Source organism: Diadema antillarum, unplaced genomic scaffold, assembly GCF_040938485.1.
Source record: "Diadema antillarum isolate AM-2024a unplaced genomic scaffold, OU_Dant_1.0 seq00002010_RagTag, whole genome shotgun sequence".
Taxonomy (NCBI): domain Eukaryota; kingdom Metazoa; phylum Echinodermata; class Echinoidea; order Diadematoida; family Diadematidae; genus Diadema; species Diadema antillarum.
In genome coordinates this window covers 3,288-75,376 of record NW_027272665.1, presented here as the reverse complement: position 1 = coordinate 75,376, position 72,089 = coordinate 3,288, and the positions used below count along the sequence as shown (strand labels likewise).

Sequence of the window (72,089 nt, the reverse complement as noted above, 5' to 3'; positions counted from 1 at the left end):
ACAAAGTGCAAGCAACTGCAAGAAAATTATTCGTTGATAAAGAACACAGTGGGAATAGTAAAACCTAACAAACAAAGTACATGTCATGGTGATTGAAATTATTCTTTTGTCCCTTATCTTGTATAGCAACACTGCTTAGTACACCAGGAATGAATTTGTAGCAGAGATTGTTCTGAGTGCAGAGGAGTGTTTTGTGCAGCACATGTCCGAAGGAAATGAAAGTCAATGCCATAATGAAATTGACTTTATAGATCCTTACAGTGAACTCACAGGAAGGAGATGGTGCCAGTTTCAGTGGCATCCGAGGTAAATGCAATTGATTGTTATGGCATTCTCAAGTTTCCCTGGTGTTCACAGAGCCACGATATTGGTTGCAGTCATGTATGGAAATTAGATGAAGTACAGTGTAAATCAATGTAATATCAAAATGGCAATAGGGATGGTATGTTGTTGTCACTTTGTTTTCATTTCAGAATCACATTGTAGGAAAATAAGAGAATGTGAATGCAAATACTATTGTACATGAATGACATAGGGTGCCATCGTGTGATGTCATGGTCATTCAACACCATGGAGCTTGGTTCTAAACAACCTCGCGTACAGTAGTGGCCCAGATATCTGTGAGCACAGCTGTTGCTGACAATGCTCGTAGCCAGTTCCAACCCACTGCCTGAAGCCTTGTGCAAGGATATCTCGTTTTGGACCAGCAGTGATTTGTCGATAGGGACTGTGACATCATCACTTTGGTACTCTGTGGAATTAAATGAAATTTAGATGGATTAGTACAGTCCCTTTAAGTCCCTGTAACCCTTTCAAGACCATCATTTCATAATGTTGGTGACATTGTGTATGATGGGTCCACAGTGATGGTAATCAGTGCCAGTAATCAGTGCCGGATCCAGAGGGGGGCACACCCGGCGCACGCCCCCCTTTATTTTTTGGTAAGAACAAAAGAAATTTTAAAAAAAATGAAATGAAACCTGGAAGTGGCTTCAGAAATATTAGTTTTGCCCCCCCCCCCCCCCCCCCCCCTTACAGAATTCCTGGATCTGCCCCTGGTAATAGACGTAAGTTCTGGTGAATTAAGACCCAGGTTCTGTCTTACTACTAATTCATTCATACATTATATTGGCTTAATGCATGCTAGTCATCATGTGTTGAGAGCATGCACAGCCAGTTAAAAAGGAATCTCGATTTATTGTGTACCCTAATTCATTTTCAAATGTAAGTAGCTACCCATATGTGGATCACTTCTGTGTGTAATGTTTTCACAACCGGACAGGCACATGAAAGATTTTTAGTCAAGCACCTTATGTCAAGAGTTGCAGATTTTTGCCGATAAATGGCTGGTGTGACACTCATCAAAACAACAACAAAACGAAAGGATTGTTTCTGGAGTTCTTGTGGTGTATACTGACACGTGCTTTTTATGACACCACAGATGCCATCTTTAGTTTTTTTAACTTGATAATAACCCAAACTCCATGAATGGTATTAAATATGCTGTAATAACAGGTACGTATTGAAAATAAACAATGGAACTAATGTGTGAAAGGAAAAGTTCAGTCATAGTTCATGATGCAAAGACTCTTTTTAAGATGAAATCTGTAGAAGATAGACACGTAAGCTGCAAAAGTTCACATGCAAGATGCCTTTAATCAGATTTAGGTGGCCTTTAATTTCTCATATATAATGTATACCGTGGTAGCCATCCAGTTCAGTTGACAATTATACATGTACATGTATATTCTTTTTTTATTCCTCCACCACGAAGTGGTGCCGGAGGCATTATGTTTTCGGGTTGTCCGTCCATCCGTCCTTCCGTCCGTCCGTCCTTCCGTCCGTCCGTCCTTCCGTCCGTCCGTAATTAATTTTGTGGACAGGGTAACTATCAAAACCTTTTGAGGTATCCTAATGAAACTTGGCATGTATGTGTATAAGGGGGTGAAGTTGTGCCTATCAACTTTTGGGTGCACATGCTCAAGGTCAAAGGTCAAAAGGTCAAGGTCAAATACATAAAATTTCACTATTTCCCCCATATCTATGCAATGCCTGAAGATATTTTCTTTAAACTTAGTGTATACATATATTACCCAATTAAGATTCTCTGGTGAAAGTTTGGGTCATGAGGTCAAAGGTCAAAGGTCAAACAGTCAAGTAATGATATTAAAACTTCACCTTTTTTCTCTGTACCTTGGAAATTGTTCAAGGTATCTTCATAGAACATAGTATATGTACTGACTAGCAGTGATTATCTCAAGAATTGAGGGTTCATGGGTCAAAGGTCAGGGGTCAAAGGTCAAGGGCAACACTTCAAAATTTTACTATTTCCGTCATGTTTATGCAATGCCAGCAGGATTATTTTTTTTTTAACTTGGTGTATGCATGTATAACCCAATAGAAATTCTCTGGAAAGTTTTTTTTTTTCTTTTGTTTTTGCCTCAAAGGTCAAAAGGTCAAAGATCAAATGAAAGTGCTGAACTAAGTTTTTCCTCCATATCTCCGAAGTGGCTCAAGTTATCTTGAAACGTACTACATATTTATGCATGTTTTGCCCGACAGTGATTATCTTATGAATTTTAGGGTCAAAGGCCAGATGAAAATGGTAACGATTTACTATTCAATACAGAAATTGCACTTTTTCTCCATACCTTGAAAATTACTCAATGCATAAATGTATGAATGGGTCAAAGTCAAGGTAAAGTCCTTAAATCCCCAAATACATGCTCTCCTATTCATCCAATTAAACCTAGGTCAAGGAAGGTGAACATTCCAACACATTTGTGACAAACTTGTCATTTTGATATTTTGCCAATTTTGTGAAAATGTAATCACACATTGTCTACATGTACTTTCTAGACCTATTAGGAGAATCGCGCATTATGGCGGAGGCATACCAGTCGCCATAGCGACATTTCTAGTTAGCTCACCTGAGCCAAAGGCTCAAGTGAGCTATTGCGATCGCCCTTCGTCCGGCGTCCGTCGTGCGTCGTCCGTCGTCCGTCGTCCGTCGTCCGTCGTCCGTCGTCCGTCGTGCGTAAACTTTTTACATTTTCATCTTCTTCTTGAAAACCCCATGACCGATTTTCATCAAACTTGGCAGGTAGCATCCCTAGGGGGTTAGGAACTCAATTTGTTAAAATGGGCACCATGCCCCACCCAGGGGGCCCCCAGGGGGGCCCAAACCCCCCAAAATTAAGGAATCTGTAAAAATCTTCTTCTCTAGAACCAGAAGTGATAGAGCTAAGTTAATACTATGAGTTAGTACATTGATGACTGTAGTTTCAAGTTTGTTCATGGCAGAATCAGGGGTGCCCCCCTTGGGACCCAGGGGAGGGGGGTGGGGAAGGGTTCTAATGGGGCCTAAATTGTACATTTTCATCTTCTTCTTGAGAACTCCATGACCCATTTTCACCAAACTTGGCAGGTAGCATCCCTAGGGGGTTAGGAACTCCATTTGTTAAAATGGGCACCATGACCCACCCAGGGGGCCCCCAGGGGGCCCAAACCCCCCAAAATTAAGGAATCCGCAAAAATCTTCTTCTCTAGAACCAGAAGTGATAGAGCTAGGTTAATACTATGAGTTAGCACATTGATGACTGTAGTTTCAAGTTTGTTCATGGCAGAATCAGGGGTGCCCCCCTTGGGACCCGGGGGGGGGGGGGGGGGGGGGTGAGGAGGGGTCCTAATGGGGCCTAAATTGTACATTTTTATCTTCTTCTTGAGAACCCCATGACCCATTTTCACCAAACTTGGCAGGTAGCATCCCTAGGGAGTTAGGATCTCAATTTGTTAAAATGGGCACCATGCCCCGCCCAGGGGGCCCCCAGGGGGCCCAAACCCCCCAAATGAAGGAATCTTTAAAAATCTTCTCTAGAATCAGAAGTTATAGAGCTGAGATAATACTATGAGTGAGTACATTAATGACTGTAGTTTCAAGTTTGTTCATAGGAGATCCAGGGGTGCCCCTCTTGGGGGTAGGGGGGGGGGGGTGGTTGGAAGGGTCCAAATGGGGGCCTGAATTGTACATTTTCATCTTCTTCCTGAAAACCTCATGATGGATTTTTGTCAAACTTGGCAGGTAGCATCCCTAGGTGGTCAGGATCTCAATTTATCAAACTGGGCACCATGCCCCACCCAGAGGGCCCCAGGGGGCCCCCAATTCCCCCAAATTAAGGAATCTTGAAAAAATTGGGCCCTTATTGTACATTTTCATCTTCCACTTGAGAATGCCTCGTCAAATTTTGGTAGAGCTGTGAATAATTTAGATTAGTGACTGCGTGAAAGGTGAACTTGCGATACTCAGGTGAGCGCTAGACCCGCGGGTCTCTTGTTTTTTTTTTTTTTTGGCATAACATTAATTGAGGAAAATCACTGTAGGAAAGAACTCATACAGTGCAAAGTTGTTCACACTGTGTGGCATTTGTTCATAGCACTATTTTAAAAACAGGTATGAAACTACAGGCTGTTCAGTAGGTTTGTTTACAGTTTGAGGGACTTGTTTCACTGGTAGTATCATTCCCTAACCCTCTCCAGCATCCAGTCAGTGAAAACGTCCACGGTACTCTGTGACTTTAAAAATGCACGACCTTTGTCGCGTTGATTTGGCTGCATTGTGACTGAAATAACCCTTTGTTAACCGTCGGTGACATTTCAAGCTGCAGTAGAATTGCGTATGTTTGGGAAGCTTTTTATTTGTTTCTTTTTATTACTGAGGGGGGAGAGAAGGAATGTGTTGACGACAGTGGAAGGGTCCATCTGGAACGCAACCGTTTTGAAATCATGTTTTGATTGCACGTTTACAAAGTCCCCACATCCTGGCTGTTTCCGTTTGAGTCTTTATCGACCTCTGCAAACGTTTCCAGTGGCTGCCAATGGCCGATCTTTCTCAAGCCAAAGAAATGCTTCAAAGCATTCAGTTCAGAGTGTCGGTAATAGAGCTGTAGGTAAGAAAGAACATGCTTCAGACTACTTTGAAGGCCAGTTTACACTGTTAAACAGAAGGTGAAGTTGCCAGATCCAGCAGGGAACTTTAAAAAAAAGTTCCCCTCCCCCCAGACAGAACTGTAATCAGTGAAAGCCAGCTTTGAATGTGCGATTTGAGAGTACTGTCAGAATGTTGAGTCTCTGGAAATTGGGACTTTTTCTTCTCTAATTTATTTACTATTTTTGGTACTTATCTGAACACACATGATTGTGCAATTCTTCTGTCAAATTATTAAAGAATTACTAGTTGAACAGTTCAATACTTACAGTATATTTTGTACACAGTGCACTCCCGTTATAATGAACACGGTTACAATGAAATAAAAATCCAGGTCGCAAAATTATCGGCTCTATGTTCTTTTATTTTTTACTTTTTTTAGCTATAACGAAATTTCGATATAAGAAAAGAAATCTGCCGGTCCCAAGGACTTCGTTATAATGGGAGTCCACTGTAGTATCCATTATTGTGGTCTAACCTCCCTTTTTTTCTAATCAGTACAAGTAGCTGTTCTTGTTCACATCTGCTGATAAGCGTTTCAAAAGGGTGGTGTATGTATAACAAGAAAGATATATGTGCAAGATGTGTGTTGGACATGTTAAGTTTAATATCCAGGCTGAATTTCTCTTTTGCAAGCTGTAGAACAAGGCCTCTTATCTTTGTTCAGAGTACTTGCAACTTGGTGTCGCTCATGATATGTTTGTAGTTCTACTTACCAAGGAACTTTAATGGTGAAGCTCCTTGTACAATGTACTTTTTTTTTTAGAGCAATCTGCCATTTTATCAATATTGCCAGCTTGCTTAATTTGATTGCATGAATATTATATATTTAATGAACTTGACATTGGCAAACTTGTGAGTGTATGTTACCAGATCCTATCACTGGACCTTGCACTGATCTGAATAAATAATGAACATATTGATATTGGCTTGTGTAAATTTGTTCATCAGTCTTTTGTTTTCTGCTGCTAACCGTGTGAATGAGTCATGTTTTGTTTTTGATGGATTCTACTTGATTGAAAATGTATCTATCAAAAATCATAGTCTGTAAATGCCTGATCAGGCAAATAAATCCGGAAGATGCTGAAGGTGAAATGAAAAGTAACTTGCCTTGACAAAATTGAGGGATCACTATGTGCAGCTGTTTAAGTTTGATCAATTGTCCTTTTTTAGCTCACCTGAGCCAAAGGCTCAAGTGAGCTATTGCGATCGCCCTTCGTCCGGCGTCCGTCGTGCGTCGTCCGTCGTCCGTCGTCCGTCGTGCGTCGTCCGTCGTCCGTCGTGCGTCGTCCGTCGTGCGTAAACTTTTTACATTTTCATCTTCTTCTTGAAAACCCCATGACCGATTTTCATCAAACTTGGCAGGTAGCATCCCTAGGGGGTTAGGAACTCAATTTGTTAAAATGGGCACCATGCCCCACCCAGGGGGCCCCCAGGGGGGCCCAAACCCCTCAAAATTAAGGAATCTGTAAAAATCTTCTTCTCTAGAACCAGAAGTGATAGGGCTAAGTTAATACTATGAGTTAGTACATTGATGACTGTAGTTTCAAGTTTGTTCATGGCAGAATCAGGGGTGCCCCCCTTGGGACCCAGGGGAGGGGGGTGGGGAGGGGTTCTAATGGGGCCTAAATATGTACATTTTCATCTTCTTCTTGAGAACCCCATTACCCATTTTCACCAAACTTGGCAGGTAGCATCCCTAGGGGGTTAGGAACTCAATTTGTTAAAATGGGCACCGTGCCCCACCCAGGGGGCCCCTAGGGAGCCCAAACCCCCCAAAATTAAGGAATCTGTAAAAATCTTCTTCTCTAGAACCAGAAGTGATAGAGCTAAGTTAATACTATGAGTTAGTACATTGATGACTGTAGTTTTAAGTTTGTTCATGGCAGAATCAGGGGTGCCCCCCTTGGGACCCAGGGGAGGGGGGTGAGGAGGGGTCCTAATGGGGCCTAAATTGTACATTTTTATCTTCTTCTTGAGAACCCCATTACCCATTTTCACCAAACTTGGCAGGTAGCATCCTTAAGGGGTTAGGATCTCAATTTGTTAAAATGGGCACCATGCCCCACCCAGGGGGCCCCTAGGGGGGCCCAAACCCCCAAAATGAAGGAATCTTTAAAAATCTTCTCTAGAATCAGAAGTTATAGAGCTAAGATAATACTATGAGTGAGTACATTAATGACTGTAGTTTCAAGTTTGTTCATAGGAGATCCAGGGGTGCCCCTTTTGGGGGCAGGGGGGGGGGGGGTGGTTGGGAAGGTCCAAATGGGGGCCTGAATTGTACATTTTCATCTTCTTCCTGAAAACCTCAAAATGGATTTTCGTCAAACTTGGCAGGTAGCATCCCTAGGGGGTCAGGATCTCAATTTATCGAAATGGGCACCATGCCCCACCCAGAGGGCCCCAGGGGGCCCCAATCCCCCCAAATTAAGGAATCTTAAAAAATTTGGGTCCTTATTGTACATTTTCATCTTCTACTTGAGAATGCCTGGTCAAATTTTGGTAGAGCTGTGAATAATTTAGATGAGTGACTGCGTGAAAGGTGAACTTGCGATACTCAGGTGAGCGCTAGACCCGCGGGTCTCTTGTTTTTTTTTTTTTTTGGTATACTGAGTGTATATTTATATCTAGGTGTGTTTTTTTTGTGTGTGTGTGGGGGGGGGGGTAGGGGGCAGGAGGCAATTGCTGATCATAGATTTTATATTCTTCATATCTCTTTTCAAGAGAAGGTTTGTAATATTCCACCATAGAGTCAATAATCATTGTATTTATGATGTGGAGCCAATACACATTCTAACATATACAGTAACACTAATATGTATACTTTTCATTACAGACTATTTCTTGTTCATTCTTTTCATATTTTCTTTATAGCACTCCACAAATATATAACATCAGGAGTTTTAGCCCTCTTCCAGCGATGATGGCACGTAGATTGAGTCAAAAGTTTGAAACTTCCCCAAGATAAATGGATCATCCAGTTTTTCACAAACTTTGCTGATGTGTTCTACTGTATTCCTGCAGTCACTGAATGTGAATCCACATTACATATGGGTTAAATTTTCTTTCAAATAAGGGATAACCTGCTCTGTTGTAAATGATGCAAAGCTTGGTTGTTTGGGTGCTTATGTCACCAGAATACGTGTGCTATAAGCATCAGATGTGATTTTGTAATAATTTCTACGGTCACACAGACATCAATGCAGTGAAGCTATGAAGCTCAATTAAGCCTCCAAGTCCCATTCTCTCTCAACACCGTGACCAATATTATGCACGACAGTCTCACAGTTGGCTGTGAATGGGTTAAGATTTGTATAGCGTGCATTCACAAAAGGCAATCGGATGTGGTCTGCTCAGACCTGTGCAGGTGGCCATTGTGGCGTAAAATTATGACTCATGCTATGAACACATTGCAACAATGCGGGCAGTCATGTGTGGTATGCCATACAGTGAATAAAGACTTTTAGGGGGGGTGGGGGTGAAGCTGTGTCATGTCAAGTGTCATTGTCAAAAAATTGAAAAATAAAACAAAATAAAAATTGGCTCCACGGGAGAGGGACATCAAAATGGCCTTTATAAATAAATTAAGCTCCAGAATTTTGCAGGCTAGAGATTTTCACAAGTTTGAACTTTACCTAGGCTACAGTATGAGTTGTACAGTTTATATACACGTGTAATTATTACTAACTTGTTGATGTTTGTGATGAAGAGGTACATTAACTTTGTTAAAATGTCAACCTCTCTTTACTGAAGTAAGCAGCAAATTGCCCACTGCCATTTGGGAGTGGAGTTCAAAGTAGGTTACATTATGATATGATAGGCCTACACTCCCCCCCCCCCCCCCCCACTTGCACAGATGCCCAAGTATAATGTATGTATACAAGTGATGTGTGTGTGTTTGTGTGCGTGTGTTTATGTGTGCCCCTAAACCATTTTGTAACTTCCACAATGCGACATTAGTGATTTGGCCATTAGGGCCTATTGATTTCTTCTTCGCTACCAGACTATACAACAAATCACATTTCTCCATTGCTCAAAACATTCACTATTCTTGCTTACACGTCACTGCTATTCCCAGGGGTATTCCCCACGCCGTGCATCAAAAAGACCGAACTACGCGGAAACTGGCTGATGACGTCACTGAATAGTCATTGCACGCTTCTCAAGAAGGCGCATGACGAGTGCATAATGTCTTCATGCATAATACATTGTACATAAAGACATTGATCGAGGCTATCGTTTTAACGGCGGATTGTTCAAATCAAATGTCATTGTTACTGCATGTAGTAGGTATTGAGTAAATGTGCAAAAATTATTGGCAGACGTCAATCCGTTTTCACGATGGGAAAGGGGGGGGGGGGCGAAATTTGGAAGATATATAATGTGCGAAGCTAGGAGATGAGGAACCCATAAGTGGGGAGCGGGAGGGTCTGATGGAGGTGGGCATCCCCTCCCGTTCGACGGAGCTTTTGCATTTTTAGAATTGAAATTCAACGATCTGGCGCACAGTTTTGGTGGAGAAATTGTATCAGAGAAGTGCATGTAGTAAGTCTGTCATCTAGCTAAGGAGGGAGACCAAGCGGGAGGGATGGGAGAGGAGGTATCCCCCTCCCATATTATGAGGGGACTTTTGCATTTTTTATGACTGCAATTCAACGATCTGGTGGACACTTTTGGTGGAATATTGGGAAAATTGTCAATCCCCAAAGTGTATAACCATATATATTGTATGGAGGGGAAGCTAACATAGCAAAAAGGGAGGGGAAAGCAAATCATATGTTTATCCCCCCCCCCCCCCCCCCCCCCCGATCGACGCCCCTGATTGCTAGGTCAGTTAATTTCCCGACAGCGAGAAGCCGCGTAACTCTTCAAGAAAGAGACAATTTCATGTTTCCATATAGCAGCTCTATAGGCATGCATAGCCAATATCATAATCGATCATATAGGTTTCTGCGCCTTTTCTCATGCGAAAGGTTAAAGTCCTTTTCTACCACGCTGTTGTCATTCAAGTTTATCTTGAGAAGGTTTTGGAATAGCATGCATGGAGTCAAAATGAAGAAAACGGAGCACTTGTTCATTACTCGTGAACCTTCCCCTCCTTCTTCAGTCACCTGATACAAATTGCAGAACAACAGCTAATAGTGACTGTGTATTTACCGAGCCAAAATGCCATGTTGTGAATGTACATGATGATGTCGCTGTGTATTTTTGGTACCGGTTGCCATTTTGGTCCAACAGCTAGCCTATTTTTACTGGATGTCTAGCAAAATGAGATCTATGCCGGTGCATTTTACAAATTCAGGCGCAATGATAGTTATCAGAAGCACACAGCTGACACGGTTTTTGTGGTCTTTGTTTGTTTGTGTTTTTTAAATAATGTGGTTGTATCTCTTTCTTTGTTTGTTTGTTTTTTGTAAGCATGAAATCAATAAGAGAGTTTGCTGTGAACAAGGTGTGGGGCCTGACTTTCCTGTAATTATACCTTCCTGTGGAGATAAGGTGATGAATAAACTTTTCGCACAAGTCGTCTGAGCAGTCACGGCTGTTGCGCGGCTGTTGCTGAGCAACACTCACACTTGTCTTGACACTCCTTTTTCTCTCTATTCCCCTCATCAATAGTCTCATGTTACAGACCGTATATCATATACTACAGAAGTTTTCACCTCTGGACCTATAGAGATAGCTTTAAAGGCAGGGCAAAATTGCCTCAGAATCGTAGACGAGTTGGTTATGTGAAACGCATAGCCATTAAATTTGTGAAATGATTTATATGCTCCACTTTCACTATATAGATAACTCTCGGCAAAATAAAAATGTGGACTTTGTCACTTACTAAAGTTGATTTTCTATTTTCACCAAGGATACCTGGTGATTTTGTAAACATTATTTTGCTAATAATAGTACGAAAATTAAATATTACTTCAGACAATGAACCACATATTGTCCAATCCATTGACTTTATATGCAAAGAAATTCAGATTAATACCTAACGGTTTTAGGGATGAAACCATGCTCACGCGTAAGTTTATAATGGGCCAAGATAAGAACTTAATCTTTATTTGTTTGTTGTTTTAGATTAGGCCATGTTATATGACTCGGAATTTTTAAGTCATTAGGCCTTTATAAACAGAATCGTACTTTGATTCCAAAGCATGATATATCAAGAAATTAATATCCTGAGTTTGTATATTAAGAATGCAGACCTCAACCAAATCAATTAAAAAAATGAAAATCTTTTCACTATAATTTTCTTTGAACATCAGGCTGACAAAAACCCTTATGATTTGATAAGAACGCAATGTAATTTTTTAATCGTGACCTACCAACAGAAGAAAAAAAAAGGAGGTGAATCAAGGAATGAAAAGCATAAAAGGATGAGCATATAATGAATGAAAGGATAGGCAGAAATTTTAATGGCAGGCAAAGAATGAAGAAGACGACGTGGAATTAAAGAGGGGAGACGAAGGGAAGGGGATCACTTGGTGGAAGAGGAGAAAACAGAGGGGAGGACCAGATAGGAAGCCAGGAGGACTGGTGGAGGAGGAGGAGGAAGAGGAGGAGGAGGAGGAGGAGGAGGAGGAAGCACAATTAAAAAGGGGAATGAGAAGGGAAGAAAAAAGATAACGTCAGAGGTGGTATGCCTGTACCGTTTTCTTTATTTCATCGCCCTGATGATGATTGCCTATCAATGAAATGTAGACTCCTAACTTGCCATCACCAATACATTATCATCAGTACACGTGAAAAGAAACAATGTTATCTGAGTCATATGATAGGAAATAGAGTCATCTCATGTGTCAATAATAACATAATTACTTTCTTTTTCTGCGTGTGGTATATCGTATTCCATGTGGAAGTAGGACCTACATGTATCAGCATGGAACTGTGATTATAGCCACTTTGCCACTACGTGAGCAACGCTGACGCCATCTCACCTCTCACACCATATTGGTTTCGGTGTTTTCATTGTACACGACTCATCTGATTCGATGAACTCATCCTTGTAACAAAAAAAAAAAAAGGAGGGAATTTCGTTGCAGAAATTATCATTTCGTCTTGGCCTTCTGTACTGAAAGATTAGATAGAACTATACATTGTATGTGCATTCATTCAATCACGAAATTTAAAGGGGATGAGTTTCCCCAAATATAAATGCGGATTGAGTGAATCGTGCAGCAATGTATATACATAGTACTCTCATGCAGCAGTGAAAGTTTAAGGGAAATTGGATAATCCGTTCAAAGTTGGATTTTTTTTTTTTAAATTTTGAGTGGCGCTACCGTTGGATGAGATGGCTACAGTTTGTGACATCACTGCAGAACAATGATAAAAAGAAGATATAAAGAGAGTTTTACAAAATTTGATTTAAAAAAAAATGAAAACTACCGTGCATTCCCTTGAACTGTTGTTAAGATATATCAACGGTTTCTTCTAAAAGAGCTAAGCTGATAATTGCTCATTATGTTAGAAAAATGAAACTTCATAACTTTTGAACGAATTGTCCGATTTTCCTCAAATTGCCACTGATGCGTTCTATACTGATATTGCTGCATTCATTCAATCCACATGATTGTATACATGGCCGGCGGAACCGAGGAGGGGGGCTCGCCCCCCCCCCCATTTTTTTCTTTTTTTTTAACCCCGTAAATGCGTAAGTGGCACTAGAAAGAAATAGATAGAGACCTTGAAGTTTGAGCGCGGTAAGGATTGCACTGAAGACCGTTTTTTTTTTTTTTTTTCGCTTGACAGCTGAAGAAACCCGGAAGTGGCCCCAGAAGTTGCACTGAAGGCCTTTTTTGTTTTGTTTTGTTTTGTTTTGTTTTTTTGCTTGTTAGCTCATGAAACCCGGAAGTGCCCCTCCCCCCCCCCCCCTCACTTTTGAAACGCTCCGCCGGCCCTGGTGTAATTGGGGAAACTTCTTAAAGATGAAATCCACTCAAAAAATAAATAGTCTATAAACACAAGAAAGAGAAAAAGAACGTTCCAAAAAATGTTCCTACAGAATGTTTCAAAAATGACAAAAGTCGGATAATTGTTAAGTATGACATTTTTAAATTTCACATTTCTTCGGAAACATTAATCTTGACCAGTCTTCATGAATATTGAAACGAGCGAGATGATGATAGCATGCCCTAACAATTTTTAATGTAATAATTTGACATTCGGAAAATTTGTTATTTTCAGCTTATATGTAAAAGCATATTCCCATACCAAAATAATATAGTATCAGAGTTAACATTTTGTTCTGTTTTGTTTTTTATTTTCTGTGGTTATAAGGCAATGTTTATATTCATACCGCTGAATTTTTTAGGGTCATATTATATAGATATATGAATGAATAAGAAATTGTGAGAGCCTGACGTCATCAATTTGCTGATTTGAATACCAGTATTCATAACGACTTGTAAAGAACTGCATGTTTTCCGAAAAAAAAATGAAATTTGAAAAACTTCCTTATTTCTTGTCCGATCAGTTTGCATTATTCTGCCGGGATTTTTTTCTCTTTCTTACTCAATTGATACAATTTGGGAGTGGATTTCTTCATTGAGAGAAAAAGAGACAAATTAAGAAAGAAAAATCTAAACATTAATATATTGAGATAATGTTGTCAATCTAAGAATCCGCAATATACAGCAGTTTAAGACGTTTTCCATCATTCTGTATACAAGAAAAAGAGAAGCTTTCATTAATATACGATGTGTCATTATGAAATGCTATTACCTTTATCAGGATCATAAAAATCTAATGCGTGAATACTGAGAGGCAAAGATGACAGCATCAAAACACAAAAATGCAGTGAATTCTGGAACTTGACGGGTTTAACACTGCATTGTGACGTAAGAACGATCGTTGCGGCCGTGAAAAGAAACGAGATTGTTAGAAATCAGGAAAAAGAATCAAGACCACTCTAGGGTGATATGACACATAAGACATCGACTAATCATTCATAAACATGGATGTGTCTCAGACCTTTCTCTTTTATCAACGTGTTGCGCGTGTGAGTGCATGTGTGTCAACAATGATGTATGCTGTTTTTTAGGTCATATCTATTATGAATCTCCTTGTGATGATATTCGGACCGAAAATTATATTGGTACAGCATGCGATTGTGCCATAGAAAACTCTTGAAGCGTTGCCTGAAAGAAGGGTTTACAGCTGAATTCCATTTCCAAACAAGACTGCTGCATGCCTTCAGCCCTTGTGCCACCAAGAATAGAGTCTCAAATTTCGTCGCAGAGGGAGCGCTTCTTCTTGTCGGACTCCTCGATATCTCAGGGTGTCATAATTTCAATATCGTATACGACAGTATATGAAGAGTTTGTTTTGCAAAAACCGATAAGTCCATTTTTGAAGATTTTGAAGTACGGTCTCTGTCATAAAGTACAAAATAATACCTTTTAAATGGTATATTGTTCACTACATATAAAGGTATATTTTTGAAGTTATGGTCAAAAGAAGCAAACATTTTCTTATTATTCTCTTTATTTTTCTTGACCTTTAATCGCAAATATCTCCATTTGACAAATATGGACTTATCGGTTTTTGCAAACAAACTCTTCATATAGAAGAGAGTAATAGTATAGGGCCGAGTATTATTAGCTTAGTTGTTGTTGCTGCTGTTTTTTAGAAATGCAACGTTCGTTTAGCATGGGAGTATTCACCTTTTTTTAAAGTCAATTAAATTTACCAATTTGGTATCGTATTATGGCCATTTTCGCGCAGTTGAATAGTATGAATATAGGCATGCATGAGAAACCCGACACTATGAAAATCAAATGATGAAAAAAATGAAAGCATCTAAATTAGGTATCGATTGTGCACTACTCTTTTTGACTGTGGAGATTCATGACGTCATGATGATGAATTATCTATGTTATCTATGTTAATGGTAATTACAAATCTCCAGCACTAACGCATCATCCATGCATGTCATCAGAAATACAAGGTCAGAGATCGAAGAGCTGCTGTGTGCGAATGTGAGCTATAGGCGCCGCTGGACTCAGCATTGGAGCGAAGGGGACCCGGTGCAGGGGTACCGGGGTTGGGGAGGGATTGTCCCTCCTTTGAAAATAAGGAGCTTCAGCCTTTAATAAGATCTGGTTCACACTGAATATAGAATGTAAAAAAAAAATTGTCCCACCAAGGTCCTTGGTCCCACAATCACGTAACTTTTTTTGGTGGCATTTTGATAGTTGGAAATCCACCCGTAGCGGGTTTCTGTTGTTGTTGCTGTTGTTGTTGTTGTTGTTGTTGTTCGTTGGTTTTATTTTGTTTTGTTTTTGTTTGTTAGGCGGATTAGTGTCATGTGAAAGACCCCTGAACTTCTCGCCTAAAAATGGGTGAGACTATGATAGGTCTGCATCACAGGGAGGCGTGCTAAATGACTTCTGCTGACAAACATTACTTTCATCGTGCCTAAAATCACAATTCGTCATAACGTGATGGCAGTTACAAGCGGGGGAAAAGAACTGGGTTAATACTCAGTAGACGGAAAAGGTACAATTCAATTCAGTTCAATTCAATTCAATTCAATTCAATTCAATTCAATTCAATTCAATTGAGCTTTTATTTTTCATCCAACAGAAAAGTAATACAACAAAGTGTACATTAAAAAGTCATTATATTGTTAACAATTTGTAAGCAATGTAGATCATATATTTTTTTTTAATATAAGATAAATTACTTATTGATGAATGACAACATGGGCATTATTATCACCGCAAGTCTTTTGCATAATACGTCATATTCATTATGCATCCCATCCTGTACCATCCTTCAACGGTTTGATGAAAGGTCAAGGATCAAGTATGTTGATAGGGCGGAGACAGCAAAATTTGAGAAGAACTGGAAAATCTAACATCGTCAGACAACATTGCGCGGGAGATTATAATACATCCTGGTCAGAAAATAGTGTAGAGAATTAAGTACACATAAAGAGTGTCGTCTAGGCTGTAGTCCTGTTTCATCGAGAAGTTTATCAATTATTGTGAGCTGCGATAATTGGAGTTACCAAGACAACAGGGGAAATAATAATTCGGTTTTATTGACATAAATACGTTGTGGCAGAAGTAAGCCACAATCACTATACATATACGCCATCTTAAAACATCATGTGAAACGCGCCATATAGACGAAACTGAACAATTTTAAAGTCTACACGATTATCTTGAATCGTACTCGCAAATCTTTAGACGATTCAATTCATTAAAAAAACCCATAATATCTGAGATTACATAAATCATGGTTAAGCCTACATAAAGATAATATACGAATTGCAGTAATTATGAATGTTATTAGGAATTACTGTTTACCATTGGGAGCAGTGATTTAAAAAATGTTCGAAATCTCACATTTGATGCACATGACTTGAATGTGTAGGTCAGTTGTATCACAAAACATCCTACCATAAATTTCGCAATGAAGCCAAATATAAGGATATATCACTATTTTTCTCAATAAACCGTAACTGTACACGGTTTAGTCTAAAAACACCTTGTTTTATCATAACTATTGTTCACATTTGGTATATTTAACAATACTTAACATTGACTATACTGATTCAAATTTTTACATTGATTGTTTCTATCCCTAACTCATATTTTAGAACTACTTTAAAGCTTTAAAACTGGGTTTTTGTTTTATATGCAAGTGGTAAATAATGCCTCTAAGAAGCCAGCAGGCAATACATCAAACATGACATGTATCAAACATGATTACATCTCATGAGGAAGGCAAAATCATTTGTTTTCTTTGACTTACTATCATTGTCGCAAGAATTGATCATAATCATAAGATTATTACGTAATACTAGTAGCTGGCAGGTAATTCCTCGTCTCACACACACGCCTCCCACGCGCTTAGGCACACAGCGCGCGCACAGCTGCTAGGATAGCAGCTCGCAAAGTAGCGAGCGCGCGTGCGACGAGCTGGAGGTCATCAATTTTGCTGACCTCGGAGGACGAAAAACATGGCAGGTGACATGTTTTGGTGACCGTGGCTCGGGATACCTCGTGAAAATCTTTACCCGTGTTTTTCCCCTTTATAGTGGTCGGATGATAAATCTTTTTCACTGGACACATTCTATCGGTGGTTAAGCGAGGTAAGTGCGTTCGTAATACGAAGCATTGATATCGCAAGGAAGTGGTTGTATTTTTAAAGTCGTTGAGTTACGCTTTGGTTTGCGAGAACGTGGGACTGGGGGGTATGGGTAGGATTCATCGGGATTGCGAGTGTGGTGGTTGTGTGTGTGTTTGTATTCGTCGCACGGACGTTTCTGGCTCGGCCTACTGTGAAGGTGTGCGCCTCGGTGCTATGGTGAGTTCCGCATGTGTATGCATGCGGAGTGCAGGCTGCTGCAGCTCGCAGGCGAGGCGCTAGGCGAGGCCGATAGGCGATACTCGGCATACTCGCAAATTCAGTAACGTTTATAGACCCGACCACACTCTTCCCCGTATTCTGCTATGATTTAGCCCCCTAAAACCCAGGATTGCCTGTAGAACGTCAATAGTGCAGTGATCGATGCCAATAGCTTTGCACATGCACATGTATGCACTTGGAGCTGAGAGCTGAGCCTGAGCTTGATATTTTGTTCAAGAGCAACTCAACTCAGTTCGGGAAACCCACTCACAAGGGGGGCCTCTCCTTATAAGTAACCCGTCCCCCTTATAAGTAACCCCGTCCCCCTTATAAGTAACCCCCGGGGCACCCCTTATAAGGAGTCTCCACGCTTTTTTGCAATGCAACGCGAAAATGAAAGGACTGCGGCAATTCGCTTGATTATGTCCATAAAGCTTCACAAGTTTCCTAGTTACTCATGAAATTTGAGCAAAATCGGTTTGAGGCATCATATCTAAAATCATGGATTTAAATGCGATGTCAAACGACCCATGCGAATGCTGAAATGCGAGCGATTACTGGCGTGAGTGTCGCCAGGCGCGGCGGCGCGGCAATGCTTGAGTGCAGACGTGGCGACTGAGTACTCAGACGTGGCGACTGAGTAGTACTCAGTCGCCACGTCTGCACTCAAGCATTGCCGCGCCGCCGCGCCTGGCGACACTCACGCCAGTAATCGCTCGCATTTCAGCATTCGCATGGGTCGTTTGACATCGCATTTAAATCCATGATTTTAGATATGATGCCTCAAACCGATTTTGCTCAAATTTCGTGAGTAACTAGGAAACTTGTGAAGCTTTATGGACATAATCAAGCGAATTGCCGCAGTCCTTTCATTTTCGCGTTGCATTGCAAAAAAGCGTGGAGACTCCTTATAAGGGGTGCCCCGGGGGTTACTTATAAGGGGGACGGGGTTACTTATAAGGGGGACGGGTTACTTATAAGGAGGGGCCCCCCTTGTGAGTGGGTTTCCCGAACTGAACTGATGCTAACAAAATCAAAATTTTGGACTTGTCGTTTGGTAATAATATATTAGGCCTAAAATATTATTATAGACCCTAACACTCTAACGGGTTAGAAATGATCTAACGTAGTCTTAGATCTACTGTACTGTATAAGCTGTTATTTTCACAAGGGTTTAATTTTTGTGAATTTCGTGAATTGCAGTTGGATTGCGAATTTAATAATGCCTGAAAATGTCACCATAATTTAGTATTTTACAGGGCCGGCACAGCGTTTTCAAAAGTGTGGGGGCCCACTTCCGGGTTTCATGAGCTAACAAGCAAAAAAAAAAAAAAAAGGTCCTCGGCTCATCTCTCCCCGTCCACTTCCGGATTTCTTCAGCTGACAAGCAAAAAAAAAAAAAAAAGGTCCTCGGCTCATTCTCTCCCCTCCCATTTCCGGGTGTTATAAAAAAAAGGTCTTCGGAGAAAAAAACATAACCTTACCGCCGCCATACTTCAAGATCTCTATCTATTTCTATTTTAGTGCCACTTACGTACTTCCGGGTTGAAAAAAGTGTGGGGGCTCAAAGTGATGACACCTTATGCATTCCTTTGTATGGTGCACAAAAAGTGTGGGGGCCCGAGCCCCCACGGCCCCCACGGCTGCGCCGGCCATGTTTTACATTGATTTACATTATGGCTTTAATAGCGTCAGTGTCAATTCGCGAAAACAACATCTACAAAAATGTCTATGACCTCTCCTCATTCGCGAAAATATCTGTAAATTTATGCGAAAATATTAAACAGCGTGTACAAATGTACAAAACAATGTAGCCTATAGGACCTACAGTATGTCAGTTACAAGTCAGAGCGTGTGTACTTCGCATACAAAAATTTAACTTTGTTGAATTTTCTTTTGTCATTCTTCATATGTGATGTCACAAACTGTAGTAGAATCTAGTCTTCTCATCCACCAATGCAACACTGAAACTTTAAAAATTGATAGATTTTGAACAGATTGTCTTGTTTTCCTCAAACTTTAAACTTATGTGTTCTGATATTGCTGCTTTCACTTAATTCACACATAATAAATTGGGTGATCATACCTCAGTGCTGGACAGAGATGATGTGTCCTAAACACATCATCTCTGTCCAGCACCTAAAGAAGAAATCCACTACTTAGGAATCTACATCCAGAAAGATGTCAGATGGAATAAACAATCCCAACATGCCTCTTCTAAAGCAATGAATACTCTTAATTTCAAAAAGAGGAATTTTCATTACTGCTCCCCCTCTGTTAAGGAGAAATTGCATACTTCCTTGGTCCGACCACATCTTGAATATGCTTCGGCATCCCGGGATCCACATACAGTAAAAAAATCCAAGTTTTAGAAAAGGTGCAAAGACAGGCAGCAAGATTTGTAACCAATTCATACGGGAGGGATATAAGTGTGACGCATCTTCTCAGTAAATTAAACTGGATCCCTCTGAAAGACAGACAAGAGGTACATCGACTCACATGCCTGTACAAGATCCTCCATGGCCACTTGGACATACAGTACAATAACATACTTAGAAACAAGTTCACAAGGGAAAGAAGGGACATACCAAGCAGTTTGTGATCTATAGATCAAACTTCATCTGATGTCTACAAGTTTTCTTTTTTTCCACGCACTGTAAAAGCATGGAACAACTTGGCTCCATCTACTATTTCCCAAAAGGACCCCCCTAAGTTCAAATATGCCCTGTTTAAGGACCCTTCCCTCTCATCCCTTCTCTGAAAGTCCACCCTCTACGCAACCTCCAGTTAAAACTCCACAGGAGATGTTTGGGAGGTCTACTTATCCAAGATCCAAGAAACACCTATTTACAGGAAAACAGCAATTAATATACCATATCAACTCGTGTGATAATTTCTTTTCCATTCTCAAACTGTAGCTTTCTTCTGCCAGGTTGATGGGATTCGTTGCTCCCAGAGGATTTCAGAATCTTCGCAGAGAATGGAAGCAAGTAGTGAGAGCAGTGGTGGAAAGGAAGCCAGCGGGGATGCGTCAGCAGATGAAAAGAAACCCTCCAAAACTGCGGCAGTGGTGAAGGATGAGAAAAAGGGGGGAAGCAGTGACGAAGCGACGAAATCCGCCGCGGACAAGGCATCCTGCGGCAAAGACCAAGCGGCGGAGGCCACTGCAGAAGATGCGGTTGGCCCGGGAAACGAGACCCCGCCATCCTCCGGTGCGGCTCAGGCACCGGCGTCCTCTGTGGGTGTGATCAGCGCGTCCCCAAACGTCGTCGTGGAGAGGGTCGGGGCGGGACTGTTGACGTGGAACCTGACTGCTACGGGCGGTGATCCGGAGGGGGAGGTAATGCCCTTCCCTTTCCCTTCTCCTGCCATTCAGCCGTCGAATTGCGCTTATGAGGATGAGGCTAGTGCTGCGATGTCCTATTGGGTTGGTCTCAGATCGAAACAAACTTCCTTTCCAGTTATTTGCTACATTCTTCTTGTTCCCCCTTGTAGTGGGAGAAATTCTAATAGAGAAGTTTTTTTGATTCTCAATCCCCACCCCACTTTCTTTTTTTTTATCAGCTAGCATTGCAGTTTGCTTTGGTTGTGTGTTTAGACGAGGTAATCCTTTTAGCAACTAACAATTACCGCATTCTATTGGTTATGTCTATAGACTTATTAGATTCTGGTATAAAGACTTAAAATTGGACATCTTGACATGCATCTATTTTCATACTCTAGCTGATATCCGCAGTGGCAGGTTTTTACACATTTCGCCACACAAGTTCAAAAGAGTTAGTTTACCGTTTCAGAAAATTGGCATTTCAAACTACCTACATATTTCTTATGGAGAAAGTGAAATGCGAAAAGATTCCTGAAATTTTCTCACATATTCTTTGACTTGTATAAGAGTTTTTCTCTAACCTTAAGCACAATGGATTTAGTTTGTTTGGTACCAGGTACATGGTGAACAGAAGTGATTGAGATGGAACAAGCAACTTAAATTGTCAAAAGCTGTATTGAGGCAACAATTTCTGTTCTATGCCTCCAGCAAAATCCTTCTCTTTCTGCAGAGGAATGCTACCTTTTGAATGTACAGGCTACATTCTTAAATCATTTGTATGAGAATAAAACTACATGTATGTATTCCGCTGTTAACTTATTACCTTTCTACCAACCTCGGAGCATTAAATGATAGGACTTTGATGCTTGATCATCAAAAAAGTGCATAGGGTCATAGACATTATCAATGGAATGTGGTCTTCTAATTGGTTTGAATTTATCTTAACTCCTTCACACTCTACCCTACTCCAACTTACCTTTACCCCTCCTTCTACCCCTCCTTACCCCCACCCCACCCCACCCTTCCCCACCCCACACCCTTTACACATCCTGCGCCTTTTAGTCTGCTAGACAGCATGCGTTCACCGAAAGAGGAACTTTCCCCAAGCACATAGGCCAGCATTCATGAAGGTGGTTTAAATTTAGACCTTGGTATTTAATGCAAATTTCTTCTGTGTAAATGCGCATGACAGATTGCATATAAAAGTCATGCAAGTCAAAGGTGGTACACCTATTTCACACTTTTTTTAGTCCATGGACTTAACTTAAACCAGGATCTAAATTCAAACCTACTTTTTGAATTTGGACCATACAGTGTTTGCGTAGGTTCAGCCAATGCAGAAAGATCTGGGAAAGCACTCAGTGAAAGTTGGGGGGAAATACCCAGACAGTTGAAAATTGTGAATTTGTATAAGATTTGATTCATTACATATGCAACCCTCTCTTCGACAAGTTGTGGTATCACTGTTGTAAAATGCTTTAAAGAACATGGAATTTATTAAAAATCCATGTTCTAGGATATTCAAAGAGCATTTGCCCCATCTCTTGTAGAAGGTAGAGAGAATAATGTTTACCTTATCCTGTAAAGGTGAAAGGATTGTATACAATTAAAAAAACCCAGATTTGTTGAATCCCATTTTATAAATCTTTCTGCTTTGCCATCATATATGTTTGGGGAAATTTTCCTTAAAAAATTCTGTATTAACTGCTATGCTTCAAGCATTGAAATACAATTCTTTTCTGATTGTTCATAACTTGTTGAATCATGATGTTTTATCATGAAATGTATTTTGCATTTCATATTGCGTGTAGCTCATGTACTGTGTATCCCTGTCTTTGAAGAAGAGGCAGTCTTACAATGTACATTTTTTATCATGCCCATTCTTGTGTTTGATTTCCATTCAGCATCAACATTTTGGGCCGTTACAAGTTGCTGTGTACTTTTGTTATTGGCTCAAAGTGTTGCACCATTGCTGACAAATCATTCACAGTTCTTATATGGTTCGTTGTTTGTCATTTCAAAATGGTTTTGTAAACTGGGGGCGAATCACAGAACTTTGCAACTGTCAGGGGGAAGGTAGGTCACGACAAAATGAAAAAATCTATCCAATGTTTACCATATATGTAAGGAAAAATTATCATGATTTTTTGTTGAAGAACAAAATGTCAGCTGTCGAATTTTTGTTGCATTTTTGTTGAAACAGATAACAGGTACGTTGTACTTCAGTACTTATTCAAATATTTTAAATGGTTGAAAACAGGTCTTTGTCACATTTTGCTTGTAATGTCGCAGTTTAGCAATAGTACAGGTGCTGCAATAGATGGAAAGTGTTTTTATTGTTTACGAAGACTCAACACATGTTGTTTGAACTCATTTTTTATACCAAACTATACCAAAACAAACCATGATGTCAAAAAAAGTGGCTACCCTGAATACATACAAGTAGTTTATGAGTACAGTCTGTAGAACTATAAGTAATTCAAGTTCACTTTTTTTTCCACATAAAGTAGATATTGTACAGCTTTAGAAAATGTAGAGCAGTAATGTTAGTTACTAACAAACAATATTCCACTAGTAAAGAATTCTACAGAGCCCTGCTTTTAATATACTGGTCATTAGAGCTGTTTAGTAAGTGTTGCATTAATACAGAATGTGTGTCTTTCTGTGTGGTGAAATGTAGCAGCATGACTGAGATGTCACCTACCGGTACATTGTACAATCATATATTTGTCAACTTATGCTGACAAAGCTGTTGTGCCTTTCATTACGTTTACCATTTGGGTGTTGGAAAGCCTTTTAACACATTTAGAGCAGATTATATTCATGTTGTAATGTGTGTACCTTGCAGTTTATCTGTCTTTTCTAAATAATGCAGTTTTACTAGTGTGGAGCTACTCACAAAGTGTGCCAGTTGTTTACATACGCTTTTTGTCAACCCTTTTCAAACGACTCGTAATGCATCATGTAGTGTTATCTTCTTCCAATTTGATATTGGGCATGACACGAACCTTTTTCCGGGCCACCAAAATCTTTGAATAGATTTTGATGGCACTCCCAAAAGTGTAGTGGCCCAATATAAACGGAAACATGACTATCAAAATTGAATCTTTGGGCCACCAAAAGATAGCCTTTTCAGAAATGGGTGGCCTGACATCAATTTTTGTTGGCCCCGGGCCACTGCTGATGTCGAGCCCTGCTCATAATCATGACTGCTGCTTTATCCTACCAAATTGTTGGGAATTTGCTTTAAAAATTACCATCTTGTCGTTATTATGTTGACACTTCAGAAATTTGTTGTGCATCTCAAATTGGTGAAAATTAGATTGAACTGGTTTAAATGAGTGCAAGATCAGGAAAAAAAAATCCAGTTTGAAACAGAACTGTTCTAGTTCATATTCTGAAGTACAGGTCAACTTATGTTTACACCCCCAAAAAGGACTCAAGTGATAAAAAGTTGCATACTTCAAATGAAAAACCAGGAAAGAATGATGGAAATTCTGATAAAAAAAGGGTACAGAGGCTCATTAAACCACATTATAGATGCAGTTTCTTGGGAGAAATGAGTTAAGAGAGAGCTCGACTTTTTGAGAGTGGTCATGTCAAATGGAAGGTTGCATGATTAAGTTGGTGTCAAGATGAATAGCAAAGGTATATTTTAACAAATCATGACAGCTTACTAGGAATTGAAGCTGCAAAACCCCCAGTACTGAATATTGCCATTGCTTTACAACATATCAAGCCAAAGAGAAGTGAGCTATAAAAATTGAATATAGTGAGGTCTTTGATATCTAGCTGAATAAGGAGTGCATTCAATGCTTAGAACACTTTTTGATTGCAAATACTTTGATTGGGCTCCTCAGTACTTTCTGGCACTTTTTGTTGTTGTTGTAAATAGTAATTAAATGCGGAGTAATCGAGCGATTGCGGTTGTTCGTGGGGTGTCCACCTTGCCAACCCTCAGTACGTTTTGATATTTTTTTCTTTGAATTTGCATCAGTATTTATGCAAGCTGTTTATTTGTCAAATGCAATATTCACCTTTGGATATTGCATAATTTTTATGGCAGTGTTCTTCATCATTCTCTCCTCATGATCATGAAACGATACTTGTATCCCAACTTTTAAACATTTTCTCCTATCCCTTATACATGGCTCGACACTAACTTTTTTGTTTGGTGGCCCAATGGGGCCACCAAAATCCTAAATTTCAATTTTTTGGTGGCCCGAGAGAAAAATTTGGTGGCCCGAAAAAAAAAAAAAATTAAAAGTCCTTTTCTTTTAATGAGTCAAATATTTAAGTTTTATGATAGTAAGAATTAGAAGTTGGACATTATAAATAAACTTCAACAAACTTGCAACACTCACTCTCAGGCACTCATTCAGTCCTTTTCATCCATCCTTTAAACAAATTTAACTGCTAATTTCCGGCGCAAAAAGTTACGAATTCATTGACATACTTTTCAAAAAATTTTGGTGGCCCGACTTTCATTTTTGGTAACCCCAGGCCACCGTTAGTGTCGAGCGCTGCCTTATATAGTACAGAGGAGAGTTTAGCACATGTACAGTATACATGTGTGGACATTTTCACAAGATTGATGTTTTGATCTTGATTGCGTAAAATGGACTTTGCAGCATTCTGCTTTTACTGTTTTGTTATCATGTTGCTGGTAATGGTATGAATTAATGTTGAAGAAAAGGACCATTAACCAATTATTTGCATGAAACTTTCCATTTTCAGCAAAATATTTCCTGTTTATGGTATTAGCTAAGGTTTAGTAGTCTTTGTCATAACTAACTGCATTGGAGGGGAAAAACAACAACACATGTTTAAGTTGAAGAAAACTATTCTTAAATTTTTCTTCCTGTAATAACCTTTTGTTCACCAGATGGTGTATCAACATACTTATTGTTCAATTTATTTCTTCATTTTGACCGTTTTACTGTTTTGACCCATTTAGCTGCATTATAACCAGAAAAGAGTGTTACAGTGTTAAGTCATCATGTATTTCATGGAGAGCAAAGTATGATTGTGTAGTTCAAATTCTGTACAATGTATCCTTTCTGTCATCTTGACCACAGGGGAAAGAAGCTCCTAGCAGCTCAACTTTTGATTTCATTGGCTCTTCGACCATCCTCACCGAGGACCAGATCCTGAAGATAGACGCTGCCCTCAAGTCTGAGCAGGACAAGATGGCAGCCAACCCCCTGATAACCCCTCAGGACAGCCTGGAGCAGATGGAGACGGAGGAATCCAGTCCCCTGGACGATGCCCAGGAGACGGAGGCAGAGGAGAAGTTGCAGCTGAACGCCTCCAACGACTCGCTCAACTTCGACAACATGCTCGACATTGGCGCGACCAGCCTCAACACCAAGGACCTCATGAATGAGGTCATGAGCAGCGAGCTCCTTCTGGACGCCATCGGGGATGAGGGCTTGGTGGCCGCGGCAACGGTCGTCTCGACAACTAGCGATGGAGAGACGGAGAGTGGGTCGACGAGTGACACAACCCCAAGTAAGAAGAGAGAGGACAGCCTGAAGAGGAGATCGGCAAGGATTGCCAAAATCACAGCCAATGATTTGACTCTGAGGCAGGCCATTCGGAAGAAGGAGCAACAGAAGAAGGAGAGGGAACAGAAGAAGAAGCAGAAGGAAGAGGAGAAAAAGTCCAAGAAAGTTGCTGAAGCACAGGAGTCTGACAAGAAGGAAGTCCATGATGCCAGTGGCGACCTCCCGGAGACATCCAAGAGTGGAACCGCCAAGGAAGAGCTGAAGGGAGTGAGCAAAGACGAGGAACAGCCAGCTGTTGTCAAGCCAGAAATAGACCTGACGAGCGAAATTGCAAAGTATCTCAGCGTCATCGACCAAGAGATAAAAAAGAGCGAGGAAGAGAAACTGCTCAGTGGGCAGGTTGAAGAGAGTGTCAAGGTCGAAGATGCACCACAGGACAGCAAGGAAGGAAAGGAAGCATCCCATTCAAAGGTCTCTGATGACACAAAGCTGGGAGCTGAAGCAGAGAAGGGCACTTCTAACAAGGAAGTGAAGAAGGAGGATGAAGCTGAGGAAGGGGCTGAACAGGTAGAGCTGAAAGAGGAGGAGGAGGAGGAGAAGGAGGTCGGCGAGTTGTCCGACCAAGAGGGTGACCACAAGGAGAGCAGCGTCTACTGGATGGACCACAGCTATGCCGCAAACACGCCCAAGGTGATCCCTCCCCACCCGGCCCAGGACACCGCAGCGACCAGAGAGCCGTCGCGGCGCAGCGCGAGGCGGGAAAACAAAAAGAAGAAGGAGGAGGAGGCGGCAGCGGCGGAGAGCAAACTGGAAGAGAAAGCAGATGACAAGTCGCAAGCATCATCAAAGAACAAACAAACGGACCAGCAAGAGAAGGAAGGTAAAAAGGAGGAGGAGGAGGAGGAGGAGGGGAAGAGCACCAAGAAGACACGAAAGCATCATCACAAGGGAAAGCACTCCCCCAGTAGTGGTGCCGGGAGGAAAGGAAAGGATCGGAGCCGCTCCAAATCATCCAAAGAAAGAGGCAGCAGCAAGGATAAAGAGAAGGAGAGAGGGGACAAGGAAGGAGAAAGGAGAAGTCGGCGGAGCAGGTCCAAATCATCGGGAGAAAGAGAGAAGGATAAAAACAAAAAGGAAAAAGAAAAGGAGAAAGAAAGAAGGAAGGACAAAGAGAAGAAGGACAAAGGGAAGGAGAAGGAGAAAGTGAAGGAGAAGGAGAAAGGAAGAGATAACTCAGAGGGACGGAGATCATCCCGGAGGTCTAGGGATGCGAAGAAGAAGCACCTTGGTAAGACAGAAGATGCAATCTCATTTCAGATGGTCTGATTTTCTTCTTATTGTGTGCTCACTGCCTGCATGCCAGATATATTTGTAGTGCATTGCATTGCTTGTTTGGTGTCTTATTTCTCTCTCCTTTTTAAATTTGTGAACGGTATGTTGGTATACAGAGAAGAAAAAGTTTTGAAGAATAAATAAATTCAGAAAATAATCTTTTTTTAATGATTTGAATAGATTTTTTGTCTTTGGTTTGATTGTAATTTATGTGATAAATTTGGCTATCCCACCACATTTTTATATACATGTTTCTCATATTTTTGAGAACAAACAAACAAACAAAACACCCACATGGCTGCCATGACTTAAATTTTTACTTTGGCTTCCAGCAGGGATGTACAAGGTGGTCAAACATGAAAAATTTACACAAAATGGTGTAGCTGTACCAAAACGATGAAGCTATACAGTGGATGTAAGTAATTGTCTGAACGGGGGAAAGTGTCAAGTTCAAAGGAATTGTAAATATGATATGAAGCATGTCCCTCAATGTCTTTTCCGCTTCCTCCCCCCCCCCCCCCCCCCTTGCTCCAGATGAGGCAGAGCTGAGCGACATCCCCTTTTCTTCAGAGGAGGACGACGAGCGCGATGCAGGTGAGCACGACTCCGGAAGCGAGTGGACCAGTGACGACGATCCGGAAAAGCTCTGGTGCATTTGCAAGCAGCCTCATGACGGAAAGTAAGTTGTAGTAAAGGGGCCAAGGCTGTGTTCAAATGCTCAAAAGCTACCCGAACTGTACAATACTGTGCCAGATTGGGAGCATTTGATTACTCTGTGGAGATAGGTTGCCTATTTGAGTTACTTTTGGATGCGAGTATTAGAAGGGTCACACATTTTGTAGCGACAGGGTCATTCACCTCAGCGTTTACGCTATATACGGTTTTTCTCTGATAAAGACCATTAGCTCGAACGCTCTCTGGCACAGTACGCTTTTGGAGCACATCAGGAAGCAGTTCACTTTTGCCACAGCACAGTACTGTACGCTTTTGGAGTGTTCGAGTGCTCCTCTGACATTGGTATGGTATGTTACGCTATAGGCAAGGACTCAAACAACACCGTAACTTGGAAAATAGTATAGTGTATTTAGAATTAACTTGAGAGCCTTCTGATAACGTGGAAGTAGATGGGGATTGCCCAGACATTGGAACATCTTGCAATGGTTGCAAATCAAGAGTCCAAGTATGGAGATGTATTCAGATTCTGTGCATGCTTTGTTCACTGAAGACTGCCTTCACAACCCCAAAGCTTGCCAGAGGCCTTCCCTGCATAGAAGAATTGCTTAGTGAATTCCAGCCTGCGAAACTTTATTGGACGGAGCAGGTGAATAAGATGCCTCTTTTCTAGGCTGTAGGAAAAGAAGCAGCTATAAATTGTAGAACATCATGGAAACAGTGAATTAGGACAGGTGAATTGATTTGTCTACCAACATAATATGCATACTTAATTAGCCTGCCATCATAACAAAGATTGTTCCCGGCAGTCAGACAGCTTGTTCAAGGCCTTCCCCCCAACCCCCCCCCCCCCCCCAAAAAAAAAAAAAATTGTCTGGCATAGCAACAACCGATACGTGCAAATTCCAAGGGTTGAAAGGTATCAAGTATGTACATGTGGAAGGAATAGGGTGTTGGTGGGTCATCAGAGAAACATGGTAATTAATTTAAATACACTGGTAAATCAACATATTCAAGAGCTTATAACTCGATAGGCCAGTTCGTAATTCCACTTTGCGCATGAGCAGCAAAAAGGTCATTTGTACCAAGAGGCATTTTGGTTTATTAATTCACTGAGATAAGCATCTGTGATGTGATGATTATTCATGTGATCCTTATCTAAATAGTGCTTGCTGGCACATCCACCTGACAGCAAGCCTGGTATTTGGCATTATCAAAAGAAAAAGGTTGTCATTGCATTCAATACGAAACAATGAATTAGATGCCTGCTAAAGTGTCAACTGACAGACTATTCTGGCCACCTGGTCTAAACTCAAGTTCATACCTTGTTTGAACACGAATTCCATAAATTGTTATGTTGGGCAAGCTTATGCATTATACCGTTTTGAAAACGAGTGAAGTGCCTAACCAACTGAGAAAACACAAAGGTCATTTGTACCAAGGTGTACATGAGCTTATTACGAACTGGCTTATTCTCAAGCAACGAACATCCATCAGTGGGGATGCACCTGTAAACTTGCCCCACCACAAGGCAGGACCAGTTGGATATTATGCATACCTCTGTTGCTAAGGCTGTACCTGACAACCAAATATCTCGCCCCTGACTTTCCTCCCAATACAGCAATAGCTGAAGCATGCAAAGTGGGTGCCATGTGGTGAGAAATGCCTTATTGGTAGAGGCAGGTGGACGGCATAGCTCAGTGAGCAATCTACAAGAACAGTAGTATCCATAAATTTGCATACATTTACTTTGCGAACCGGCTGATTGATACGACATGATATTGCCTGGTAGCTCAGAGCACTGGGGGCAATGGATAGGGGTTGGGGGTAGGGGATGCGTGGGTCGGACACAGACTCCCGCTGCATGTGTGAAGTGTGAATGGAGACTTATACTCCCCAGAGACGCCGGAGTTCGCTCGCACCCCCGAAACTATGTACTTCTGATTCTGGCTGTGATTTATTATCATCAAGCTCTTCGGTGATTTGAAGTTTGTGCTGGTAGCACGGCAAGTGGTTTGCGACGAGAGTTTCCCAGCTTGTGAGAGTTTTATGTGCAGCCATGCAGAGCTGGTATGTTTGGCACATGTGGTGTGCAGATTCAAAGGCTTGTAGTGATGATCAGAGACAAAGTAGGAAATAGTTGTAGCTGAACTGTAAACTGGGCATCAATGTGTTGTTCTTATTCCTTCTCTCGTACAATATGTGCAGATCATGATTTTTGGTGCTATCTACCTTCGGCATAGAAGTCTTGTAAATGAAGAATTTATCTGAAACCATATGTGGCATGCCAGTGGTGTCTTTTATAGCAATTGATAGCCTTGTGTACAGCAGTTTTCTAAATATTTTGTGATGATTTCCGTGCGCCCGATGTCGTAGCCACATTTGAATAGCTAAAACTTGGGGAAAAATGCATCTCTGAGGTTAGATTTTCCTTCAAAAGTCATAACAATGGTTCCTTCCTTACCTCTGCTCCAATGTAGTGTAGTACTCACTTTCTGCAGGATATGTTTGGGACAAGAGCTCCTCTGACTATATTGTAAGCCTCATTTGAAGACATGTCACATAGTACTTTTTCAATCATCATTCTATAAATTTATGTATTTCAAAATTTATTAATTTACTGTGTGCGCCTTATGTTTTTTGAATTCTATGAGATGGATGCTAATAGCATATTCAATAACACTGAAAGATATTAACCCTGATCCGGACATGAATGCAACATGCGCCTGTACATTTTTGCATTCATTATTGTACTCAGTTATAATGAATTAAATTCCTATTAAATTGTTGCAAAGGCCCAATCCTTAAGAAATCAGACTCACTAAAAGCGTAAGGTGTATACAGTATGTGGTGGGGGATGAGGGGAAATGGGATGGGCTGAGAGGGATGGGATTAGGAAAAACTGCATGATGTATTTTTTTGGAAACATTTGGTGAAATGTGCCAAATTGGCTTGAGCAAACTATCGTGTCACCAGTTTTGGGCACTTTGCGAGAAGATTATGTGTGTTTAAAAAAAATAAAAGATTTCATTTTTTATCAAATGCATCATGAAGTAAGATCTGTAAGATTTGACATATATTTGAACAATGTTTGTGTGTAATGGTATTTGTCTGTACAATGTTTTGTTTTGTTTTTATCAATGTGATTTCTGTGGCACTGAATGAAATTCGAACAAGGACTCATAAAAGAACAAAAAATGATGGCATGCCATCATATTGGTCTTCTGGCATCATTACATGCATGCGAGAGTCACCTAGGGTGGACAGTGTAGCAGTCATTATATCCAAATGTTGCCCACCACCTGTTCAGGTTCATGATTTGCTGCGACAAGTGTGAGGACTGGTTCCACGGGAAATGCGTCAACATCTCCAAGAAGGAGGGCAAGCGGATGGAACAGGAGGACCTGAGCTGGGTGTGCCCAAACTGTAAAGGTATGTCACCCAACTTATCAAAATATGCCCCACCCCCACCCCCACCAATAAAAAATCCCCCCCCCCCCCCATGTCACCCAACTCTTCACAATTAAACCACCGCCTGTCATTAAAGTGAAAACATAGTTCTGGTAAAGGTTGGAGAACCTGTCTGGCGCCATTTCATATTTACTTGCAATATATCGAAAGAGTCTACCAAGAAACTTACCTGGATGACACGATTTGCTGGGATGATGAGTTGTTTTGGAGTATTTTGAGATCAAAAGTAAAAGTTGGTATACCGACTTTTATTTCAGAAGGATCCAGGTTAACTCGGTCTCAGGGACAACTTGGCCCTATTTCTGATCATTTATATGCAGTTCGTGATCGCCATATTCTATACATAGGGGCTTGATAGGCGCATACTAATTTTGCATGCACGCCAAAGAGGTTCTTGCATGCGCTGTTTCAACTACTGCGACCAGCCAGAACGAGAAGCGCTCCCATAGTACAACACTGTATACAGTAATCCAGAGGGACAACTCGGCCCCGCCGTCAAAATGAGGCCGAGTTGTCCCCGAGTCCGAGTTAGCCTGACCCCGATCGGGGAAGTTCTGAGATACGAACATTTTTGGTTAATATTTCGCATTTTCGTTGTTACTCAACGAATATCTTGCCACTACAGCGTTATTCCACATATATCTTCGGCATTCGTGTACATTTTGGGACGAAATTTGACAATTTCACAGGCGTACCAGAACTATGTTTTGGCTGTAAAGGCCATGTTTGTTTGCCTTTCTGCCCCTCCCATGTCACCCAACTCATCAAGATATACCCCCTGTCAATAAAAACCAAGATCATTTTCACCCCCCCCATCACCTAATCCTTTATGATTAATCTATCAATGAAGACTAAGTTTTTATGCCTCCCACCCCCAAGGTACAATGTACATCACTTGACTCTTCGCAATGAACCGTCTGTCATTAAAGACCAAGTTCTTATGACTGTACAGCATTAGACGCACCAAGATCCACAATTCTGTGATAAATATGAATTTGTGAACATATGACAATTGAGTTGTTCAAAAAGTTGACAAAATTTAAAAAAAAGAGATACATGTATTGCATGGTAGAAGTTTTGTCTGAAGAGTCCTTTCCACCAGGAGATAATTTCAGTGAGGATTGAAGGTAATTCTGCCTTGATTTTCAGAAGCGGCAAAGACAGGGCCGGACCAAGAAGCCAAGATGAAAGAGGAGACAAAGAAGAAACAAGAGGCAGAGGTGCCAAAGGAAGAGACGCCAAAGGATAAGGAGAAGACCAAGAGCCAGGAGGAGAAGAAGAAGAAGAAGGAGAAGGGAGAGGTAGAGAGCGAGAAGGAGAAGGAGAAAGGGCAAAAGGAAGCGGAAGAAAAGAAGAGGGAGAAGGTTGGCTCCAAAAGAAAGAGCGATGCGAGTGCCAAGAAAGGAGCAGAGGTAATTGAATCTTAAATTTACCATAAAAATGATAACATGCAATCATTTATAGAAAGCAACGTATCAACAGAACATATGAAACTGTGGGATAACATATGAAACTGTGGGATGACAGATTAAGGGAATCCGGATACGACAATCACATGCATATCAATCTAACTGAGTCACTCTCTGCAGGTTCCAAACAGCCATGGATCACCTGGCGTAGTTTGAACAGATAAGATCGGGCATGGGGAAGTGCAAGGCAAACATGCTGAAGTGGGGGTACACTGATAGCTCTACAGAGTGTGAGTGTGGGCAGGGCAGCCAGACTATGCCTCATCTTCTGAGCTGCAATACAATGTTACAACCTTGTACCGAGAGGGACCTGGCAGTGGCGAATGACGTGGCTCTTGCATGCGCTAGACATTGGGAAATGGTTGTGTGATGACACGAGGTGATGATGATTTATAGGAAAAGTGATTTTTCTGTTGCAGAAGATCTGAATTTTTACAGAGGTAATAGAAATATTAATTGTTAGCAATGACAGTAGTAATATATTAATTATGATAATGTTGTTTATGTCAGGTCTTCATTTTCATGAAGTTTGTCCCTTTGTGCAATGGCAGAAAACAAAGTGTGCAGAGAGCTCTGTGAACTAAAATAGAAGAGAATTTACTCCAAGCCTTTGGGAACAGAAAGGGGAACACACGTGAAAGAGAAAGAATGAGATAAATGGCATTGTTTTTGTACTTAGTATTTCAGTGAATTTTCAACTTTTGGGGTCATCAGTACATCCGCTACTTCAATCGTTCTTAAACACATGCTGCAAGTGCTGCTGAATCTTCCTGGTTTGAAGGAAGTTCTGTTCAAATGAATTTATAGTTTTCCTTCATAGAGAATATCCCAAATTATGTTAACATAATGATGCAAAGATAACTTGTGATGCAAAGTGGAGTTACTTAATTGTATAGTTATGCTGATGATGCAGTGGTGCTCAGCTGTTTGTCTGTGGTATGTTCCTCATTTGACAGGAAACACCGAAAAGTGGAAAGAAGAGGGAAGTGGAAAAGGAGGAGAAGAAGAAGAAGGAGGAGGGGGAGGAGGAGGAGGAGGAGGAGGAGGGCCCCGCTCCAAGCAAAAAGAAGCGGCTGAAGTTCTTCCGGCCGCCGCCCCCGAAGCAGCACTGCATTGGGACCGGGTGCGACAACTGGGCGCGGTCGGGCTCTGTGTACTGCAGTCCCGGCTGCATCGTCAAGCACGCCAAAGAGTCCATGAAGCTGCTGAACGCGGAGCGGGAGCGGGCCATGGGGATCAAGGGTCGACGGGATTCCACTGGGGCATCCTCTGTCTCATCAGTGGTAAGAAATTCATGTGATTTCACTGTTTAGGAAACATAATTGTCAGTTGAGAAGCAGGTAGGACTATGGTGCCTTCAAAGTTGTGAGACATTGGTCTAAAAAAATATATTTTTTAGACAGATTTGCATTGGAGAATACAGAGGTAGTACCATACTGGTCTTCAGTTTATATCATTTGAGTACAGATGATAACTCCAGAAGACAAAATTAAACAGATTTACTCCTTGTGAAACATCTACGCATTGTAACAAAAAAAAAAAAAACAGATTCTTTATCCAGTTTTGTCTTGCAAACAGTACCCAGTTTTGTACATGTCTAAATTTGCAGATCTAACCACAAATGGTAGAAAACAGAACGGGTACTTTCTTGACAGCGCTTTTTGTTTTGACTCAAACTGATTTGGTATTTGTGCAATTTCCAGAGGTGTTTACCTTTTGACTGCATCACAGTAGCATAGAACTTTCTGTGATACATTTTAAGCGTAAAACTGTGAATTAATTGTTGGTTTACTTTACATTGTAAATGTCATCTATTTCTTTTTTTTTCCAATCAGTCTACCAAACCGAGGGAGGATGACAGGATCTCGGTCATCGAGAGGCACACCGGACGCCTCCGGACCGGACTGACCGCCCCCACCTACGGGGAGCTCCCCTACTGGCTGGGGAGACATCCGACGTATGAAGTGCTCCGGCCCAACATCAAGCACGGATACTCCACCTCGGCCTTCTATTCAGGTATGGCGTTAGTGGTAGTGTGCTAGTGCGCTGTTCTCCTGTAGACTTTGCTTCAGGTTTTGCAAATCATCAATATCCCTTCTGACAGTTATTATTTCATCATTTTGTAATTTCTATGATGAAGTCGAAAGTGTGGTAGGGTGGTATTTTGTTGGTTTTTGTAGCCTTTGCTGTATGCGTCTAATCTATTAATGTTTATGACTATTATTTGCTTATTATTCGTTGATTTAGAAGGATCAATTATTGGGCCAGGTGGGTTTAATATTTCCTATGAATACAGTCTGCTTCCAAATCAGTAAATTGACTTCTCGAAGCAAACACAGAAGTTGTTGACACTGAAGTCTCAGTAAGTTCAAAGGGGGCAAAAATTTTGAAACAAAATCTCTAAGCTTCTAAACAGTTTGAAGTCTTATGGGTCAATGCCATTTTTGACCTTTCATCACTGGTGCTCTTGAGGCATATCTCTTTACTCACTCAAACTGCTGTGCTTTCTGGCAAAGATCTTGCCAGACACAACCCTATCATTGGCAGTGCTGTTTGCAGGTTTAACCCTAAAAAGACTGGGGGGGGGCTAAAAGGCCCCCCCTCGACATTTCGCGCGATTACTCTGCAACACGCAATGCTCTCACTGCGATGCTCTATGACTTTTTTCTTTCGAGTTTCCCGCACATTTTGACACCAAATTTGTGACGCCCGGGGGTACGGTTCTGAAGTTACATAACTTTTTGTACATGCACGTGAGGCCGAAAATGGCTCAAAAATGTGATTTTGTGTACAAAGTCAATGCAAATTGAGTTTTTTCACATGGTTCATATAAATATGCTTATTTTTACTCTCAATGGCTAAAATTAATTTGTTTTAGGAGTATTGTGCTTCAAAAAGTGTCTGCCACAAATTTTGTTAAAAAAAACAACAAAAACAAAAGTCGAAAAAACAGAGAAATACATAAGAAATTCATAAAACAATAAAATAAATAAGAAATTAATTTTGATACCGAATTTTTTTTCAAGTACATTTGCTAAGAATGCCACAAAGAATAATTAGACCAAATATGAGCACTTTTGGAGCTTTATTTACTGATTTAGATCAAAGAGTCTGATTTCTCGCATAAATTAGCATAATTAATAAAAATAAATTGAAAGAAGACTATTTTGGAAAATTTAGATATACGATCTTGTAGATTACATCGCACACTACCATTGTGCAAATTTTCGCGGTGATCGCGCGATCCACGGCCGAGATCTTAAGGGGGGGCCCTTTAGGCCCCCCCAGTCTTTCGAGCTACCAAAATAGCCCAGTCTTTTTAGGGTTAAGATGAATGGTATTGACACTGTGCCATTCTGCAAAATTCAATGCACAGGGAAGGGATCTGCCAAGCACAAGCCAGACGGGCGCCGAACGTCACTCGACAGCGACCGCAGCCGTACGTCGTCTGCCTCTGACTCGGAGAAGAAGGTGAGCACCAAGCAGATAACGAGCCCCATCAAGGAGGGGGCTACGCCGAGCAGCGAGAGCCTTGAGAAGCGGCAGAAGGAAAGACGGGAGAAGGTAAGAGCGTGTTTGTCGTCATCGGAACATGAGAAGTGTGGATGAATCAGTCAGTAGTTTAAAACATGACTGTAAACAATCTTATCATCTGTGTATCTTTCGATTTAAAATTGTTTTGTATAGTATGTATGTTTGAAGAGTTTCTTTCCAGAAAGTTTTGTATCCATTTTCCATCAAATTGGACTTTTTTTTTTTGTACAGAAATATATCCTTTTTAGGTGTCCTGTACAGTAAAATGTTCAAAGTATTGAAATTCTTTTGAGAAAATGGAGAGAGCAGGCATGAGACCATGCAACAGGATGATAGCCCATTCCATGCAGGAACCTGGTAGCCTGTGTATTAAGTCTGTGGGGATTTCAGAATTCTGCATGGAACAGGTCAAGTTCCTCTTTCACGATGCCACATTTCAACGTCTGATTATCGTTGCGGTGATACTTGTCTCCCAGGTGCGGCAACTCCTGGAGATGAAGCGGCGGGAGGAGGAGCTGGCCCAGGAGCGGGAGCGGGACCGGCAGCGGATCGAGGAGATGCGGCGGAGGCGGGAGGAGGAGAAGAAGGAGGAGGAGGAGCAGAGGCGTAAGGAGGAGGAGAGGAGGAGGAAGGAGGACAAGGAGCGGCGGGAGAGGGAGAAGAGGGAGCGGGAGGAGAGGGCGCGGCTCCAGGCGGAGAGCAGCAAGCTGGCGGAGCAGACCTCGGAGAGCGTGAGGGTCAACGTCAAGCGCACCCTGCTGGAAGTCCTCCTCACCAGGTGAGAGGGCGAGCCTCCCTTGATCTCCTCTATCTTTTCAAAATATGAACGCTTTGTGTGCCATGATGTATGAAAATAATAATGATGATGATGATGATATTTATAATAATAGTTTGCATTTATCTAGTGCATAATAGTCTAAAAGATTCTCTATGCACTTTACATAACTTCATCTTATAGGTCAACATCAGAAAAGAGGTATAGTTTTCAACAATTGAACAACTTGCTTTGTGTTTGTTTCAGCCCAAAGTCTGTCTGGCAACCTATTCCACAGACTAGGCGCTGCAACAGCAAAAGAACGATCACCTACTATGTTCCACATTATTCTGAGACCACGACGCATGAGTGCTATTGGAAGACATTGTTCTTCAAAGTCATGTAACTTTTGTAGAAGTATTCATGCTAGAAATGCAGCACAGCAAAAAATTGTATTAGAGTTGCAAACTGTGCCATGATGTCACTTGTATAACAAAGCTGTGACTGATGCTTTCGATTTACTGTCGCATATTGCCATCTATTGATCTGGTTGTGTGTGGCTGTGCATTTGAGCGAAATATTTGATGAAGTTGGCAAGCCTCTGACTGAATTGGGCGTTCGAATGTGTGACACACAAAAGAGTTAACAGTGCATTCAGGTGGATAATCAGTGGTCAAATTACAATGGAGGCAGTGGAGACTTTTAGTGGATTGTTAAATGTGTTGCAGTTTTGGCTTGAGGCTGTTGTACCCCACTGAATAGAGCGCCTCATTTCATGAAAAATCTTGTTCATCTCACGCGTGAAAATTCACTCTTTGAGAACTGTACTCTAGAAACAGAGGGATAATTTGTTTTTGTAAAGGAAGAGTGATATGAATAATTCAGAGTATAAACCTCTTGTGTGATATGACAGGGTGAAGAAGGCGCCGGACGTGAAGGGTGTAACTGCGGACGAGGTCAAGAAGGTGGCCAAGCAGATCGAGTTTGAGCTCTACAAACTCTTCAACGACACCGGGGCCAAGTACAAGGCCAAGTACCGCACCCTCATCTTCAACATCAAGGACACCAAGAATTTGGTAGGGACCATCGAGAGCTGATCGTGTTGCCGCTATGACGACTTCTAACTTCTCGTTCTTCTTCTCCTCTTTCATCTCCTTCGCCTGCTTTTCTCTCCTTTTCATTCTCTTCCTTCTCTGTGTCAGTAATCATTCCTCCAGTGGAGGAAAGTTTGATACTATACCATTTTGTCGAACTTCGGTCTCTGCTTGATGTGCTATTTAGTGTTAAATGTTGCTGCATAGCACATATGTGAAACTTTGTTGCATCCTGTATAGGGATTCCTGTGTCTGTAAAACTTTCAAGAGAGTAATTGAACTCAGATGTAAGTGGTTCTCTCAAGTGAATTCAATGGGTCTCTTAAAACTTGAGAAAGCGTGTTCTGAGTGCACCATTTACTTTCCACATCAGGAGACAGTGCATGGAGATGTATTCACAATGACAGTGCATTCTGTTCTGTTCATTGATGACTCAGCTGTAGCACTGGGTTTTCCCCACTCATATTGCACAATATGCAGCATACGTTATCAAACTTTTCATATGCAACTACTTCTCTCTAAATGGCATATTAGTGCGAAAACTGAGTGAAGACTGCTATGGTAGAGACATTATTCCTGTGCATTTTCCAGATGGTCATTTGATAAAGAACGGAACTTGTATGACCTTTGCCATGGGTAGGCGGAACTCTGACTGTGATGTCATAACCTAATGTTCTCCAATCCCCCACTCTGTCTTACCTATTTTCCAGGGTCTGTTCCGACACATCTTAAAGGGGGAGATCTCGCCGAGGAATCTGGTGCGGATGTCGTCGGATCAGCTGGCCTCCAAGGAGCTCATGAAGTGGAGGGAGCAGGAGGCCAAGAATGTGAGTACTAAGAGAGAGAGAGAGAGAGAGAGAGTGTGTGTGTGTACGTGTTATGGGGTTGTGCAATCAATCTTTCAAACATGTCATTTCATTTTTTTTAACCTATCATGTGAAACTCTGTTGTCTCACACTCAAGTTGTACAACAGACCCGTTGGAGAGACTGATATGGCTGATGCATACCAGTTGCCATAGCCACATTCCTAAATTTTATTCCGGGGGTGGCAGGAGCCGCAAACTTTTATCACCAAAAAATGCAAGATAATGTTGCCATTAAAGACCTGATTTTGCATCCAAGAAACATTTATACCAGAGAAATTTAAGCTGTCAGGATCCCTGTGTATTTTCAAGGACGACTATATCTAAGAAAAACCACTTTGCAACTGTACAAAGATACTGTGAAGTGAAATACATTGAATGGAATTATGTGACTGCTATGGAAGCAGTTGATATTCTTGTTAGCAAGCAATCACAAAAATGATGGCTTTACGTTCCCTCTGTGGGACTAAAAGCAATGGGGATAAAGTGCCTTGCCCGAGGGAACAACCACTGCAGCCAGGGGACTTGAACTAAGGACCTCATGGTTGATAGTCTTTGGTTGTATCCACTGAGCCACAATAGTTCCTAACATTCTTTAGCCATTTGACATAATGTGACTATCACCAGCTTCCCTGATTCTCTTAACAGTGAAGACATTTCATTGTGTGCCTGGAAGAACATTGCAAATGCTGGCGAGGCCTGTAAGCATATCATGCGCCTCGCGTGCGGTTGCATCGTTCTTCTGGGCACACCTTCCTTGAATCCCGTGTGTGTGCATCGTTCCTCTGGGCACACAACGATTTGTAATTGTCAAATGACCTGTTTAGCTTCCTATGCCAGTAGACTATAAATATTCACCACTTTTTGTCATTGTCAAAAGAAAAAAAGAGGAGGGATCGATTCTGTAAAAGTCTACGATCCTTTACCCCCTCCCTTCTCTCTCTCCCTACTCACCAGGAGCTTGACATGATAGTGCAGACGGAGAAGGAGAAGAAGTCGATGCCGATGACGTTTGTCAAGAAGACCCACAAAGGGGAGGTGGAGCTTGGGGAGGAGACGCTGGGAGATTTGGTGGTGAGCTCCCTGCCAATCCTGGCATGAAATCCTGGCGGCATGAAATTTTTACAAATTGCGACTGGCATTCAATGCATTAGAGTGTACACAAGAACTTTTGTGTGCATTTTAATTTTGCAAATCTTGGCTCTTGCAAAATTTATGGAGCTAAAATGCGCACAAAAATTTCTGCTTTTACAGCACTTCTGGGGGATAAAGCCATTTCATCCCTGGGATGACAGAACCTTGTATCTCAAATTGGCACATAACAAACTTTTTGATATCAGAAATACTGATTTAAGTCGTAAAACATTACAATTATTAGTGAAATCCAAAACAATGTTTGTGCACTATTGAACATTGATGTTACTTTGCCAAAAAATACTGCGAAAATGCAAAGTGTCTTTTTGCTCTCGTGAAAATTTCAAATTTTGTTAGATGTGAGGTCATGTCACACAAGGGACATCATGCCAATTGGCATGCATTTTGTATGTTGTTGTAACTGAAATCCAGCTGAAAGATGCCGTTCAATTTCTAAAGGATAATGAAATACATTTTGCTCTACATGATTGTCAGAGATTCCTCTTCTGTCAGAGTGTATCGTATCCTACACCTTTTTCATAAGTGAGGAGAATATAGAAACTGCCTGAGAGAACACTAGCAAGCCCTTTGTATGCAAGTCTAATCTGGTCCATTAACCTATACCCCCATTTGCCATACTTTTTGTAGATATAATATTTTGAAAATTGGTGCCTGGATGACAGTTTCTCCAGTGGTTGGAATCATGGTTGAGAACGACAGTGATTAAATGAGAAATAAATATATCACTTTCCTGACAAAAACGCTAGTTATTTCGGAACTTGAAACAGTATATCAACTCATTCTCCACAATGTGGTTCGATATTTGTGATTTGTGATATTTGTGAATACTTGTGATTTTGTACTAAAGCATGTGCATGCTGAGTGGTTGTTGAACTTTGAATTTCCATCACAGCCCCATGTGGAAATTGATGCAGAGGCCGCGAAGCACGAAAAGTCGCCCCCACTCGGCGAGCTGAGGAGTCCCACAAGGGCGACGCCCACGACGCCAACCACCCCCACTGGGCTCCACAGTGCTGACCCCACCTCGCCGACCACGCCCACTTCCCCGCCCACCCCCACCACCATGCTCCTGGATACCACGGACCAACACAAGGCTCACCTCTTTGATCTCAACTGCAAAATCTGTACAGGTGAGAATGCGCTGTCCACCGGTTCTTCATTTTCTGCATTAGGATTGGGTTAAGACAACTTAAATCGGCTTTGTTATTGTTAAGTCCCATCCACAGATATTCTTACAGACTGGAGGAAGCTGGTAATTATATGTGTAATATACCGTATGTCCAAAAAAAAATTACAACGGGACCCTTCGCAATAATAACTTTAAAGATAGTGAATCAATCCGAATACAATTTCAGGGTATGAAACTGTAACTTATTACCCATGTCTTGCAGAAAACCCCATCCGATTCGCTTTCATGGTCAAAGAGAAATGAGGATTTTTGTAGAGCATGTCAGGATCCCTTCCCTCCAAGTTCTGTCCATTGTATTCACACATTAATATGTAGTTCTAAGAGCATCCTAGTGCTAAACTTGGAAGACTCACATCCACGACATGCTTCACAACGATTCACATTTCTGTGTGACCACTGAACCAAATTGAATGGGGTTTTCTGCAAAATATAGGTAAGATGTTATATTTTTAGACCCTGAAATAGCATTCAGACAGTTTAATCATATTGGAAGTTCTCAATGCAAAAATCTGATTGTAATATTTCTTTGGAACATACCGTATATCTCTTATCTATGGTTGGCTATCATAAGAGGTGCTTCTTATCCTAAAAGTCCTTTCTTTCTTTTGTCACATTGACTTATGTTTATATTTCTGTTATGGAGCTTTTGTGTGTTCTGTGAGCTAATTATTGCTTTCCACTTCAGGTAACTGTGTGTGGACTTATTCAAAATAATTGCACATACTTTGTTGTTGTTGTTTTTATTTGTCCTCTTGACTCACTTATGAAGCTCTTTTCTTGCACCTTAATGTTCCATCTTCCAGGAAAAATCCCTGCTCCGAGGGAGGAGAAAGCATCCAAGAAGAAGGCCATCGTGAGGAACACTCCAAAGCTGACCTCCAGGGTGTCTGAAGAGTTTGACGAGGAGCCGCCACACACGGGAGAAAAGCCGGTCAAGTTCTTCGGGGAGGATGCGGACGAGAAGAAGTACCGGCCGAAGTCGGTTAACGAGGAGCTCTACGACGACCTCATGGAGACGGTGAGTGGGGCGGCAGAGGGTGTCGATGATGACGATGATGATGATGACGACGAGAACACTGTGATCATCAGGGCACCTAAAGATGAGGCCAGGTAAGATTACTGGACATTTCTCATTTTGGGGTAAAGTGGACTCCCATTATAACAAAGTCCTCTGGATCGGCAGTTTTCTTTCGTTATATCAAAATTTCGTTATACCCGAACGAATAAACAATAAATATCATAAAGCAGATAATGCTGTGGCCTGAATTTGTATTTTGTTGCAAACAGGGTTTTGATTTAACAATGTTTGTTATAACAGGAGTGCACTGTACAGGTCATTAGTACCTTGAGGTTCCATGCAGTGTCGATCTTACATAATGAACAAAGGAAGCTATGTATTTTCCTTTTTTTTCTTTTCTTTTTTTCCATGAGTTTAGGCAAAGAGATGATATATACATGTACATGGTGATTAAGTAACTGCGGAATGATACAGGGGTGATATGAATGTGGCAAGGGAAATCAGATTTCCACACACCTGTACCTCCTCATCGTGTGTAAGAGCAACAGGGGTCTGTTCACATAAAATTACTTGAAGGCTACTGGGCTACTGCTCAATATGGAGATGCGGACTATTTTTTGGAAGCATTAAAATGAAATTCTTGCAGCAGTCTACATGAAAGAAATTTCTGTGATCTTGTTAAGTTATTTCTTTTATTGATTTGGTGTTATATAAACTCTTCTCCTTGCTAAATGATTAATTTGCTTTCTTGATAAGTGAGAGATAAAAATAACTGCAAATGGTGAGCAGTCATTGATTGTGAAATGGAATGATCTTTTAATATGGCTCAAACATTTTACTGTTTGTGATCATTGAATGTGATCAGAACGCCACCTGGAAGCCCCACGCCCACCGTCCGCACCCTGCCAAAGCCGGGCAGAGAGAAGCCGGCGCGACCTGCGCAGCTCAAGAGGTCGTCGTCCTCGGCTGCAACCCCATCGACCCCGGCCTGGAGGGGCTTCATCTTCATGCACGAAGTGGCCAAGTTTGTGGCTGTTGCACACCACGTCTCGGGCCCAGCCCACAGTATCCCCCTGGTAAGTATGTTTGAAAGTTCTTGTATCCCTTTTGCAACCCTGAAAATTGGATTCTTTTCATAAGCTGGTACAGTGTAGAGGTAGGCAGTTCAGACCCTTTTTTCAGAGTAGTAAAATGGGAAACATTTTTATGATGGAGGGGAAACAATTGAAGAGTTTTGCAACTGATTGACAAATTGCCCTACATCGACAGAAAAAATAAATAAATTTGAATAATTGAAGAGTTTGTTCGCAAAAACCGATGTCCATTTTTGAAGATTTTGAAGTAAGGTCTCTGTCATAAAGTACAAAATAATACCTTTTAAATGATATATTGGTCACTACATATAAAGGTACATTTTTGAAGTTATGGTCAAAGGAAGCAAAAATTTTCTTATCATTCTCTTTATTTTTCTTGACCTTTAATCGCAAATATCTCCATTTGGCAAATATGGACTTATCGGTTTTTGCGAACAAACTCTTCAATTCTACAAATTTTCAGTGAATTTATTAGGACCCACCCCCCCCCCCCAAAAAAAAAAACAATCCAACTGTTTTTCTCAGTAAAAAGGGGCGAGTGTATGCTCGAGTGACATTGGTTTAGTTGTCCTTTTTTTTTTACAAACTGAGTTTTATTGTTGTAAGATTTTATACATAATATTGGGAGACATTCTGCAACCATGCAAAATTCTAATGATGAATCAAGTCTATAGATTTCCAGTGAATTTATCACTACCCCCCCACCCAAAAAAAAAAAAGAAATCCAATCATTATTCTTATCACATAAAATTAATCCAGACTCATAAGCAAAGTACAACGATGAAAATTTTGATGAAAGAACGAAGAGTGGCAGGAAGCGGATATACAATGCTAGTCTCATCCTTTCTTTGCAACCTCTTCAAAGGATTTGCAAGACACCCTGGAGGTCTGCGGCCGTATACCATACCCAGTGGTCTGGGACTATTTCAGCAAACTTAAGCAGTCGCAGTCGACCGAGATGACCATCATGCGCTTCCACGTGTGGCAGGGGGACGAAGAGGAGGCGTACTTCTCCCTCTTCGACTACTTTTACACGCGGCAGCGGATCGGTGTCATTGGCAAAAACCGCAGCCACGTGAAGGACTTCTACCTGCTGGCCCTCCCGTCTACGGACAAAGTGCCATCTCACATCTTGCCATTTCACGGACCAGGTGAGCATAGGGATTGCCTACAGGGCACCTTATTTCCTATAAACAAGAGTCAATGCGCTTGTCCTGTTACTGTAATATCAATTTGAATACAAATCTTTGTCAGCGGGGCTCTGCACAGCAACGCAACACATGCCAAAGGTTGTTGTGCGACCAGCCCAGCCAAGTAGCAAAGAGTATATTAGGTGCAATAGAAATTCTGCCTTCAGAGATGGACCTGCAAAAACTGATGATATACACAGGTCATTTAGACATATTTGATACAATTTCAATTTGATATCATTCTTTGCGGAACTGTATAAAGCTTGTTGTTTCAAGGCAATATTTGTCTCATTTGTGTCCCTGCCAAGCGTTCACATTTTCACATTGCTATTTCATAGCAAAGAAGAAGTTTCATTTGTGCTGTCTTTTTGTTAACTCCTGCTAAAGTGATTTATTGGGGATGGGTTAAAATTCCTATTTTGGGTATTAATATCTTCTCCCAGTTTTTCCTATTTACATAATTTAAAAGTTGGCAGCTAGTCACTTTTCATTACTGGTCTTTGTTCAATACTTCATTGCATGAGTGGAATCCTAATAGCAGTTGCTTGAATTTCATATTTTTGACCCAGGTTTGCCTCCGTCCAGACCTCACCTTCTCCTGGGCATCGTTGTCCGACATAAGGACAAACCTCCCCGCTCGCTCAGCCTGGACGAGGAGAGTGTGACCAAGCCCAGCGGGCGGCAGCAACAGGAACCGCCAACTCAGCACATTCCACAGAAGAAGCCCCAGCCTGTGCGGGAGATCCAGCCGCCGGCCAACACCTTGTCATCGTTCAGCATGGCCCTGCCGAACATCCGTGAGATATCGGACATCATAAAGGACAAGGAGCCGCAGGTTCCTCTGCGCACCAAAGAGGTGTACGTTCCAGAAACCCAGCTGGTCGATCCGATCGTGGCGCAGTACGCCAACGCAGACCCCAAACAACTCGAGGTTGAACTGGAAGAGCCATACTCCCCCACAATCGAGGAGCGGGAGGCTCCCTATGACCCATCGGATCCTGCGGACGATTGGAGTGCGGGGCGCAGCATGCCCCCCTCGGCTGTGATACCTGAGCCCGCAGAACCGCCGGCTACTACTGCAGCCACAATCCCCGGTTTGGAGGTGACCATCAGCAAGGATGAACCTGCGCAGTCGTCGGTCACCAATACTGCAGAGCCACAGAAGAGCGATGTGCGTCCCAGTGACATTGCCAGCGTGGCAGCCGACGCCTCGCAGAACCTGCTCAGTGCGTTCAGCGAACAGACGGGTTTGTCGGAGCAGCAGCAGCTGCTGATCCAGCTTACCAAGCAGGTGGAGGAGGCCAAGAAGGCACTCCTGGACCGGCAGATCGAGTCTCTCCAGTCTGAGATCAACAAGGCTGCTGGTAAGAAGAGTGATGCTGAGGAGAGCGCCGATGATGCAGGCACATCCCCCGATGTGAGACTGGCACCGGCTGATTCCAGCACCATGACACCAAAGGACGACTCCTCCAGTGGCCTCGTCAGTGCACCGTCGGCAGAAGGCCAAGAGGTGCCAAAGGGCTCAGTCAGCACACCCCAAGCCCCACCCCTGCTACCACCGCCTGAATTGCCCCAATTTGCTGTGGATGCAATGATGTGGAAAATGGGGCAAACCAGAATGCAGGAGACCAAGGACAAGCAAGATGTTGTGCCAGAAAACATACCACAGTCCCAGGCAGATCACCCACTCGTCGCAAGACCAGAGGTAACAGGCAGCTCTCAGATGGAGTTGCAAGGGACGTGGGATGCAGGTGCACGTAGTCAGTACCAGCCACACCATGAGGTACCACCCCAGGAGCAGCAACACCAGCATCCCACTCACCATTGGCCTCAGCCCCAACCTGGTAGTCATGATCCCAGCCACCGTCCAGAACTCCCTCACCAGCCCCCGGGGGCTCCACTTCACCCAGATCCATCTCAATCTTTCATGTTTCCAGGACACAAGGGTCATCCCCAGGACATTGCCAAGCACCATGCCCCTCATCCAGAAGGGCCCCTCCGCCATCCCTTCCATCCGCCGGTACCGGCAGGCCCACAGGTTCCAGCTGTCCCAGTCACAAAGAAGCGCAAACTGGAGCCTCCTCCACCGGGGGTTGAAGGCTGGAAGTATGACGACGACCACAGCGAACCCAGCAAAAAGGACCGTCCATCGTCTGCCCCACAGAATCAGCCAAGAGAGCCTGACAAAGACAGGCAACATCCATTCAATCCTCGAGATGAGTGGGAAATGGGACGGGACTTTGATGCCAGGACAGATTACGATCACCGGCAGGACCGCTTCCACGGTGGCGATGTGGATGACAGAAGGCACTGGGGCCGGCAAGAAAGGCATGAAGAACAGTGGGGGCGGGGGGAGCCCATGGGCCATGACAGTAGAGACGAGCGGGAACCGTGGGGCAGGGATGAGGCGAGGCAGGACCCCCGTCGCAGGCGGGATCCGGAAGGGTGGGGGCCCTACGACCCCAGGAGGGACTTCGAGGAGTATCCCCGGGATGAGCGCAGGCAGGGTGGTGGGATGTTCCCCCACCGGAAGAGGAGGGGTGGTATGCGCGATCCACGGGGTGATCCACGGGGCAGGCCCCGTGATGTGCCCCCTCCGCACAGGAGGGGCAAGGACTTTGATTACAGAGGAGGTGCTGAGTGGTAGATAGTTCAGCTGGCTAGGAGACCCGCATAGAGAACTCGAGGGGAAAGATTCGCAGTCCATGCCGAGATGTACATTTATGTACATCCATGTACAAAGCTTCAAAATCATGGTTCTTTAGTCAACTGTGCTGAAATTATTTTGTATACACCTTGGCATTTTGTGATTGCAATGATGACCATTGCTATCTCCCTCTGTGGAGATAGTGCTCTTATCGTTTTCCTGAACATGTCTACTCAGCAAGCTGTGATATTTGTGAAATGTACACATTGAATTTGTGACACTGTATTTACACAATTGCCACATATCTCAGTGCAATTTGCATGTTGTCATGTAAATTCTTCTTTGGAACTTTTCAAACGTCTTCAGTCAAGGAGAAGTGTTGGCATGTTTGGAAGAGGAAGATGGTTATATAAACCAATGCCAATAGTGTAGAAAGTTATTGCAAAGAATTTTTTTTACCATCAGACCAAATCTGCAAAGTTATAGTGTAAGTGTCATCTCTAGAGCATTGTTGATCAATGTGAGATGTAAAATGTGAGTAGATCTCTCTCTTTCTTTCTCTCTCTCTCTCTCTTTCTTTTTGTATTGTTTATATGCTAACTTGCTAGTCAGTGACTTGTTTCTGCAAAAGGAGACACTGATTTGTTTTTTTAATTTTCTTCAAGAGCGAGAGGTATGCCCCCCCAAAAAAAGAAGAAAAAAGAACCATACGATTCCTTTCCTTCTTGTTTGGTCAGACTTACCTCTTGTCCCTTGACTCATTGGAGGACAGACTAGTTGGCTGTGTGCCAGGAGAAACTTGACATTACTGATGAGATTCCAGGGTAATTTGGCATAGTCATGTGTCGCTACATTATACATAGGCTTCCGTTGTACCATTCGTGATAATGTACTGCATTGGTAGACTGTACATTTATAGGACTACTGCTAAAAATTAAAAAAAAATCACAAAATTGAAAATCAAACTTGTCTACCACATTAGGATAGAGTTTAAAGTTGTTAATTGGTTCTTGTACCACATGTAACAAGAATGGTGATAATGAAAGCTACAGCAAAAATTGTTTTCTGTTTTCCCCCCATATGTGGAATGGCTATTGCAGTAATGTGTCATAGCTGGATCTGTAACAAACATATTTTAGTGATATCAATCAATAATATACTAATTCAATCAATTCTGTGTAAAGCTTTGGAAATGGATGTGGATGTTTAGTAGGACACAGTGAAATTTCCTCTGTGAATTTGCTTTTATTGGTCCCATTTATTTTGCTATGGGTATTATTATTTGGTGTGTTGATTCATAACGATGCATCTGCATGTTTGGAGATTTAACGTCAGCTTACAGGCTTTTCTGTTGTTTGGAAAAGTCATTCATATATCTTTAGATAGTAATTCTCTTCTGAAACCTTTTGATTTTCACAATCCTACCTGTGTCTGACTTTCTGTGCACAGTCCTCTGCCTCAGGTATGCCCCGAATTCTGCTCCTTGCATCACATTTCGTATGTGTGTTACTCGAGAGGCAGAAAGTTGTTACGGCTCATTACCACTGTTGTGCGCTGTGCTACGCTCGTCATGATTGACCAGTAGTGGTTGATCTTGGAATTTCCATGACAATCTACATTGCTGTTGAAATCATGGTTTCACTTACTGGAGTAATCATGGGGATTGTATCATGTCTTATCAGATTTTAAAGCCAGTTGTTGCAATTGCATTGAGCGTAGAAAAGTTTTGGACAGTTAAAAATTGTCATGATCAACGCGATTAGCCACAACTGACCTCAGGATCTGATACGATCACAACGATTACTTCATGATTCAGACCATGATTTCAGTTCACAAATTGTGATACAAATACTGTATACGCTATAATTTTCGCGTACATAAATTTTCGCGAATTGCCGCTGTCACACATTTTCGCGAGTGGTTAAATTCGCGATTGGGGGACCAGAGAAAATATGAAGTGGCAAAGAGAGTGTGAATTTTCAACTTACTAGCATATAAGAATGATACTAGTTATACACTGCATGAAAAAGACTTGCCAAACTCTGCGAACTAGTAAGTTAAAATTCAACATTTTTTAAGTGGTTAAGTCCATTGCGCTAGATTTCTGACGAGTGGTCCCCTTGCGATAATGGATTGGCTCTCTACAGTATTCATAAGTAGACGTGGACATGCATAAACAAGCTTAGCCAGTATGGTCTGTTCGGTAAGCCATGACATGGTATTCTAGTACTGAAATGTTCGTATCATCAAGGCAAGGGATTCATTTTGGAAGGTAATATTTTCGCGTGTTGTTAATTTCGCGAATAGCTCCCGACTCGCGAAATTCGCGAAAATAAAACCCCCGCGAAATATATAGCGTATACAGTACACAAAAATTACATAATCAGCTACTAATGGCCCAATCGTGGTGAGTTTAGTGGATTGCACAACAGTGCGAACAAGCCATAAATGCTACGTATTGTTCACTGGAAGCTAATCCCCTTGCGCTTTTTGGCAAAGGATTGATGATATTGTGCACAGCAACATTCAGTTTCTCATTGAGATTTATTCCTTTGTTTTAGAGCGTCAAGACTTTGTACTTTGAGTTACACCTCTTGTATTTATGTTGGTATCATCGGCAGTTGGGGACATCGGCAGTAGGGGAAGACAAGTTTCCTCCATGCTGCAATAGATTTATGATTTGCCACTAGGATCAACGTCTTCGTCTTGAAATATTTCTCTTCGTTTTCCATCCTGCCGCCTCCATGCATCTCCACGAATGGAAATTGTCCTGTGTAGCGTGATGCTGCACGCTAGACAGCCATTTAATTAAACTGCAGTGTGTGACTGTGTTGTTAGCAAGTATGGCTATTGTCGAAAATACTGTCTTCTAACGTTATTTTGCTCCATGTGATCAGAAATTAGTGGCTTCTTTTATAGTTCTTTTCGTTTCTTTCTTCCTGTTTGTCTTCCCTGCTATATGCCTACATTACCTCACTTTGAATGGTCAATATGATTTTAAAAACTGCACATCTCACTTTGCTCACTTGAGGAGAAAAAAGAATGAAGGAGAAAATGCATGGGATAATGTATTCATGTAGTGATTGGTCTACCTGAACTAGTGGGTGCAATTGAATCTATGTTAAGTGTATAAGACTGTGGTTATTTATATCTCATTTCAGTGGGGTCCTCCCTCCCTCCCCTCCCCCCTGCTTTGGGGGATAGTGACAGATACGGCTAGGGAATTGGGATTCAAATGAAAGCAAATGGAGCATTTATATGTTTGTGTTCTTTGCTTTTCTTTGTGTTTATGTGATTATTTTAGTCCACAAAGGGGGAAAATATTGTGTCTTGGCATTAATTCGTGATGCAGTCACCTACACATCCTAATTTGATGTTGAAGTTCCCTGCCTCTGCGTAAAACTCATGACCAGGGACGGGAATCTTTCTGGTCGTATATATATTTGGTTTGTCTGCTTGTTTTAGCTGTATAGCGAGTTATGGTCGTGTGTCCTCATTGCAATGCATTGTGCTTTCGATATACAGGAAGCTTGTCAATAATATTGCATCGGTATTTTCCAGTCGGTATTTAGCCCTTAGAGCGCATTGAACTCTTTCAATGTTGATTGTCCAAAAATGGTGCCATTTTAACCAATGTCTGGTTGTAGAGTGTCATAATGTGCCATTATCAATGCAGCAAATACTGTACATGGCTGGAATAGTAGTGACAACAGCTTATAAGCCAGTTTGTAGTTCCGCTTTGCGCGCTTGAGCAGAAAAAAGGTCATTTGTGATAACGGGCATGTTGTCTTTTAAAATTTGTCAAGACAAGCATCTGTGATGTAGGGAGTCCTGGTGATTATTCATGAATTCTTCTAAATGGTGTTTGCCTGTACATTCTCCTAACAAAAGCATAATTTTTTTTTTCCTTTTTAAAATAAAGCTTAGTATTTGGCAGTAATAATAGAAATCAATTGTAAATGCATTCAATACGCAATAGAGAAATTAATGCTTCATATAAATGTTAATTGACAAGCTGTTCTGGTCACCTGGCTCACGCAAGTTCATTATTTGTTTGAACATGAACTCCATACATCATTATGTCTGGCAAGCTTAAGAATTATGTCGCTTTGAAAACAAGTGAAGTGCATAACCAACTGAGATGAAAGAAAGATCATATGGAAAATGTGCACATGAGCTAATTACCAACTGGCTTGTTGCATGGTAACAAAAAGAGTATCACACTGTAACTGTGAAGTTACAAGAGTATGTGTTCCTGTATACAGCCCCAGTACTTAGCAACTTTCAGGGGGTGTGTCTAAAGCTAGCAAAACCTCCCAAAAGACAATTCTGTTTTCTGTTAAGGGCTTGACTGTGTGGTTGGATTGAACTGAATGGTGATCATTCCTTTGGTTTTTAAAGAAAGTGGTTTCTTCATGAAGATTGTAGTATACACTGTATGCTCAACAAACGCCCTTGTACCACTTTCCATGGTCAAAACCATATCATTCTTTCTCATTTCTTTGGAATTGGATTCAATATTACATGAAGTCAGATGAAGATTCTAATCAAATTATAATTGCTTTGATGTTGTACAGTGTATTTTCTTTTCTTTTTATAAGATTACAAAATCAGATACTTATTTACATATTGCCACATTTTATCAATAGATTGAATTTATTTTTTTACACTTGGAAGAGTTCAATGTGGCAATCTAAATTCACTAGTGAGATATTTTTCCTTTCAGGCACAATGAATGAGTGGGCTCGATTATGCCCCCCCCCCCCCCCATACACACACACACACACACACACAAATAGGATTAGTGACGATTGATTATTAATTACAACCAAGTCAAGAATACTATCTGCTTACATGCATAGCAGGGTGTACAATTGTAGGCACATGTGATTTGGTATCAGTAAAATGGCTTGTTACAAGATGATTTTGGTGGGCAACTTTCATGGAATTTTTACTATCAAGAGTCCCCCAAGTTTTTTTTTAAAATATTATATTTGCACCATGTCGATATAATGATATTAATATACACTCCTGGTGGACTAACTACTGTAAAAGTGGATATTTTTGCGCGACTAATTTTTCGCGCCTGGCCAGGTAAGAAGAGTTTGTTTTTTTAATTCCCCGGAATCAAGACATCACGCACAGAAACATGTGGCAAGCAAAAATATTAGCTTGCTTTTATTTTCGCGCTACTTTCTGGTTGCGCGAAATGTGCGAAAATTTTAACACCGCAAAAATTTCCACTTTTACAGTATGTCATGTTCCATGTTTCTTTGGAATACTGTAAGCAAAATAAATTTTGTCTTAATTACCCCCCCCCCCCCCCCCCCCCGCCCCCATGTTGGTTGGTTTGATAGTGAAATGTGCGGTGTATTGTAAAACCAGAAATTTTCATGTGCATGAAACTTTTGCCAAGTTTGCAAGGTGCCAAGATTTCGCGAAAGCAAAATGCACGCAACAGTGATGTCGACAGTGCGTCCGATTCGCAAAAGTTTCATGCCACGAAATAGGCCTTCCCCCAAATTTCATGCATCAAATGTTTCTAGTTATACAGTATATTATGAGACCACAGGCTGTGTATACATTCATAATCACCATCATTGTGGACTTTTGGGCATGTGCTAGTTTTTGAGGAAAAGCAGATAGGTGTGGGCAGAGTTTTTAAGCTGTTCAGTATGACGGTACTTGTTGCTTGTTTTAGAGCGCTGTCTATACAATGCATGGCCTGCCTCATGTAGCTTCCCGAAAGGTAGCGTCTTTGAAGATTTGTAAGTAGTGTCTGTTGTATATATATATGGACAAAAAATAAAAATATATGCATTGTGAAAAACAGGAAAAAGTGAAAAAAGTGATTTTTATTTTCTTTAATCTGTTTGTGTGAATGATTTGGTTGGCTTCTGTCAGAACACATTTGTAATTTTAAACATTAACATACTTTACATCATGATATTGCGATGTTGTGTGCACTGTATCAGAGGACAAGTTAACACAAATAGAAGTGTGGATTGAGTGAATGCTGCAATATTACAGTGGACTGCTGTTATAACGAAGTCCTCAGGACTGGCAATTTTCTTTCGTCATATTGAAATTTCGTTTTAACCGAACGAGTAAACAATAAAGAACATTGAGCTGATAATGTTGCGGCCTGAACTTGTTTCGTTGTAACCGGAATTTCGTTATAACCTTGTTCGTTAGAATGGGAGTGCACTGCAGTAACACATCAGTGAAGTTTGAGGAAAATCATACAATCAGTTCGCAAGTTATGAATTTTTAAAGTTTCAATGACACCATGGCTGGACGAGACTGCAACAGTTTGTGACATCACTGCAGGACAATGATATAAGAAGATATAAAGAAGATGTATAAAGAATTCCACAAAATATCTTATTCAAACAAAATATAGACATATCCAACTTACTACTAACACATAATTGTTCCCCCAACTCTCTGAAGGAGAGGAGTCATTTGCTCTTTCATTTTGCTAGAAAATGTAAAAATGTGTTGAATTCTGTTAATACTTTCTTCATATCGTTGTGCTGCAGTGACATTACAGTCTCTTGTAATCTTTCTATCCCGCGCTGAAACTTTAAAGATTTGTAACTTCTTGCATTCACTCAATCCACACATACATGTATCTTGGTTAACCTGCTCTTTATAAGGTGGTGTCATTTTATGCATTTTTACTTCTGCCAATACATTTTCATCGGTGTTGGTTTGTTTGTTTGCAACGTAACTCAAAAAGTTGCGGTCGGATTTGGATGAAACTTGCAGGAAAAGTTGATGACACAAGGAACAGATGATTAAATTTTGATATGGTAGCTAGTTACATGGAACTCCAAGATCTCACAAACACTTGTCATGAGAGCAAGTGCCTATGGCATGGAGATCACCACAGAAAAGTCAAAGGTAATCATCAATAGACGCCCCGATCTCTTGTTTAAAGCTGCATTTACACTGGTCCACTTCCTGGACTGTATTCGTAGCATCATGTATACGCTGACATGCAGTGACGTACGTTGATGGTGTCTGTATGTACACTGTATTACACAAGATCACCCCTCCTGAATACATAATTTTTTTCGGGAGTACCAATTGGTGGAGTGTCGCAATCAGCGGTTGGGCGCACTGTGTGGGTGCATGCATGTGTATGCGTGTGTTAGTGTGGGGAATGCAGACTATTAAAATCGTCCAGTATCTAGACTACGTTTACACCGAATCCAGCACAAGTCACGGAATGGGGTTTTTGCTATGATGCGCCCAAAGAAACCATGTCTGATTCTGTTACAATATCACTTCCCCCCTAATAATTTTGTTACAAAATTAATCTTGTACCGTTGATTTTGTTGCTCTTGATTTTGACCTAAGAATAACATTTTGAGTGATTTTGTACCCAATTACTGATTCTTTTTTAACAGAACCAAACATGGTTCTCTTTGGCGTACCATAGCAAAAACCTGCCCGTTGCTCGGTGTTAACACGCCATAATATTTTTGTTTCTGAAACGAAAATTATACAAGAGGGGTCTCGCGTTCACCTGAATATCGCAAGTTCACCTTCCACATATTCTTTGCAGACTCTCACCTGAGAACATTACAAACTTGGTGGTGTGGATGGGCAGGTTTTACAGCTGGGGGCATGGTTTCCATTTGCATTCCATCACACTGGTAAAAATACCTGCCATGTACACTGTACTGACAAAGTTTGACTATGCAGTCTACCAGAAAAAAAAAAAAAAGACTTGAAGCTCTATCACTTCAGAATCTAGATAAGAATGTTTTTGAATATTCCTTGATTTGGGAGGTTTGGGCCCCCAGGGGTCCCCATGGGGAGCATGGTGCCCATTTGAACAAATTGAGATCCTATCCCCCAAGGAATGCTACCTGCCAAGTTAAGTGAAAATCTGTCAGGGGGTTTTCAAGAAGTAGATGACATATGTAAAAAGCTTACACACAATGCACACCAGACATCGAACGAAGATCGATCGCAATAGCTCACTTGAGCCTTCAACTCAGGTGAGCTAAAAAAAACCAAAACCAAAAAACAAACAAACAAACAAACAACAAACAAACAAACAAACAAACAAACAGCAAAACAAATACAAATAACACTGAAGACAAAACAGCATGAATATAAATTGTAATCCAAACCTGGAATACCTTTATTTTGTTTTCCATATTTATTTACTTACAACTATGTACAGATTTAAATTTCAATAGACATCCAAACAAAGAGGACAAAAGTAGGACAGGCCTATTTAAAAAGAGGAAAGAGAGAAAGCAAAGTGGCTTTTAAAAAATGTGCTAACTCTGGTGGTTTGGCAACAAACATTTACAGTTACCAAACCATAGTACAAGTAAGTGTCTTTCTGTACAAAATAATATTTACATCATTTTAATAAGATCACCATGCTACGAAACAACTGAGACAAGCCAGGAAAGAACTAGTGTGTACGTGAAATTTTCTGTAGCTCCTTTATATACCCTGCCCCCAATAAAGATTCTAGTCCGTTCAGGGACTCTGTAGTTGTAACTGATTGCAAACTGGGAAAAATCTACTTTAATCCTCAAAATGCCATGCCTGCTTGGCCAACTGATAAACAATATTTGGTACAATCTGCATAAATTTGCAAGTTTGTATGAGGTCTATAGCATTGTAAATGCAGATTCAGCACAAATTAGTGAACTTCATTGGAATATCAATATTTGCAAATGACAACTCATAGACTGAACCATACTGAGAGGGTGCTGTGTAACGACACAAGTGTAACGATAACACAATATAGTCGCATTTGAAGATATAACTCCGTACAAAATGGTGAATCAAGTGGAGAAATGATTACATTTGAATCAACTACCCAAATTCACACAGCTTTGTTTTCAATCATGTATGCTTGAAATTGACCCTCCCCACCCCCTCAAAAAAAAAAAAGAAGAAAAAGAAAAGAAAAGAGATCATCCCATGCTTCAAGTTGAAGTCCATTCTATGAAAAAAACCACCAACAACAAAACAAACAAGATAAATATCATTTGACACTAGAATTTACTGTTAATGCCATTTCAGACACAAATGCCTAATACACTGACCTGCCAGAGATACTGCCTCTCAGTGTGAGCTGTCTCTCTGATGGGCACAAGAGTTCCGGGCCCCATTTCATAAAAGATGTTAGGATAGCAACTCTTGCTGGAATGGCAACTTCCAATAGCAACAGCCAATCAGGGAGCTGGATTCTTGTCATTACCATGACAATTGATGCTATTGTATGATTTAAAAAAAAAAAAAAAATGAAATAGGGTCCAGATTGTTGACTTGTTATTGGTGAATTTTTCACTTTTCATGCTTATTGGCTGTACAAAGGCCACAGCCCATGACAGCTACATTGTACTTGGAAAGATTGTCATGGTGTTGCCTATAGAGGGCAATATGCATGTATTAACAGCCGACACAGGGACTTTGAAAAGCCATACAGGACATCCAAGCACCAGACACTTGCGCTGTATTAGGTGTACAGGCCTAAATCATACGCATTTCTTCATCTTATCGCTTTTGTTCAGGACATTCGACTTTGAAAAGATTTTTAAACAAACAAGAAAAAAGTAAAATACTTGAGGTTCTCAATGTTGGCTTGTCGGCATTTCCGATTTTTCTTCTTTTGTGTCCTATCAATGTTAAGGTTTGAAGTCAAGCCTCATCAAGGCATCGCCTTATTAACGGAAGAGCGCATAACTAAAGGCGCGCGGAAGTACTGGCAAGTCATCTGAAAACAAAAGCGTCAAGTACGGAGCACACGGTTTGACAGTTTGGATCTCCCTCAACTCAAGCGAAGACAATTCACCCACAAGCGAACTCTTAGAGACAGTTTACGAAAGAGGAGGCGACAAAGTGTGGAACGAAAGGCAATGGGTAAAATACCAAAATATGCTAGTTCACAAAGAAAGAGACTGGAGGAGCACCTCGTACTCCAAACAGATTTACCAACTCGAACGTCTAATCTCTAGGTATTTACAACTGTAGGTGATTTTTGTTGCCTCATTCTATCACGTCTTCACACTGTGAATCGGCAAAGCTGACGTCACTTTTGATGTTGTGCAAGTCACAGTGTGAGAGCCAATCTGAATGAGCAACAATCATGCAAACCTCTCTCTCAAAAAAGAAATGAAGAAAGGTCTGAGGCTCTCACAACTGTGTTACTTAGGAGAACAGAAGACTTAAATTGGAAGGTCTGCATCCTGTGGGGTTAGAGTTCATCCATTATCAGCAGCTTCCTGAAGAGTCTGCACTACTACCTTGCTATCACGAGGACCTACAACCTATGACAATGTCCTTGCTATATCAAGTTTCTATTCAATTATATCAGAGTACAAAGCAAAGAAATCTGTAGAGTTGGGAATTGAAAAATGACGTTGTTAAATGAGGGTTTTGTTAACATCTGACCTCTTTGTAACGATGTTCCACTGTAGCAGCACCAACACAGATTGCTGCACTAGAGGTACTCAGTGTATTGCGATACACTCTTGCTCCTACAACCTGAAGTCGTGAACAGTCTCTGGAAAATATCTCTCGTATTGTGTCAAGGTAGGTGACCGTGACGGTACAGCTGTTGAAGTTCTCTGCATGAACTATCGTGTACTGAGCGGCCTGCAGTTGTTCGCTACACACAACACTTGGACATACTGTATACGCTGAATATTTCACCAGGTTTTTATTTTCGTGAATTTCGCGAGTCAGGCGCCATTCGCGAAAATATTGACTCTGATCCCGATGTGAATGTGACGTACGCGTGTACTCTTCTCCGTTCAGTACAGACTCCACGATCGCGAATTTAACCACTCGCGAAATCGTCGGGAATTCCCGCTTCGCAAAATATATGGCATATACAGTAATCACATCCTGTCCCTACACATACACTGATACACATTGTGATGGAAAACATAAAACCAGTCCCACTTTTCTGATCATCAAGCCAAGTAGCCCAGTCGAGTGTGCATCTGTTTGGCTCATCGATGGCACTGTAACATTTCTTATCTATCCTGTCAGTCACGGAACTGCAATGTCATAAATCCCACATTTCTCCACCCTTCTCCCCCACCACTGGAAATATACCAATCAGAGAACTCTTGCAAAATCCTGTTGAAATGAACATTTGCCAAATTGTCTTTCTTCCTTGCAAACAAAAACCAAATGCCAGCATGACCGTCGGTATCAACACAGTAAATGCACAAAGCATTTAATTTTCAACTCCTTAATTAATTCTCCCTTTTATGTAAAACCTCTCTTGCCTGCTCTTATATGTGATCTTCACTACGTATAGAATATCATTTGTAAATTCTCTTCACACTTTTCTTTTATTTGTCTGTACATGTGGTGCTAAAAATTTATAATTTAAAGGCATTCTATTTAAAAGCATTCTGTACAATTTAGAAAATATATTCATATGAGATTGTTTTTCTTTTTCTTTTTCTTTTTTATGAGGAAATGACATTGAAAAAGAGTCCTCTGGTAATTTTCTTATTTCTTTCTATTCTCACAACTATCATATTATCTGGAGGCACTACACCAATTCTGTTGACTGAAACTAGACTATCTACAGACCTCATCTGTCTCTGCTGCTGTGATAACCAATAAATTTTTTGTGCCAACAGCAACAATACCTACACCAAGCAGAAATACACAGTACTCCATGAGAGAAAACACTGAAGCTTTGAGATCAGAACGAATGCTATCCGAATCTCGATAAATACAATGCCACTGCATTAAATCTCGTGGTATAATTGGGGGAAAAAAATGGCAAATCTCCATCCTCCACAGTAAATGGTGACGAACTTTCCATGGGAAAGACACGAGTAGTTAGTCCTCCTGGGATTGCTGGGCAGAAACACACTGTTCAAGGGAAGTGGAACCAATTTCCTGGATTCCTTAGATTTTCCATGAAGTGGCAGAGTTTGTAATGTATTCAAAAGTTAGGTAGTTCTCTCAACCCCCCCCCCCCCCCACCTTCCCAGAATGTAGTTCCCTTTCTCAAGACCTTCAAACTTATTTTTGGCAAACAGGAGCACCTAATTCTTCAAATGGGACATGACAATGTTCATGCCGAGCTGCACAAAACATGGGCGTTCCAGCTTAGAGATGTCTACTGTTTGAAATCGGCACACACTTGCAGTTACAAATAAACATAACAAAAGGTTCTCCACTCTACATCATATTACTTTGGGAACGACAATCGTGAGTGAATCCTGTCTACTAAGTAGGGAAGCTCACTCAGCCTTGCACTTCTTGAAAGCATAAGTGTTGAATCTGATCTATAAGATGACAGCCAGGGTGCTGCAAAATCTTGGAGCCCATTTGTCTTGGGGCCCATATGTCTGTGGGCAGCCAAAACCTCAGAAGTGAATTGTGAATGGGTATTTGGCAGTCATGTGTATTCGACACATGCTAGCTGACCCCACTGAGCCGAGTCTCAACTTGTTCAAAACTTTCGCAACAAGCAGTGTTGTTTTTTTCTTCTGCTTTCGAAGGTAAATTTCACGAACCCTTCCCTTTCGAGTTACTCCCGCTCACACTTTAAGCAACAAAAATTTGCCACAAGTATTACTGAATATCCATAAAGTTCCATTTGAAAGATGACAAGTTTCCATCGTCAAGCCTGAATACAGGCTACCCATGGAAAGGGATCACAGAAAATGTAGTCTTGAAATCTACAGGCAGCACTGTAATACTCCCAGCAGAGGACCGAGACGTCTTTGTCTCGTTACCTATACCGACTCCTTATAGGAACAGGCTGCAGCCAGAGCACAGCTTGAAATGGTTTGGGGCAAATGTACCATATTGTTCAAGCCTCGCTTTCATTATGGTTACAAAACCACTGAACCACAAATAAAGACCATTTTGCTGTCCGGGACTGGAAATGGAATCTTGCAGGAGTTCCTTACACAATGGCTGCCTTTTCAACGGACAAAGTTTTTTCGCAGCAGGAACTTCTCTCCGTGATTGGACATGGCAAGGGCTGTATAGTTCAGTCAAGACGGGATGCTGTGGCGGGCCGAGTTACATGACGGTCTCCATCATGGGACCCCTGGTGATGGTGATGTCCGCGTAGGTGACGTTCTGGAAGACGTCCACGGCCTGCTGCTTCTTCAGGACGAGGAGCGTGTAGAACTTGGCTGCCGCTTGCTTCCGGTTCAGCCTCGCCGTTAAGTCATGCTGCAGAGGGGATAAAGGAATCGACAGGGGTCAAAACCACTCACCTCTTTCTTTCCATGCTCTTGGCATAAAGACAACATACAGTCGACCTTGTTTAACCCTATTCTAACTGGGGGGGGGGGGGGGGGGGTCAAATTGACCCCCCCTCGACATTTCGCGCAACGTGCAAAGATTTTGCCGCGTCGTTTCATGACTTTTTTCACTGAAGTCTCCCGCATATTTTGAGACCAAATTTGCGACATCCGGGTACACCGTTCTGAAGTTACGCAATGTTTTGCATATGCATGTCAACCCGAAAACAGCTCAAATTCATGATTTCGTGTGCAAATCCAATGAAAATTGTGTTCTTTTGTTTAATTGATATATATTAGATTATTTCAATTTTTGAACATCAAAATTAATCAATTCTAATGTAGATAAGCTTGAAATAGTGCCTGCAACAAATTTTGGCCAAAAGAAACTGATTTTGATTGTGCTATTTTTTAACAAGAAAATTGTTTGATGTGTCTTGAGGAACTCTGACACAAAAATTTAGCAATCCTTCATTCTTTTTGATGGAGTCATAGGTGAAAATATGATTTCATGCGTAAATTTGCATAATTAATTCATAAAAAAATATCAAATCAACATTTTTCTATTGTATGACCATGTAATCTTGTAGTTGACATCTGGCTCTTTGTTCAGGCAAAATTTTGCGGCGATCGTGCGATCGGCGGCCGAGATCTGAAGGGGGGTCAAATTGACCCCCCCCCCCCCCCCCCCCAGTAAAAACTTGGTCTCAAATAGCCCAGTTAGAATAGGGTTAAGTCGACCTCCCACAAAAACATCCCCCACCTCTCCAGCGTAGTTAGGGTTAATACACGCATTTCAATGGGCAAAACATTTCCAGAATCTATGAGATTTTGATATTCTCTTATCTAGACATGAGATATAGATGTTTTCACGAAGTCTCCTGCAGAGTCAGGGAGACTTGGATGGAAACTCTGCATTGTGTCACTCGTTATCAAACATCTGCTTTACTTGTTATGCAAGCAACTGGACATTTACACCACACACAGTAACCAAACATTTATCAATACACCAAATTTCTCTCTCCAGCCACAAATGGCCCATGCAGTATGAATATGTCACATAAAACAGGAAAAGTACACAGGGGGGGGGGGGGGGGGGGGGGGGGGGGGGAGGGGGAGGGGGATTGTAAGGCAGATGCTCAACAATCTTGAACCATTATCAACTCAATGTGGATACCACTGCCAGAACTTTGCAGCAGCTTCTGAGAGGCGAAAGCCCCATCACCTGGAAACAACATTCTGGGAAAGTGGCTCACCTTGAACGAGACATCTGATGACGTCTGAAGTCTGTTGTTGATGGCAAGCAGCATGTTGTGTGCCCTCTTGTTCAGTTTCCTCTCCTCATGCTCGGCCTGGTCTTCGCCTTCTTTCAGCTGAGGGTAAGAAAAAGTGATAAGAAAACACAGTGAAGATGGTACACATTCATCGAGAATACGAGACAAACCATGCACAACATGGGTACATCCCCGGGAGAAGTCATCCATGATGTCGTAGCAAATTACAATGCTAGAAGTACTCATCCACACCATGAAATTTCTGCAATGCAGTGATGTGATTTAACTGTCATAGAATAATTTGTATTGGGTTTGTCAGAGTATTGATTTCTCTGCTCAAGGACCACAATAAATTGCACTGATCTATACATGGCACTATTGATTTCTGCACTACATGATTTGAAATTATGAAAGTCTGTAATTCTCTTTTGACTATGCATGTGCTGGTATTTAAGCATGGCAATCGAGATCCTGCCAATTCTGTAATGGCAAACATCTGATAGAGGCTGGTGCTGCAATCACAGGCAAATCATATAAAATGTGCGACAAAAACAATTTGTTCATCAACATCCCCGTGACTTTTGGTTACCACCAATAAATACGCGTCATCAACATCCACAGATGTTAACCTTGGAAACAGCTTTGTACTGTTCTGAGGACTGCAAAAGTTAATTTTCAGTGGAAAAACAGTATTTTTACCTCTCTTGTAGTAATACAATCTGGGTAGGAAAAACATATCTTTGCATGAAACCTGCAGTATTTTTGGCAACCATTCCCCAATCCTAAAACAGTGAAAATACCATGAAAAGGTAACAATTAACATATCTGAAACATTTGTTATCAACCCTCACCTCTTCCTCCTCCTCCTCTGGCTCCTCGAATGCCTCCTGAGGTCCCACCGACTGGGGCTGGACTGACGGGATGTCGTAGTCGTCGTCGTAGTTGTCCTGGAAGAGCCCAAAGTCCCCGCCGTCTGACGACGACGACCGTCTTGACATCGGGATGGGGTTGTTGGAAGGAGTGGGCGCCGAGGTGCTGGGCTGGTCCTCGATCCGCGAGGGTTCGTCGATGGCCAGTGACGTCTGGTCTCTTGAGATCTCGGTAGTGACTGTCAAAGAGTACAGGTGCGTAGCAAAGCTGGTTAAAAGACTATGCACAATTAGTATGATTGCAACTCAATATAGTTGGTAATCATTTGGACACAATTTTGAGAACTGACTGCAATTTAACTTATTCTTCTCATATCTATCCATCAAAACCCAAGTTTCTTACACTGTCAAACACCTCTTGTATTGAAACAAGGGGGAACAAACATATGAATAGTAATTATAATACAAAGCTGAAATGAAGTATCTAACCCATATAACAGGGCTCGACACTAACTTTATTTTTCGGTGGCCCGATGGGGCCACCAAAATCATCAATTTCAATTTTTTGGTGGCCCGAAAGAAAAATTTGGTGGCCCGAAAAAAAAAAAAAACATTGATAAAAGTCCTTTATTTTTTGATAAGTCGCACACTCACTGCATGCATTTATGCATTTCCGGCGCAAAAAGTTACGAATTTATTGACACACTTTTCAAAAAATTTTGGTGGCCCGAGGTGGGCCACCAAATTTGCCCTTTTCTGAAATTTGGTGGCCCGACTTTCATTTTTGGTGGCCCTGGGCCACCGGGCCACCGTTAGTGTCGAGCCCTGCATATAAAGATAATCACTTGGTTTGTTTACACATGGCCCTTCACTTGATATCTTCTTTGTTCTTCAGATCTGTAATTCTAGATATGATAAATTTGTGCATTGTGTATGGGCAAGGCTCAAGGGGAGGGGGGAAGACAAAAAAAAAAATAAAGAAGAAAAAAGTTATCTACATAAAAGTGTGAGTTTCACATTGGGTGAAAACATGCCTGGACTTGTCTGATGCTATACTGTTTCTAGTTTTAAAACTTCACAGGGGATCAGTTGGTTTCCAACTGATCAACTCAACAGCCATTCCAGCTTATCACACTTACAGTCTCTGGGTGGTTCTGCCCTGCGCTGCACTTCTGGTTCCTCTGGCTCGAAGTCTTCGTCCCTTACGATCTTCAGGTCCTTGGGAATGTCTGCTGTCAGGTTCCGCCTGTATATCTGCGTTGGGGAGAAAAGGGAGAGCAACAAAGAAGATGATCAGGTGTCTTGTGACAAATGAAGAATAATAATAAAAAAAATGACTCCTACATGACTCTCTTGAAATTCTAACCTGAACTCAAACCAAACATCAAAGTCAATCTGTTTGCAAGATTTTTTTTTTTGTTCTTATGATTACACATAATTTAGTACTTATATTTCAGTAACTATTTCTACTAATTGTGTACTCCCATACAAGTGATTCAAGAGAGTAATGTCATGTCAGAAGCTACTACCGATTTTCGCTACAAACAGCATGTTCACACAAAACCAGTTCCTGTTCTATAGACACAGGTAACACAACATACACACAATGTTACATGTCTGCTGACCTCTGCCATCACAAACAAGATGAAAAGTGGCAAGGAAGTCTACCGCCAAACTGCAGCAAATTCAGGACACAAGTTCTTTCTTTGTTGGACTCACCTGAAGGATTACTATTGATGTGTGCTGCCTGCCGGGCAGGCTGAAGAGTTTCTCTGCCCCTCCCGTCTCCTTCCACAGCATAAGCTTCTTGGTGGGCGGGGCAAGGTCGAGGGTCGAGACGATGTCTGAAGTGTCTTTGAGTTGTGACTTGATGACGTCGCCGGCCAGCTCCTTGATCTCGTCGACGATCAGCTTCCGCTTCCTCCTCTGCCTCGTCTCCTTCACTCCCGCTGTGCGCAAGAGGTGAAGATGAGGAAAGATAGATAGAACGTATTAAAGCGCATCAGTGTGTGCACAAGTGAGTTCAGTGTGCCTTGGCATCCTCACAAAACTCAACAGCAATCATGACTTTGGCTTTCAATAAGGACAGCTGAAAGCCAAAACATAATTCTCTGAAGGGCTCAAAGTTCATCTTCCACCATTTGGAATTTGCTGCCAACACATCGACAAGGTCTGCGGAGAACCTCACCTGGCTGACACAAATTGCCAGGATAACGAGTTGTTTTGGAATGTTTTGAGATCAAGTGTAGGATACTTTTGATTGCAGTACACAACTTTTATTCCGGAAGAGCCTTCCCCGTTAGCCCTGCGTTCAGCATTGTAGGAAGGTGGAACGTAATGTGATGATCGGCCATGTCCTTGCGATTTTATTTTCCAACTAGCTGCATGTGATTCACGCTAGCGTGGAAGATCGATGGCTATCACAGTGGTCGAATTTGTTGATTACCAATAATTGATTATGAAAAACTACACGGCATCCACGATGGGGTAAGCTCTGAAATTGTGGACTTCTGGCGAACATTTTTGGCTGATATTTCACATTTTCATTGTTACCCAACTGAAACTGTGTTATTGCAGCATTATTTCACACATTTCTTCTGCATAAGCATACATTTTAGAGCAATAATTCTGCAAGCATATGACAACTATGTTTTGGCTTTAATGGCTTAAAGGCTATGCTCACACACCTGAGATATCGATAGGCTCCAAGGCAAAGGCATCCTCCTCATTCTGCACCAGGGTGGTTTGGTCTGCCAGGGCTTGTTCAACTTGCTCCCCTGTTGGTGGCGGTGGGGCTGAGGGCAAAAACAACAGAAAGACACAGGTTGGAAAACAGTGCAGGTACTTCCTGTAAGACAAGATCAGATGCGGCAACTTACAAAACAGGGAGCATTTTCCACTGGCATTACAATGCACTGATGTAACCACATCAGAAAGTACACACAGCTCTACTGACATTTCAACATGATATACAACATTCTCTGGCGATGTAACAAGTCTTTAACATCCAAACAACATAATAGGACATTCACAGAATTTTCATGTCCCAAAATTACCAACTGTGTGGTGGTGGGGGGGGGGGGGGGGCCTTTCATGAAAACATTTGTGCATGTTGTGAGGTGCATTTAATTGTAGCTACAGCACCAATAATCCAAATGCTAACTGCAAGTATGTCAGTTTCTGGCCCTATACTAACTAAAATTCTGGCAATTTAAAAAGAATTGCAAATATCTTTACTTAAATGGGCCCTGTGTGCAAACTGGGCAGGACAGTGAAAGAAGGAAGTACTGAGTGTGCCACAGCACATACTGGAGGAATGAAATGATGGAAGGGCCTTGCAAAGGTATAATTATTTTTTTCAATTCCAGTATCAGTTCGGTACATTTGTTAAAGGTCCACACATACACACACAACATCATCTCCCATAGGAACAGCCTGAAACAGTGCTGTGTGCACTGTACAGTTCATGCTGTAAGAGCGGCTTTACCTTCCTTCTCTGGTTCGGTGGGTCTCTCTGGAGTGCTTTCCCCTGAGGCGTGGCCTCCCATGGACACCTCGCCTGCCTGGATCTCTGGCTGCTCATCAAAGAGCCCATCCTCAGGCCCCATGAACTCTCCCCCTGCACAAACAGCACACGCACAGGACATTTTTCTACTTTAGCATAGTAGATGTTCTCAACATTATTCCACAAAGTCTAACCTAGAATACCATTCCCTCATCTCTACCTACTTTTGAAAAGTTGAAATGAATTGACACTCATCAGGTCATGTTTTCAAACTGATGCTTCTCAATCTGGTACTGATACCCCCAACAACACTATGTATTCCCACAAATCCAATATACCACTTAACCATTTTTACTTTAAACGTGAATGTTCACCAGATCATATTTCTACAATGCTGCTTCTGTTCTTTGGCAATGATACTTCAATAAAAATATTTCAACAAAGTATTACATAAGACACCATTCCCCCATCCCAATTTCTAAAAAGTGAAATGAACAGACCTTCACTAGATCACATAATACACATAATGATGCTTCTCTACTTTGGTACTGTATAGATATTCCAAACAACAATTTATATTTTCATAATGTCTTATATAGAACACCACTTCCCAATCCCTACTTGGAAAAAATGACATGAATGGATGTTCATCAGATCACATTTAGACAGCAATGCTTCTCTTCTTTGAAATACATATTCTCAACAACCATTTGTATTCCCACACAGTCTTACCTAGAATACCACTTCCCATTCCCATCTCTGCACCGAAGCCGTCGTCTCTGATTGGTTCGTCCAGTCCGAGGTCCATCGACTTGTCCAGCGTGTTGTCGATAGTGGCATCCTTCCTGGTCCCGATGTCGCTCAGCATGGTGGACTCGTCTGACCGCTTGTAGAGGGAGTCGTCGATGTGGGGGCCGTCCCTCATCATCTCGCGGTCATCGAATGTTATGTCGCCTGCCAGAGGAAGAGTTATAACACAACAATGACAACAACAAAAAAATTCCAACGAGATGATTACCCTTATTGGTGACTATGGAATAACAAAGGAGAATAAAACTGATACCAATTCAGGGAATGATTTTCCCGGTATTGCATTGCAATTTGCTAAGCATTTTTGATATGACTGCTATACAAAATTTCTTTTGTGTAGCAGGTTTTTTACATAGGACTGTAGAGAACTTTGTTTAGAATATTTTTCCATTGCTAATGAAAATTGCTAATCAAATTTGAGAAAATTATTCCCTGCCAATTTCTCATCGCTGTCAAACGTTGGAAACTAGCCAAGGGAAAGAGAAAAGAAGGCAATTAGAAGACAGTTGGTCTTTATACTCTTGTCCAATTAGAAATGGACTGTTCTGACAGAGATCAACTTTGTGGTCTTTGTTTGCAGGTGGATTTTAAATACATACCAAGAGATTTGCAGATGGACTTTAAATGCATACCAAGAGCATTGCTGAAGCAGGTCTACCTGTATTTATATCACACATGGTCCACATGGTATACATTCTCAAAAAGGACAAGTAATTGTGAAAGTAACTATTTAGAATAAGAAAAGCGACTACTACATCAGTAACTGAACGATCATGAGGGGGATTGATTTTAAGAAATATGATTACTGTAAAGCAAGAAAGCTTTGAAAATTGGAGCTGGCGGCTTTTTTTGCAGCATGAAAACTTTTCTAATTGCCACCAGCATTCAATGCATATAGTGTAGACAAGAACTTTCATGTGTGTTTTTTTTTTTTTCAATTTTGCAAAATTTTGACTCTTGCATGAATTTGCAATATTAAAATGCACATATAATTTTGTTGGTCTTACATTGTCATAGTGAAAGCTAAGGCTTGGGTGAACTAACAGACTCACCAAATGCATCATCTTGTGTGAGAGTGATATTGCCCAGGTCTTCCTTCATTGTGATCTCCTCCACTCGGCTCTGATTCAGGGCAAACTGCTTCTGAACCTCGGCATCACTGCAAGAAACCAGCAAAGAAGACAATTCACTGGGGTACTTCTCAGATGGGGGGGTAACAAGAAAACTTTCAGATGCTCAGATACACTTATTTCATGATGCCCCTTTTTGCTAGTATAAAACCAACACACTACAGTGAAGCCAAGAATGTTGCTGTTCAATATCGACTGCAGTATTAACTACACTTCGTTGACAAGGTGCTAGCTATAGTCTTCTCTGCTATGAGAATATGAAAGATCCAAAAATAAACGGCTGTACAATTATTCAATACTTTGATCTCTAAACAGAAAGAAAAGTGAAGAAACAAATATTTTCCAGTGCAAATTTGCCTCTATTCGTCACAGATGTGGTTGAGTAACACTTGGGAAGGACATTTGCTTCTAATCGTCACAGATTGATGTGGTTGAGCAATATTGGGAAGGAGTGGGCCACTCACTTGAGATCTGGGACAGCTGTGTCAAAGTCGTGAAAGACCTCTGGCAATGTGATGGCAGTGAAGGCAGCCTCTCGGTTCTCCTCTGGTAGATCCACAACACCAGGCCTACATGTAGCAGAGCAATCACAAAATCACTCAATACACAGTTTGCGCACCAACAGCACACACACAGTGACTTTGGCAAGGTGCAACAACCACACTGGAGTGACGCTCCAGATTGGTCAACATTAAGACCCAGCCAGGAAAATTATATCTTATATGTACATTTTGACAGTTCAAACCCATTATAACACCTTCAATTGACAGCAAAAGGAAGAGCATGTATAATCGTTCATTCTGTATTGATATATTTGGTATTCATTTTGGATCTCTTTCAAGAGAGAAATTAACATTTTGATTGAACAAGTAATTACGCCATGCTCAGCTTGAATGGGCAACTAGAAAATAAAGTTAGCATGGAGCTTTGCTTGATATATGGAAAATTATGTATGGGTTATTAAACAATGGTCACTTTGACATTTTCAAGGAATGCCTGTGTAAAGAATGTACACTGTCAAAAAATTCTCAATATCAAGCAATAATAAACAACTGAAATTAATGAACATTGACTCATTATTACATTCGATGTGCTTATCCCTAGAATAGTAAAGCAAATGTTAACCATTTGAAATCTATCAAAGCTTTCCGGAATGATTACTTGACACAGACCTGTGCATCTTTGAAGAATTCTTTTAGTAAAAAAAGGCAAACCACACAGATCTGAAAAATCTAGACTTACTGTAATGTATGTACATTGTAAGTTATAATTATATTTGTATATAAGAAACTGCCAAAGACTACATTGTATATTTTGTTTGGAGATACCATACATTACAAGCATTCTCCCCTTGTCCAGAGCCTACACTGCTTTGAAGTCAGTCATTCACTCAACTGACTAGGAGCCTACCTGAAGGCCATCTTGATTTTAACGAACGCCTCATTGCAATCTGCCAGCAGGTACTTTGCTTTTCGGCTGTGAATTCTGACGACACCAAGAAGCAAGTGCCCAGATGTCCTGAGCGCCATTTTGACCTGGGACAAAGAGTAACAATGACGTAATAACGTCAGGGGCACAATTGGGAAGAGGGTCAGCTATAGAGCATGTTGCACAATGAATAAGTGTTTGTAAAGAATTAAGCATTCTGAAGTAGTTTAGATTCCATGCAGAATAAAGGGAAGATGGTGTGTGTGAACAACTGAGCATGAAATCTCCAGTGTCGTTCAATTTTGGGAATCACATTTAAAGACACTGTTCTGGTGGTTCATTTTAAAAAAAAAAAAAAAGAAGTAAAACTTGTCAAACCTTGCTGACTGACCTGCATGATGATGTTGAAATGGATGGATAAACACTAGCGCGGACAAAAGCTTTTCAAATGATACTGTCACTGTCTTTTTACCTATCGTATTTATACTGTATACGCCATATATTTCGCGAGTCTAAATTTTCGCGAATCGGGAATTCCCGACAATTTTGCGAGTGGTTAAATTCGCGATCGTGGAGTCCTGTACTGAACGGAGAAGAGTACACGCGTACGTCACATTCACATCGGGATCAGAGTCAATATTTTCGTGTGTCTTTTATTTCGTGAATAGCACCCGACTTGTGAAATTCGCGAAAATAAAAACCTCACGAAATATTTGGCATATACTGTACCCAAATGACTGGCCTTACCTTGGGATGAATGATGCTGTCCACGCATGATGACACATTAGTCTCAAAGACGTGTGCCTTGGTCAGCTTCTTGTCCCAGTGGGCCGCCAGCCAGATTTTGGCCAAGGGGCCCTTCTTGCTGAGCACAAAGTGTGCATAAAACATGGTGCCTCCTTTCCGCCTTACTCAACTTCAAAATATTGCAGACTTTCTTTAAAATCCCTTTAGAGAACCCGAACACGTGTGTTCGGCTTGCTGGAAGAAAATGAGAAAAAAAAGTTATGTTGATTATGTAAACTCGAATAAGCACAATACTTGCTAAGCAGACAGAATCATTCACATTTCAAATTATGTAAAAAAGGAAAGATATACATACCTGTAGCTGCATGAAAAATAACACGGTACAGTGTAAAGGTCAATATTACATTGTAGATAATACATCAATTCAATGCAGTTATATTGTGGCTGTAATCAGTAATTCATGGGAATTAGAAATAGTCTGATACAAAATGTAGTGCAATGGGTAGGATAATACAGCGTAATTGCATTCATCACCTTTCCATTCAATTTCATTTTCAACACCCAAAGACATCAAAAACTACATAGTATGTATTGATCAGTAAATGTCAATACAGTCTTACAGAAAAGAAAGCACACACGCAAAGATCAAATCAAAGAGTGAGAGAATGAGAGCTTGACTTAATTCTCCAAACAAATATTCATAAAATTCTCTGCACCAGCAATAACTATTCCTCGAAAAATTTCAGTTGTAGAAGTAATGAGATATAATGGCAAAGGTTTGTAATATGATGGGGGGGGGGGGGGGAGGGATGCACCTTGAAACAATACTGAACATTCTATACCAAAAAGGCAAAATGACTTACTCATGTCTCAACCACTAGCATTTTTGTTTTACAGGCTTTTCCCCTTACACCTTTTTTGTAACTTCACAGAAAACATGTGAAAACTCTTAATTTTAGCACAAGTCTACCAAGTTTGGTAATAGTTTAACCCCCATGTAGACCACCTATATTTTTCCCTGTAAAGTTTGACGGACCAATTCCAGGGCTGCTGACATACAAGTATGCATACTCTGAGACAAATTGTGCCATAACAAATAGAAAAGTCTACCCACACAAAGCGGTCCTAATAAAAGGCGGCACCCATCATATACAAGGACCACTTTGTTTTGCTTTGTTTTGAAATATCTCAGCCATTTCAAAACTGATTTTTATCAATTAAAAGTTTTGAGAGTGTGATGGTATCCGCAAAAACGTAAAAGAAACACAAAATCTCTGTACGTGCCGATGCAGTGGCTAAATGTAGATCTATTCTTAGGGTGTCTGATCGCGCAAAGTGCATTCGCGATGCTCGAGTCACTGAGAAGTCGATTGTGAATGTCCACTTGCCAAGTACAAAGTAG

The 72,089-nt window shown here is 41.3% G+C and overlaps 2 protein-coding genes across 2 annotated transcripts; one reads left to right on the top strand and one right to left on the bottom strand.

Annotated features, from left to right (window-relative positions):
- The first annotated feature begins 16,945 nt into the window (after positions 1 to 16,945).
- Positions 16,946 to 47,691, top strand: LOC139713593 (uncharacterized). The gene is made up of 19 exons (XM_071625300.1): positions 16,946 to 17,084; positions 20,260 to 20,768; positions 25,745 to 27,264; positions 27,334 to 27,461; positions 28,040 to 28,184; positions 31,488 to 31,609; positions 32,798 to 33,060; positions 34,137 to 34,400; positions 34,953 to 35,133; positions 36,494 to 36,681; positions 37,128 to 37,429; positions 38,319 to 38,481; positions 39,210 to 39,326; positions 40,321 to 40,437; positions 41,411 to 41,648; positions 42,511 to 42,817; positions 43,591 to 43,801; positions 44,685 to 44,970; positions 45,579 to 47,691. Exons 2-19 carry the CDS (start codon positions 20,322 to 20,324, stop codon positions 47,654 to 47,656), a joined length of 7,077 nt encoding a protein of 2,358 aa, XP_071481401.1. The 5' UTR covers positions 16,946 to 17,084; positions 20,260 to 20,321; the 3' UTR covers positions 47,657 to 47,691.
- Positions 47,692 to 59,684: 11,993 nt separating this feature from the next.
- LOC139713599 (double-strand-break repair protein rad21 homolog) lies at positions 59,685 to 70,915 on the bottom strand. The gene is made up of 12 exons (XM_071625306.1): positions 70,688 to 70,915; positions 69,923 to 70,047; positions 68,977 to 69,081; positions 68,435 to 68,541; positions 67,305 to 67,526; positions 66,555 to 66,686; positions 65,755 to 65,862; positions 64,787 to 65,016; positions 64,207 to 64,321; positions 63,050 to 63,306; positions 62,181 to 62,297; positions 59,685 to 60,853 (listed from the first exon to the last, which is right to left on the bottom strand). Exons 1-12 carry the CDS (start codon positions 70,829 to 70,831, stop codon positions 60,698 to 60,700), a joined length of 1,818 nt encoding a protein of 605 aa, XP_071481407.1. The 5' UTR covers positions 70,832 to 70,915; the 3' UTR covers positions 59,685 to 60,697.
- Positions 70,916 to 72,089: the final 1,174 nt, after the last annotated feature.

Coding starts and splice junctions, on each gene's coding strand:
- LOC139713593 (XM_071625300.1), top strand. CDS start 20,322: ATGGAAGCAAGTAGTGAGAGCAGTGGTGGAAAGGAAGCCAGCGGGGAT. Junction 27,462..28,039: donor TGCGAAGAAGAAGCACCTTG/GTAAGACAGAAG, acceptor CCCTTGCTCCAG/ATGAGGCAGAGCTGAGCGAC. Junction 39,327..40,320: donor GGGAGCAGGAGGCCAAGAAT/GTGAGTACTAAG, acceptor CCTACTCACCAG/GAGCTTGACATGATAGTGCA.
- LOC139713599 (XM_071625306.1), bottom strand. CDS start 70,831: ATGTTTTATGCACACTTTGTGCTCAGCAAGAAGGGCCCCTTGGCCAAA. Junction 67,527..68,434: donor CACACAAGATGATGCATTTG/GTGAGTCTGTTA, acceptor TTCCTCTGGCAG/GCGACATAACATTCGATGAC. Junction 60,854..62,180: donor CATCAGATGTCTCGTTCAAG/GTGAGCCACTTT, acceptor TCCCCTCTGCAG/CATGACTTAACGGCGAGGCT.